At 40.9% G+C, this 72,089-nt stretch overlaps 1 protein-coding gene and 1 pseudogene across 1 annotated transcript; both read left to right on the top strand.

The window, feature by feature from the left end:
- The first annotated feature begins 33,856 nt into the window (after positions 1 to 33,856).
- Positions 33,857 to 34,279, top strand: LOC122734910 (60S ribosomal protein L23-like). Its single transcript, XM_043976076.1, has one exon. It carries the CDS (start codon positions 33,857 to 33,859, stop codon positions 34,277 to 34,279), a length of 423 nt encoding a protein of 140 aa, XP_043832011.1.
- A 10,139-nt stretch (positions 34,280 to 44,418) lies between these two features.
- On the top strand, positions 44,419 to 52,999 carry LOC122751544 (annotated as a pseudogene).
- Positions 53,000 to 72,089: the final 19,090 nt, after the last annotated feature.

Here is a 72,089-nt window from a genome sequence, read left to right as displayed (position 1 = left end):
CATGGTGGAGGGGGTTGGGGAGCAACAATGACTTAATCCAGCAACACTTCCTCCACCTACAGAAACTCACACTTCCTCTTCCCAAAGCAATACCCCAAGTGAACCTACCCCTCCCCAATATACTGTTGTTACTTGCTCCAGGTATAGAGATTGATAGTTTTGGCTCCAACATTATGAACGGGGCTTCAGGCAAAGACTCCATTATCAAACAGCAAATGAAGCCCTCTAAGAACCAAGATAGGGCTGACCTAGTAACTCAGCCTAAGGTGAAAGATATGCTAGACAGATATTGATAGACTCTGCCAGTTTTTCAGACAGAGACTTGGGACAAATACATATGGAATAACAATATTTTCCCAGATCCTTGCTCCCCCACCATCACTCCAGGAAGACTGTCCATTAGTCCAGGGAAAAAAATCCATTACAGGACTGTATACCCTGCAGCTAGAAAGAGTGAAATTATACCCACAGTAAACTATAAAATCTGGCTCAAGAATCCTGATGGAAGATAGGTGAAAAGCATAAAGTAATGAATCTTCCAAATGTATGATCATGGCTTATCATCAGTTATGCTGCATGCTCCAGAATTAATTGCTTTGAGCTCACTGACTAGAGATAGGATCTTTAATGCTTTGGTCAAGGGATTAGTGGGTGGAATAAATGTGAAAGTAATGTGTGGAGGGGAAAGTGACCTGGAAACTGGGGAAATGAGGAAGTGAACCCCAACCACAGAAAGGGATTGAGGAAGAGATGAGCAAATTCTTTGTAGTAAACTATATAAAGTTTGTAAAGGAAGGAATTGTTTCTTTTCCTTTCTTTCTTTCTTTCTTTCTTTCTTTCTTTCTTTCTTTCTTTCTTTCTTTCTTTCTTTCTTCCTTCCTTCCTTCCTTCCTTCCTTCCTTCCTTCCTTCCTTCCTTCCTTCCTTCCTTCCTTCCTTCCTTTCTTTCTTTCTTTCTTTCTTTCTTTCTTTCTTTCTTTCTTTCTTTCTTTCCTTCCTTCCTTTCTTCCTTTCTTCCTTCCTTCCTTTCTTTCTTTCTTCCTTTCTTCCTTTCTTCCTTTCTTCCTTTCTTCCTTTCTTCCTTCCTTCCTTCCTTCCTTCCTTCCTTCCTTCCTTCCTTCCTTCCTTCCTTCCTTCCTTCCTTCCTTCCTTCCTTTCTTTCTTTCTTTTTTTGTCTTTTGTATCTCTAGGACCTAACTCTGTACCTGGAACATAATCGGTGGTTAATAGATGCTTGCACACCGGTTGATTTACAAAATTACTTTTCCTAATCCTACTAATCACACAGCCTTACTAGAAAAATATCTTTTCCTCCATACAGAGAGCAAGAAACTCATCCACTTCATCCCCTTCTGGTTGAAAAAGAATACTGATCTTAGCCAGGTACATCAAACGAATGTCTAGGCAAGGCAGACACCAACAGGGCATGTAACCTGAGTGGCATTTGGCCCTAAACCACCAAAATTAATCAGGAAAGTCTAGAGGGAGAAAAATTAGGAAAGGGAAAGCAAAAATGATAGGGGCGGGGCAGCTAGGTGGCACAGTGGATAAAGCACTGGCCCTGGATTCAGGAGTTCCTGAGTTCAAATCCAGCCTCAGACACTTGACACTTACTAGCTGTGTGACCCTGGGCAAGTCACTTAACCCCCTTGCCCCGCAAAAAAAAAAAATGATAGAGGGGGACCATCAGGATTTGGGCTTTAGAGGAAGCAAGTTTTCTTCTCCTTCCTCACTAGAAATGCTCCTAATAAAATGATGTCCAGCCAACCAAAGGTCCCATCCAAGGTTTTAGAATCAAGAACCTAAAATGGTAAGAAACACATACCCTTTGATCCTAGGGTCACACAGCTAGTAAATGTCTGAGGCCAGATTTGAACTCCTGAAGTTGAGTCTTCCTGACTCCAAGCCATGTTCTATGCACTGTGGCGCTACTTAGCGGCCCAAGTGGGGTCCTATAAATCCCCCAAATCTAAATCCAGGTTGGGCTGATGGTGTGGTAGATCTAAAGATAGCTTCCCAGTTTTCTATTTTGCACAGGAAAAGTTCTAAGTTCTACCTCTTATGTGTGTTAAAGATGGTCTTTTTTTTTTTTTTTTACCCCCCAGGAACTCCAGGTTGGTGATTGGTAGAGGGAACAAAGTGTTATATGCTATCTTCTACTTCCAGATCTACTCTTTGGAATAGCCAGGAGTGGTGGCATACATCTGTAATTCCTGATACTGGGGAGGCTGAGGCGAGGGAATCACTGGAGCTCAGAAATTCTGAGCTGCAGCGAGGATAACGTCAAATGGGTATGGGTGCTAAGAATGGCACCAATATGATAAGTCCCAGGAAACAAGGTTGGGAACGGAGAGGGGAGGTAACAGGCTGCCTAAGGAGGGGAAAACCAGCCCAGGTTAGAAAAATGAAGCAGATTAAATCAGTATTGTCATTGGGCCTGTAAGTGGCCACTGTAGGTGCGCCCTAGGTAAAATAAGGAAACACAGTCTCAAAAAAAAACCAAAACCAAAACCAAAACAAACAAACAGACAACAACAAAAACCTTAGGGATCTTTGAGCCCAGTGATTGGTTGAGCAAGATGGGAGCACCTGGAATATTTCCCAATCTAATCAACGTGCTAACAAGGCAGATGTGGAGGGTATTATCTAAGATGTGAGTTATATGGAAATAATCAGACTCAAATGGTCCCTGACCTGTGGATTTATAATTCAGGAAAAGGCTAATTTCAGGGATAAAAGTAAAATTGTTGTTGTTGTTGTTAGTATAGTGCTTGAAGGCTTGCAAAGTACAATTACATGGTGTAGTGGATAGAGTGCTGGCCTGGAGTCAGGAAGACCTGAGTTCAAATCCAGCCTTAGATACTTAATAACTGAGTGACCCTGAATAAGTCATTTAACCTCTGTTTGCCTCAATTTCCTCATCTACAAATGAGAATATTAATAGCACCTATCCCCGCCCCGGGTTGTTGTGAAGAGCAAATGAGATAATCATTGTAAAGCACTTAGCACAGTACCTGATACATAGTCCATGCTATGCAAGTGCTATTATTATTATCAGCAATAAACTATGGAATTGAATAAAAAGGAAATAAGATTATATGGTTATACAGGAAAGTAGCCAATTAGTATGAACGTGGGTCTTCCCAGGGATTCCTAAATTACTTGGCTTTAGAGGCTGTCCTAGATTATCATCTCCAGAGAGGACCAAAGGCCTCATGACTTTTTTGCTTGTTTTACCCTGAAATTCTAAGTCAGATTCATTAGAGGAGAGAAACCAAGCTTCCAGTATACAGAGCTCCTAACCAGAGGAGAAAAGGTTAATTATTAATATAGCCCTATGTATAAATGTGGGCATGCATGAATATATTTTTCTTAGCAAGCAATATCAATTCATTTACATTCCCTAGAGTGAGGGAGGACAGCACTTGTGGTTACAAAATTCTAAGAAACAAACTTATCTTTATACACATAATAAGAAGAAGGGTTATAAAACACACACATATACATAAAAAGACATTATGAAATGAATCCCAGCAGTCGTCATTAAAAGGTACCAACAACACAGGCTCAGGGTAAAGGTATATCATGCCCTCCCTCCCTTAGGACCTTCTGACTCCAAGGCCCATTGACCCTTGAGGTCTCTAGTTGGGCAAGATATAGATAACCTGGATCCAATGGCGGCTGATCCAAGGTACGTGTGACAAAATGACCAGGGTTTTGGACATGCTATCTGTTGCAAGTTACAATTAAACCTCATTTGGGAAACCAGCCTAGTTAGAGACAAGGCACCCTTGTTGGCCATGAAGTTCTCTCTGAAGCTGTTATCTGTCCCTCAATGTATTCTCTAGGAGGATTCAGTTCAATTCAATTCAATCCAATTCAACAAGAGTTATTTATTAAGTACCTACTATGTGCGAGGCACTGAGAGGCAGCTTGGCATTGTCACTAGAGAAATATGGCTTCAGATCCAGCAAGACCTGTTCAAATTCTACCTCTGACACAGACTGTGTGATCCAGGGTAAATCTTATGTTCCGGGCAATTCTAATGTCTTCCTCTTTCACAATTGCTCTATGTATATCTTGTCAATATACAGTTAATTTATGTGTTGTTTTCCCCTCTTAGAATATAACCTCCTTGAGTGAAAGGACTGTCTTTTGCCTCTTTTTATATCCCCAGCACTTAGCACAATGCTCACCGCTTTGTAAGCACTTAGTAAATGCATGTTGACTCATTACTTATAAGTTTCAGGAGATGCCAACTTTCATTGGTAGAGTTTCCTCATCTGGGAAATCACGCAGCCAATATGTGTCAGAATAAGACTTAAACCCAGGTCTTCTTGCCTCTGAGGCCAACTCTCTACCCAAGACAACATGCTGCCTCTTATTATAAAGACATAATAAATGCTTCTTGTAGGATGGATGGACGGAAGGATGGATGGGTGAGTGGGTATATGGATGGGTAGATGGTTGGATAGATGGATGGGTTGAGGCGATGGATGGGTGGGTGAGTGGGTGTGCAGGTGAGTGGGTGGACGGATGAATGAATGGGTTGATGGATGGATGAGTGGGTAGATGGCAGCAGGATAATTGGACTATCAATTATTACCCAATATAGGAGGCAAATTTTTGGAAGTAAGTCAACCTCTAATTCAATTATTGTCCCCTATAGGCAATAGACCCATTGGTGAGATATATTATTGACCAAGAATTCCACTGTCAGTCAGCCAGCTAGCCTTTATTAAGTGCTCATCATGTTTATCAATGATTACCCAGCACAGAAGACAGATTTCTACAGGTAAATTGACTTCTGATCTTAGTGATGTTGTCTGTCCTCATGCCAGAAGTTGGTCATTTGTGAGGGCCAAATTTGATATAGGGAGAGGTAATTGAGTGGCTCACCATAATATTGGGGTCCCGGAAATAATGAGGGACCTCTAGGTCCAAAGCTCCCTCCCCTCCGAACAGCCTTTTTAGGTATTTCTCCCAAGCCAATAAGAAAGGAGCCTAACAGCCTCTTTTCCACAAATGAATCAGGTTTTATTAATGGGAATAAAATAAAAAGCAAAGGTGAGACAAGGGAATAGGGAAAAAGAAAAATGGATAATCCCCCTAACTCTAACCTAAGTCTATACAATCCCCAAACTTACTTCCAGTTCAGCTAATTCAAAAGAGCAGGGCTCATATGTTAACACCACCTGGGGTCTGTAGCTTCAGTGGGAAACAGCTTTGCAGTCAGGGCCCACAGGACAAACTGCCAAGAAAGAACCTCTTTCTTCCCACTCCTGCAGCTCACACAACCAGAAAGAAAGTGGGCTCCCCTCAGCTAGCATTTACTCTCCCTCCCCCAAAAGGGGAGGTTCTTCAAACTCGATCAGAGAGTGGTTTCTCCTCCTGACATCAGCAGCATACGTCACTCAGGACAGGCCAGGAGTGGTCCATCCCAATCAGTCTGCCAAATTCCATTATTTTACCACACATTTGAGTGCTCATATTACATCTTCCTCAACTGCAGGAGTATGGTAAAACAGAAAAGCACTTAACGGCCACCAAAGAAACCCCACAAACTTTCTAGTTGATTGAGTATATGTAGCTAGTGGGCATTCAGCATAGGACACAGGTTGGCAATGAAACCATTGGTGAGAAATGCTATTGACTAAGGAGTCCACTCTCAGTCAGGCAACAAACATAGAAGTGCTTACCATGTTCCATGCAAAGAAAAACAAAAAAGTCCCTGCCCTCAAGGATCTTACATTCTAATCAGGGAAAGAATATGTAAATAACTAAGTAGATACACAGAATAGACAAAAGGGAATCTAAAAGGGATTGAGGATGGACCAGGAAAGGCTTCCAACAGTAGGTGAGATTTGAACTGAGTCTTGAAGGAAGCCAGGAACCCTAAGAGGTGCAGTGGAAGAAGGAAGGCATTCCAAACATGGGAACACGCCAGAACAAAGTCATGGAACTTAGAATGGAGTGTCATGCGCAAGAAATAGCAAGTAGACAAATAAAACAGAAGACCAGAAAGGAAGGAAAAGAGCAGTTTGTGAAGAGCTTTAAATGCCAAACAAGAGACTTTATATTGAATCTTGGAGATAACAAGGAGATACTGGAATTTATTACATCATGGAGTGACATGGTCAGACCCATACTTTTGGAAGATAATGTTGGTAAACAAATGGTAAACAAATGGAAGAGGGACTGGAGATGGGAAAGACTTGAGGCAGGGAAAGCAATTAAGAGGCCATTGCAATGGCTCGAGTGAGAGGCAATGAGGGCCTGAGGGAGGATGGTGGGTGAGTGAGCAGAGAGAAGGGGCTGTATGAGGTCTGGGCTGCCAATGACTGATTCCCAATGTGCCAACATCCATTCACACACTACTGTGGACCCATTCAAAGGTCAACCACACCTCCTACTAAAGGGTGTCTAGATTGTATTAGATGGCATCAGAGCATATAATATAAGATCATATAATTCCTAAAGCAGAGCATCATTTGAATAGTCTCACTCTCTGTGGTATCAGTCCCATGAGCCAGTTATATACTCTTGGAAGAATGATGAGGGGACAGGCAAGGAAAGGGTGGAGAGGGGGGAAATGATGACTTTGCTGATAGACTTGTCTCATCAAAGATGAAGACCAGAACATTTTAAATAGTAAAAACCAGCATTTGTGTAGTCTTTTATATAATACTTTACAAATATTATTTAATTTGATCCTCACATCAATCCTGGGAGGTCAGTGCCCCATTTTACAGATGAGGAATTTGAGGCAAAGGTTAAGTGACTTGTCCAGGGTCACATATCTAATAAGTGTCCAAGGCCAGATATGAATTCAGGTCTTTTTGACTACAAATACAACACTCAATCTACTGCACCACCTAGCTGTACTCCTTTTGAGATCTCTACCTAATCTTTTTTTTTTTTTAAGTGAGGCAGTTGGTGTTAAGTGACTTGCCCAGGGTCACACAGCTAGTAAGTGTTAAGTGTCTGAGGCCGGATTTGAACTCAGGTACTCCTGACTCCAGGGCCGGTGCTCTATCCACTGTGCCATCTAGCTGCCCTTCTACCTAATCTTAAGAGTGATGGGATAGTAGGATTAGACTTCTCAGAAGGGAGATCTGGAACTGTACAGGGGAATGTTTTCATATCAGTATAGGACACAAAGCAACAACCCAAGTTAGGTGTGATCTAAAGAGTATGAATATATTTGTTCCTGCAGCATCCATCCTAGGGGACCTTGCCCTGAGAGGGATCATTATCCCATTGTTGTTGTTATTAAAGTTGTTTTCAGTCATTTCCAATTCTTCATGACCCCATTGGGATTTTCTTGGCAAAGATATGGAAGTGGTTTGCCATTTCCTTCTGTAGCTCATTTTATAGATGAGGAAACTAAAGCAAATAGGGGTAAGTGACTTGGCCAGAGTCACACAGCTAGTAAGTGTCTGAGGCCAGATTTGAATTCAGGAAGATGACTTCAAGCTGTGAGAAAATTATTAATAATGGTGTGTTTGGGGGACTCAGAGACCCCACACACACACACACACACACACAGGAACTCTGGCTGGTTTTTCAGGGCCAGCCCAGAGTCAGGAGAATTTCAAAGGAAATATAGATCTACTGTCCTGACTAACTAAAGGAAGTTAACTCACTTAAGAACACCCTCAAGTCATGCCAATCAGTGGACTTGAATGTTACTGGCCAGTTAGCTTGGATCAAGGTACAGTGACCCACCTCTACCTGAAACAGGTTAAAAACCCTCAAGAGGGGTCTCTTGCTCTCTTTTTGCACATTTCCCTCTCCCATGATGTCCTCTGGCTCTTGCTCTCTATCCTAGGTAGGTAGGGCCTCTAAACTTCAGGAACCATGTGCTCTCACTTTCTCTAACATTTAGTATGCTTTAATAAATGCTTAATCCCCAAAACTGGTGAAGTAGCCTCTAATTCCTAAGTAACAATATATTAGAAACCCCAGCTAAATTCCCTAAAACTTGGGACAGAGATAGGCACCCCCATAAATTTACAAATGACATAAAGCTAAGCTCTTTATCCACTGTGCCTTTAGCAGGGAAGAACTCCACAGCTTGGAGAAATTACTCCATCTGAGTGGCAAGAGAAAAGACATACTTGAACTACTAAGTCGTGTGTGTGTGTATGTGTGTGTGTGTGTGTGTGTGTGTGTGTGTGTGTTAAACACAGCCACACAGCCAATGCAGGAATATTTGTGCTTGACTATGCATATTTGTTACATAGCTTTTCTTTTTCCTTTTTTTTTTTCAGTTGCCAGGGATAGAGGAGGGAAAAGGAAGTAAAAGGGAGAAGAAAGAGATTCTTATTAAATGAATTAATTTAATTTAACAAATTAATAACCATGTCTCAGAGCCTCTTTACTGCAAATAAAAGAACATGTTACCTTGGGCAAGAGCCATAGAAAGCAAGGATTTGGGCTCTCTTGGCAAACCAAAAAACTGGCCAAAGAATTTACTGTATTCAGTTCAATTCAACAAGCATTTATCTTAAACATACATAATTTTTGCATGTTGTCTCCCTTCTTAGAATGAGAACTCCATAAGAGCAAGGACCAAGTTTCTGTCTTTATATATAAATATATCCCTAGGACATAGAACAGTGTCTGGCACATTCTAAGCACTTAAGAAATGTTTGCTGACTTACTGACAAGATGCATGTGGGCAGGCTTATATAATAATGAAAGTTCACACTTATATAGCACTGAGATTTATAAAGCATTTAACATGTTTTTCATTCAGTCCCTATGACAATCCTGTAATGCAAGTGCTATTATTATCACCCCCATTTTACAGATGAGGAAACTGAGGCTAAGCATAGTTAAATGATTTAGCCAGAATCACACAACTAGTAAGAATCTGAGGTGGGACTAAATTAAATTCTTCTTAACTCCAGGTCCAACACCCTATCCACCATGGCATCTAGACATGTGTCACAGAAGGTCCCAGAGCACTTGGGACTGGCCTCCACACCACCTCCACTCTCTATCCCCACTCCCATCACAGAGGAAACCCTCTACATCAGAGGGGTCAGATATACTGCTTGTGGGCCACCAGAATAAAATATAATTGGGAAATATTTAACAAAACATATTTAACAAAATAAGTAATATGCAATAAAAATAGCTATTATTCCATTTAAAAATTCAGTCAATATGTGGTCCCTGATAATCTTTATGTATGGATTAGTGATCCTTGTTTTTATTTGAAGTTGACACCGCTGCTCTTGGACATTTGGACATTTGACTCCCTAGGCAGCCTTGGTACCCAATTCCTAAGCTCTGTCCTGCTCTATGCATCCACTTGGGTCTATTAGTCATGGAAGACCCTCCCCTATGCTTATGTATAAATTGAGAGTGGAGATTGGTGGTCACTTTCAGACACAACCCTGAGGAAACTCCTTGGGATTTTCTAAAATGACAGATGGATAGAGGGCACTTGCGTGACCCCAAGAACAATTGATTCTAAGAATAGTTGCCAAGATTCTTCATTTTGTCAGGAGAGCCAGCAGATAAAAGTTCTCATTTGAGCTATTGGAAAGAGGCTTGCCTCCTAAGCTAGGAATGCTAATTGATGGGAGATGCATTAGGAAGTTTGGGCTGAGGGATACAATTTTTTCTGGGTGGATTTATCCAATTAATCTCTTGGATAAGCATCCTCTCACTGGGAAGAATGGACTGCTAGGTAGTGCAGTGGACAGGGTACCAGGCCTGGAAGCTGAGTTCAAATCTGGCATCAATAATACTATCTGTGTAATCCAAGGCAAGTCATTTAACCCTGTTTGCCTCAGTTTCCTCATCTGTAAAATGAGCTGGAGAAGGAAATGGCAAACCACTCTAGCACCTCTGCCAAGATAACCCCAAATGGGGTCATGAAGAGTTGGAAATGACTGAACAACAACAACAGCAACGCTGGGAAAATCCCAACCTTCTCCCTTCATGCTGCCTCTAATCCTATGTGAATGGCATAATGGGGTTGATCATACAAGCATTGTTTAACTATTTGGAGTCTTTTGGGGGGCGGGGCAATGAGGGTTAAGTGGCTTGCCCAGGGTCACACAGCTAGTACATGTCAAGTGTCTGGGCAGATTTTTGAACTCAGGTCCTCCTGAATCCGGGGTCAATGCTTTATCCACTGCACCACCTAGCTGCCCCATATGCAGTCTTTACTCATCAGTCAGCAAGCATTTATTAAACACTTACTGTGTACTAAGGACTATGCTAATGCTAAGCCATAGATACAAAGACAAAAACTTGGTTGCTATCTTCAAGGAGTTCACATTCTAATGAGGGAGATGACAGGCAAAAAACTATGTATTCACTTAAGATGTATCTCTCTATATATGTATATGTATATGTATATATGTGTGTGTAGAGAAAGAAATGCTAGAGATAGAGAAAGAGAAAGAGATGGAGATGATAGAGATAGAGATGATAGAGATATATATGGTCTATTTGGAATTAATCTAAGAGGGAAAATGCTAGTATTAATGGGGACCAGAAAAGCCTTCTTGCAGAAAGTGGGATTTTACTGAGACTTAAAAGAAGCCAGGAGGCAGAAATGAGATAGGTAAGCATTAGAGGCATGGGGGAACAGCCAGACTGGAAAGGTAGGAAGGGGTCAGGTTATCAAAGTGTTCCTATACATAAAAGTAAAAGGAATATTCCTCCCTCTCCCTGCAAAAAATAGTGGAGAGGAGTTTTTCCTGCTGCAGGGAAGCCAGCCTTCCAGATGGTCCATATATAGTTGGGGGCCGCTCCATCTAGCTGGGCTCTCTCAGAGCTAATGGGTCAAGGTTTTCACTGCCCCTTTTGCATAGTTATGATCAGCTTCCTGCCGAGGTATGACAGGGACCTGGGTCTGCAAGATGGAAACAAAGGAATAGGCAACTCTAGTGGCAACCAGAAGGGGTCTGATGAAGGAAACTGAGTACCTGAGACAGCAACCTCAGGCACTATGGTTCTCCCCACTCCTGTGGGATCCACGGGAAGCATGGAACTGGACATTGTTGCATGTTGCCTCCTGCCATTAGAATGTGAGCTCCTTGAAAACAGGGACTATTATTTTTTTGCCATTCTTTTTGTCCCCAGTGCTTAGCACAGACACTGGCACACAGTAGGCACTTAATCAATGTTTGTTGATTGACTTCTGGCCACCCTGATTATTCAGACGATGGAGGTTGAGCCCTTCTTGGGACACTTTGAGGTATCAAAAGGGAAGAGATAGACTGAGATCATCACAACACTCTTACCTGCATGTTACCTATCATGATGGGAACTGGGTGCTGGTGTGGAAGTCCGTAATGGATTACAGCGTTTTATGATATCCAGCTGCTAGACACATTCTAATATAGCACCATATTTGGATATAAGGGAAGAAGGCCCCTAGTACAGAGAGTTGAGGGAGTGTGATGCCTGGGTAAACCACCATTTATTAATGTCTCCAAATTAGGGTGACAGTCATGCAATCCATTGCTGGTCAAAGCAATGTAACTTTCCCAGGTTGCCAATGTGCCTAGCCTCTTGTAGTTTTGAACTAACTTTCCACACCTACCAGTAGAAAGTTCATGTCTGTAGCTCAGAGTGTAATAGAAATCAGTGGTTTGAAACAATCAGCCCATTTGATACATCCCTTCTCCTATAGAGAACCTGCGATCATTCTGCCAGGAGAAGATGCTAAAGAACATGACCAATGAAGCCAGTGATGGGTGGATTGGATAATAGACTCAGACTCTTTCTCTTTGTGGCAATGGTTTTCCTCAGTAGAACATAAACTCCTTGAGGGCAGGGATTGGTTTGTTTTTGTAACCCCCACACTGAGTACAATGCATTCTTACATAGTAGGCACACAATTGATGCTTACTGTGTTGGACTACATTGAATTGAACCATTAGGATTAACCAAAGAAAATGACTACCAGTGCTTTCAGCACTTTTTCTATGCTTTGGTTTGGGACTATTTTGGGGGGATTGCTGTTACTATTATTTTGTCTTTGCTGTTTAAGGGGGCAAGCAGGTTATAAAAGAAAAATTATAATGTATTTGAAAGGAGCATTTGTGTGTGTGTTTGTCACCAATGAAGGGATGGAATGATGCAGGATTATCAGATTTTACTCCTCCCACTCTCCCACATGTCAACAAACACCACAATGTGACTAATGAATTCATAAGGTGTGACCCCAAGGCACTGTATCAACCCAGTCATGGGCTCTGTTCTGACTCGCTAATGATTAGAATATTCATATATGTACAGATTGTTCTCACCTCTTTTTGTCCAGACCTGTTATTTAATCTGAACAAAGAACTCTGAGCAAAGAAACTACTTCTATCAATGGGTATTGACAATTACTCTGCAACTTCAAAACCTAGACATTTGTGAGTTTAAGTGGCTTGCCTAGTCCATATGTGTCAGAGGTAACATTCAAAACCAGGTATTCAAGACTCTAAGGCTAGTTCTCTATCCATTGCACCACACTGCCTCCCTTTCTTCCCCCAGACTGATGCTAGATGGAGCAGTGGATAGAGCACTGGGCTTGGAATCAGGAAATTTCATCTTCATGAGTTCAAAGCCAGCTTCAGATACAACCCTGAACAAGTCATTTAACCCTATTTGCCTCAATTCATCTATGAGCTGGAGACAGAAATGACAAACCACTTCAGTATCTTTGTTCCCTGCCTCACTTAAATCCAACTCCCTTGAAAGTCAAGACAACACCCTCCTCATGTCATTGGTCCTCTTTGAGAACAAAGGACAAACAACAATATTCATAAAGCACTTGAGTAGTCCTAGTCTAGAAGAATGTATATCTTGGGGACAGTGGCATGATCAGATCCTTGCACCATCCTTAAGTAGTGGTAACTGGCTCCTGGATTTGACATGTGTTGCCACTATGTATCCAGGGATCAGGAAAAGCTGATGCTGCACATTTATCCTGGTGGCATCCTGTCACTTCAGGATTGTTCTGATATCAATAAATCATAGTGGGGTAAGTGTACTGAGTGTAAGTTATCTTTTCCCCTTGAATTTCTAAACAGCTCAGAGCAGAGAAGGAAGACATTCCAGGAAGAGGGAATAATGTGAGCAGAAACACGGAATCTGGAAGGATACTGAATTTTGGTGGGGTACTAGGTGGTTTCCCCCAGTTCTGCCTGAAGCATATAATTATGAAGAGGGGTCCTGGCACTAACATTTATTAGCTATTTGATCTTGGTCAAGCAACTCGCATAACCTTTCTGAGACTCAGTTTCCTTATCTAGAAAATAAGGCCATCCTATTCCTGCAACACCTTTTTTTTTTTTTTAAACACATTGACTATTTTAATCTTGGAGAAGATGGCATTTGAGTCGGGCTTTAAAAGCACAGTTAGGAATTAAATAAGCAAAGAGATGGAGAGAGGGAATTCTGGGCAAAGAGAGCAGTCTGAACAAAAGCACAAAGGCGTGAGAGCTCAGCAGGGGGCAGAGAGTTGCCAGATTTTACCAGATTATAGCATGAATAGAAAGGAATAATAAAGAGATGATTATAACCTGGCTTCCTTTAAGTCCCAACTAAAATTCCATCTATTACAGGAAGCCTTCCCCAACCCCTCTTAATATAAAGAGAGGGGGGGAGGGAGGGAGGGAGGGAGAGAGAGAGAGTTTGCTTTGTATATTTTTTTTGAATTTTGTTTCCCCCATTAGATTATAAATTCCTTGATGGTAGGGACTGTCTCTGCCTCTTTTTATATCCCTAGGACTTAGTATAGTGTCTGGCACATAGTAGGGTGTTTAATAAATCTTTATTTATTATTTATTAATAAATGTTTATTAATCGTTTAAATGGTGTTTATCAATAAACAAATTATTAATACATGTTTATTGGTTAATTATCAATTGAGTCTTTCTTAGAAGCCTGATCTCTTCAACTGGCAAAAAAAAATCTTCCTTCATACTCAGTAAAGAGAGAAGGAGGAAGGAAAGAAGGAAGGAAGGAAGGAAGGAAGGGAGGGAGGGAGGGAGGAATTCCCTTACTAGGCTATAATCTTTTTTAATCATAAAAGTATTTTATTATTTTCCAGTTACATGTAGAGATAGTTTTCAACATTTGTTTTCATAAGATTTTTAGTTCCAAATTTTTCTCCCTCCCTCCCTTCCCTTCCCCTAACCCAAGACCGAATACAATCTGATATAGGTTATATATGTACAATCACATTAAACATATTTCTGCATTTAAACTATAATCTTTTTATATTCCCCAGAACCTAGCCCAGTATATCCTATATACAGTAGGCATTTTGCATGTCAATTGCTGTTATTGGACAGATAATTTCCATAGTGTTTAGAACCACTAAAGATTTTTAAGCACAGGCATGACATGACCAGATCTCAAGGGACAGTTCTTAGAGCCAGAAGGGCTAGTTCTTGGGCATCACTTTACATAGGTATGGACATATTGTCATTCCGGCAGCCAACATGTCTGGAGAGTTGAGTTGTCTGATTCTGTAAGAAATGGTTCAGCAAACAGCACTAAAACTCAGAATTTAAATTTCAGGCTCAGCTGATGGCTAAAAAAGAAAGTGAACTTCCCCATCCAAATATTCAGTGATTTCTATTAACTTTAATATAATTCATATGGCCAGTGCCTTTCATAGGTCCCCAAACTGCTGAACTTGCAAAGTATTTTCTATTTTGCAAATTGGTTGCAGAAGGAACCAAAAACATTTTTTTTAGCTTTCATTCACCCTTTGTGAGATCATTCTATATGTTTCTCCATCTTGAAGGAATTCCTATAGTCAGGTGCTGATTCAGCTAAAGGAGGAGCCCGACCATCTAAGGAGCTGAAAACCCATGGTAGCATTGGCTACCATCACATCTCCATTTGCACATCCAGTATGTTAGAAATATTATCTCCCATACTACATAAATTGCCTAGATGCCAAAGAAGTGGCTTCCCCTGTTCATCTCACCCTTTGGGCAAATCTTTAGAGGTCAGCAGTTATCAGCTATCCTGATCCTCATAGGTTTAAGTGGTGTAAAGAATTAATTGTTATTTGAGGTTTTTATGACCCCATCTTTTGGCTAGAATTTTTTTAAAAAAACCTCGGCGCACACTGGCCTCTGGTGCTCTGCAAACGGCATGGTGCTCCACCATGGTTGTAGCCATCACCATAGCACTGGCACCTCACGTCATCACCACTCACCGACACCTACATGGGCCTGGCAAAATTATAATGATTGGAAGCCTAGTGAGGGCAGTCATGTGACTATCAAAGCAGCCAGCCAATTGGCTGGGGGCTGTCTGAGGTATGCTGGGAAGAAGGGGGGAGGAGATTCGCCATTCTAGCTGGAAGCTGGAAGGTGACAGGACACTGTTGTGTATTCTCAGCTGATTCCTGGGCAGTGGTGTTATTCAGGTTGTAGAATTTTCCTTTCCCCATTTTATTTCCTTTCCCTTGATCCTACTGATCCTGTTTGTGTGTGTGTGTGTGTGTGTGTGTGTGTTTTTAAGTTAATTCTTGTTAAATAAATCGTGCTCTGTTTTGAGGGAGGCTGCTGGTTTCCTTCCTTGCCCCAATATTGCGGTGAGCCACTTAGCTAACACTCCCCAATTAAAAATTGGTCCCCACAGTGGTTGTTGGTAGCAGAGTAGATTCCATGCTGGACGTTGAGTCAGGAAGACCTGAATTCAAATACCATGTCAGATCCTTACTACCTGTATGACCTCAGGCTCAGTTTCCTCAACTGTAAAGTGGGGATAATAATGGATGGTCCCTAGCTCACAGAGTTCTTTGAGTGTGATGTTTACAATCTAAATGTGTAGTCACCTTAAATTAGAAGCTTTAGCACCAGTTTTGGGGCATTAAGCATTTATTAAAGCATACCAGGTATCCACATGGAGTTCAGAAAGTTAAGAAAAGGCCTATCTAGCCTAGAGTTCCATCCTGGTCTGGTTCTTCCTCAAGTCCTCCACCAGGAGCCTGCTTCAACCAAGAACTCCTCTCAAACTGAGTGTGGAAGCTTTTTTTTTATAGGTCTGGAGCAGAAGTGGTCCTTACACACTGCTTCAAGCTGATTGGCAGACGTCATCCAAATCCATTGGTTCACTGGACTTAAAGGTGGTCTTGAATTGAATTCAAGGTCCTTAGCTTCTGAGAACAATACCTCCTTAAGGGCCAGCCAGGTGTGGTTATAATCTAATTAACTTGAAGTAGGCTAATCAGCAGTCAATCACTCTCACTTAATTCAATAAGTTTAGATTAATCTCCAGGTGAGCCTTTGAGTATCTGCCAAATCCCATTATTTTCTCACATGAGAATAGAAGCAAAGTGCTTTGCAAAATGTAAAGAGATACATACATTGTCGTTGTTTGTCCTTTGTTCTCAAAGAGGACCATGATATCAGATGTCATGACTTGCAGTGAATTGGATTTAAGTGAGACAGGGCTATGCAAAGTGTCCAGTGGCAAGATAAACATCAGGATGACTGGAGATGGCCAGGGAATCAGGGTTAAGTGACTTGCCCAGGAGCACACAGCTAGTAGTGTCAAGTGTCTGAGGTCATATTTGAACTCACATCCTCCTGACTCCAGGGCCAGTGTTCTATCCACTGCATCACCTAGCTGCCCCTAAAGGGAGATGTAAATGGAAGGAAAGAAGCAAGGATTTATTTAGCACCTATTACATGTCAGGCACTGTGTGAAGCACTTTACAAGTATTATCTCATTTGATCCTTACAACGACAATAGGAGATAGGTCCCATTTTATGATTGAGGGTAGACCGAGGTTAAGTGACCTTCTCAAGGTCACATAGCTAGTACATGTCAGAGGTCAAATTTGAACTCAAGTCTTCCTGATTCCAGGCCCAGCACATTATTCACTGTGCCACTTTGCTGCCTAAATTCTAGTTATTCTCTAATGTGATGGACTATAGGAATGAGCTATATTTGTACAGAAAGTCAGAGTACTTACCTGTGAGTTACAAAGCACAAAGGTATGATGATGTAAGGTTGGGCCTTGCTTGGTGTTTGTCCTTCATTCTCCAAGAGGACCATGACCTTGGGGTGATGTCATGGCTTGTACTGAATTGGATTTAAGTGAGGGAAGGCTATGCAAAGTCACCAACCTCCCTCTCTCCTCCAGAGCCATCTGGGTCCAGTGGCAAGATATATATCAGGATGACTGGAGATGGCCCCGGATGTTTGAGGCACTCAGGATTAAGTGATTTACCCAGGATCACACAGCTAGTAAGTATACAAAGTAAAATTTGAACTCAGGTCCTTCCAACTTCAGGACCAGTGCCAAGGTTGGACTTATTTGTATACAAAAAGCAAGAAAATGGCTAGGCATGAAGGAGACACCACAGCCTTGTTGTTGGGCTTGATTTCATCTCTATACCTCCATTTACCCACCATCACACCTTTATAATCTAGATGGGAAAGTGACAGGAGGATTAGCATTGAGAATCTGGATAACCCAAACCCTACAACCTCTGGCAGTTGTTGGAAAAGTAGCCTTTAAATGGATGATGATTAGGTATAGTCCTATAGCCTTCAGAGATTAAAGTTGGGAAGTAAATGGAATGCCCACCCTAAATTAAGATCCAGGTCCCTCATAGAGCACTAAACTGATAACTATGAAGTTCAGTTCAAAGGACAAGCTTGAACCTAAGGGCATGGGGAATATGACTGCCCATGCTTGATGTCTGGGGCAAGTACTCTTCTTTTAGAGATAAGAGGCCTTTTAGCCAAGGACCTGAAATGAACAAGAATCTCATTCTTCATGGCTTATGAGAAAAAGCTGGAAAGGGATTCCTCTATCCCATCCCACAATGAGAAAGGATTTTCCGGTCCATGCCTGGAGCTGCTGCTTTTCTAAAAGAACTACAAAACAGCCTTTGGGATTTTGAACCAAAAGACCATAGCAGAGCCCACTCTTCACTAAGGAACAGATAAGATTATAGTCAAGGACTTCAGCCAAAGGCAGAAACTGAAAGCAGAAAAAATGGAGCCATGCCTAGCTATGGCCAGTGAAGAAAATTTTTCCAGTAGAACATGCCCAGCATAGGACAGGGGGGAAGTGAGTCAAGCTGAAACCCCTGGGAAGCAGACTCTCACAGGAGCAGACATCAATAACACTGGTGTGTTGGAGTGTTGGAGGTGTCAATTGCCCCTCCCTGCATGTTCTTTGAATGTGTCAGTTCTTCCCGTTGATGCTATATGTACTAGTGGAAGACTATGCCCCAGGCCTGTGGGTGAAAAAGTTTATAGCTACTTTTCTGGGAATTTTATGCAATTTCATGGAAATGCCTTTGCTTTGAACTAATTGCATCCTCTGGCCATTCAAAATAAACACTTCAGCAGAAGCTGGTAAACGATGATTTCAGTGGATACAGACCCCCCCCCCAAAGAACCTTGAACCTTGATGGAGTCTCATCTTGGGGACCCACCTTATGAGTTAGGGGTTACCCCCCAGGGACTGCTTTGGAAAAACCTAAGTTACACAACGCAGAAAGTAAAGAAACAATTCAAGGGGCGAAGCTCTCTTCAAAGGCTACAGTCTCTGCCTTCCTGAGGGTAATAGGAAGAGTTGCTGAGCGTTCCATCCATCCACTTGTGTGCAAGGTTTTGTGTTTGACAGATGTATCTGGAAGCCTCAGGGACTGCTTAAGGCTATGTCTGTCAAGTAATAAGTTTCTTAAACTGTGGGAGAAGAACTGATCTGGAAAAGCAAACTTTCCCCAAAGCTGGCTGTTTCCATTTCAGAGAGCTGGCTGATCCCTTCTTCTCCTCTCTTTCTTTAGAGGAGGTCATAAAGCCCAAGGCAGGTTCCCCGAGCTGAGTGACATTTGGGCGTTTGGTATGAATTCCCCTTTGGAAAAGGATGACAAATTTCCCTTTAGGGTTCCCTTCCTCCCCCACCTTCCCACACAGCCTCACAAAGACTCCAGAGCCCCAAAGGGGAAATGGAAGACATTCTGGGAAGATGACTAAGTGAATCATCCTCTTTTTTCAATATGGAATCATCTCTCACTGCTTCCCCCTCCCTCCCTCACCCTATTACTAAAGTGCAACTTCTCTCCAGTAATAAATGGCCAAGACAGACCACCAAGAGGGGGAAGCTGATGAAAGCAGCATGCAAAACAATAGTCTTTGGAAATGAGACCTCTAGAAGTATAGCCATTAGCAAGCTCAAGAGATTATTTCCAAACAACACTATAAAAATGAACCAGAGAAAAGATGTCATCAAGGAAGCTGATTAAAGAAGCATCAAATCCAACCTGGCATGCTTACTGACTACGTGACCTTGGATGAGTCATTTCCCCTCTCTGGGCAGCCTCAGTTTCCTCATCTGTAAAAATGAGGGGATTTGACTAAATGTCTTCTAAGGAGCACCAAAGCTAGCTATAAGCATATAAATGAACAGGAAGATGATTTGGTCTTGTGACAAGAATGAGGGATAACCAGTGGTCCACCCATGTACCACTGTATCCTCACAATGCGAAGAGAATGTGAGAAAAGTCCCCAGTTCACTGAGTAGCCCCCCAGAAACAAACATATGGGAGGATCTGGACAAGAGTCAAGAAGGATGGATAGTAATAGAAGGGCTACAAATTACAACCACTGGAGGGAATGAGATCATGAAGGAAGGGATTAAGCATGTAGTATGGCACTGTGAAAAGTAAGCATTTATATAGCACCTACTATGACGCTGTACTAATCTCATTACAAATATCTCATCTGATCCTTATACTAACCCTAACGCTAACCACTGTATTGCCTACTTGCCTCAGTACAATGCATGAGATTTTAAAATGGAAAGGACTTTCAAAGCCTTCTAGCCCCACCCCTCATTATATAGTCGAAGAAATTGTTTACCAGAGAAGTTGTCACTGGTCTGAGGTCATAAGTCCACATATTTAGAGCTGGAAGGAATCTTTTTTTTTTTTTTTTTTAGGCAATGGGGGTTAAGTGACTTGCCCAGGGTCACACAGCTAGTAAGTGTCAAGTGTCTGAGGCCGGATTTGAACTCAGGTACTCCTGAATCCAGGGTCGGTGCTTTAACCACTGCACCATCTAGCTGACCCTTGGAAGGAATCTTAAAGGTGACAATGGTAGTAGGTGTGAAATCCAGAATTCGAACCCAGCTCCTCTTAATTCCAAGCTCATCATTCTTCCCCACTGTCCTACATTGTGTGTTTAGATGTTAAGGGAAGGATATGGTAGACTCCTGAGGTATGTCTCTGAAGTTGTTGTTGTTCAGTTGTTTCAGTTGCTTCTAACTCTTTGTAACCCCATTTGGGGTTTTCTTGGCAGATATACTGGAATGGTTTGTCATTTTCTTCTCCAGCCCATTTTCCAGATGAGGAAACTGAGGGAAACAGAATTAAATGACTTGCCTAGGGTCACACAGCTAGTAAATGTCTGAGGCCACATTTGAACTCAGGAAGATGAGTCTTCCTGACTCCAGGCCTGACACTCTATCCACTGAGAGACCTGTAAAAAGTATGTGAAGGTCAGTGTGAGAATAAAACCCAAATATGACCCATTGGTAGGTAAGTGATTGACTTCCTTCATAGAATGGATCCTATTTTCCATTTGACTGCTTTTCCCAAGGATACTCCTGTGCCCAGAAACACACACACACTCTCTCTGAACTATAAGCAATAAACTTGATTTCTAAGATTTATAGCTACAGTTGGAACACAGAGAGGATTTCCACAAAGTGAGAAAAGGAGAACACTACCCAACCCTTGCCACTCCCAGAACTATCTAATCACAGTGACCAGTTGCATAGTAAAAGCCGGTCCATTGGGTCAACAAATACATGGCAAAGACACAGGGCACTGGGTCTAACTCAGCTCTTTTCCATATCTGAGTACCAGAAAAGAAATAGGGAAACACAAATTTGATCACAACAATTGTTCCTAGGAATCAATTTTGCTTGCACATCTCTAATGTTTAAATCTAGTCAACACATCCCAGAAAAATTCACATGTCCTTTGGCTTCTTTTGGAAAAGTTGCTTGTTGAATTTATTGTCAAAATTGGTAGGAATCTGAATATCAAGTGCTGGGGGCAGCTGGATGTTGTACGGTGGATGTTGTACAGTGGCCTGGGGTCAGGAAGTTGTTGTTGGTTAGTCCTTTCAATCTTGTCTGGGTTTTCTTGGAAGAGATACTGCCATGGTTTACCATTTCCTTCTCCAGCTCATTTTAGAGATGAGAAAGCTAAGGCAAACAAGGTGAAGTGACTTGCCCAGGGTCACACAGCTAGTAAGTGTCTAAGGCCAGATTTGAACTCAGGAAGAGTCTTCCTGACTCCAGGCCCAGTACTCTATTCACTGCACCACCTAGCTGCCCTAGTCAGCAAGACCTGAGGTCAAATTTGACCTCAGGCAATTACCAGCTGTGTGACCCTGGGCAAGTCACTTAACCTCTATTTGCCTCAGTTTCCTCACCTGTAAAATGTGGATAATCATAGCATCTTCTTTCCAGGTCTGTTATGAAGATCAAACGAAATAATAATTATAAACTGCCTAACATGGTACCTGTCACATAATAGGTGTTTAATAAATGTTATGTATTATTATTACTATACCAAGCAATCGATGGCCATAGTAAGACAGGGGTAGCTTCCAGGAATAAGAAAGTAATCATCTCACTGTTCTAGAATACATCTAGAACACATCTAGAAACTGTGTCTTTGTTTACCTTAGTTTAGTTATTCATTATAGTTTAGGAAGGACTCTTAATTCTAGTGCCTTCCCTCTTAATCATTTCCTACTTAGACTGATTTAGCTTGTTTGTATAGATTTGTTTGGGCAGCTAGATGGCACAGGCCAAGAGTCAGGAAGATTCGCCTTTCTGAATACAAATCTGGCCTCAGACACTTCATAGCTGTGTGACCCTGGGCAAGTCACTTAACCCTGTTTGCCTCAGTTTCCTCATCTGTAAAATGAGCTGGAGAAGGAAATGGCAAACCACTCCAGTATCTTTGCCAAGAAAACCCCAAATGGGGTCACAGGGAGTCAGACACGACTGAAATGACTGAACAAAAATACATGTGTTTGCTTGTTTTCTTCCCCATTTCATGAGCTGCCTGGGGACAAGCACTGTCTTTTGCCTCTTTTTGTATCCTCGTGTTAGCACAGTGCCTGGCACATGATAAGAACTTAAATGTTTATTGACTGACTGACTGACATTGATATGTAAGAGAATGTCCAGAGAAGGGAAACCAGAATGGAGATGCTCCTCAAAATCTTGCCGTTTGAGTATCAACTGAATCAATTAGAGATATTCTGGAAACCCCTTTGGGGTTTTCTTGGCAAAGATACTAGAGTGGTTTGCCATTTCCTTCTCTGACTCACCTTATAGATGAGGAAACTGAGGCAAACAGGGTAAAGTGACTTGCCCAGGGTCACACAACTAGGAAGTGTCTGTGGCAGATTTGAACTCAGGTCTTCGTGACTCCAGGCCCAGCATTCTATCCACTGAGCCACCACCTGCCTCCTTAGGAGACCATATTATAGTTAATATATAGTTTAATAGTGACCCCATTCCACAGCCTAGAGGTCATCTGATAGCTCACTCTCCCTCATGCCTCCATGTCCAGTCAGCTGCAAAGTCTTATTTATTCCTCTTCCCCAATATCTCTTGTACCTGTCCCCATCTCTCCATTCACACCACAGCTCCCTTAAATCAGGCCCTTGTTAGCTCCTGAAGGGACTATTGCTAAATCCTCCTGACCAGTCTCTCTACAATCAGTTTTCTTCCCTTTTCAATCCCTACTTTATACAGCTGCCAAACTGATTCTGTGCCTAAAGCAGATGATGTGTTTAAAGCACAGATCTGGTCTGTCACTCCTCAGGTCAAGAAGTTGCCGTGGCTCCCCATTGATTCCAGGATAAAATACAATCTCCTCTGTGTGGCATCCAAAATCCTTCACAAGCTGCCTCCTGCTTTCCTTTCCAGGTCAATTATTCATTATTCCCCCTCACAGTCTGATGCTTCTCCTTCGTGACCTTCCATTGACTATCTACATGCTTCTGCAAAAGTTGTTCCTCATACCTGGAGTGGTGGTCTCCTTCCTCCCCTCTTCCCTTCCCCCAATTTTCTCCATTCCCCCATCTCCATGGATTCCAACCAGGGGTGTGCTGGAACACCTCATGAGAACTGATTGTTAAATTTCCATTATGGATGTTTACATCTCAGAAATAGACAAGTGTTATAAATTGGGGCCTTATTTATTGCTTTGTTGATTGTCTAAGAATTTTTAAAATGATGGAGAAAATGTAATAATGCAGATTAAAATTAAAAGTGTGTCCTGAATTCATTTTTCTTTCCAAAGAGCTAGTTGTTAAACATTCACCAGTCACCCCTCACTCTTATTCTGTATCCCTACCCCTGTAAGAGGAAGACTAGAACAACCACCCTACTCCAACTCATGGACCCCTTCTTCTCTTCCCAACTGTCATGTGCCTGAGCCCATCCAACCCCCCAGAGATATGTCTGCTACAATGAAGTGGAATGGGTCCAGACTATGGCCATAGGATCATGTGATTGGAGCTGAGAAAGGTCTTAGAGACCATCAACTCTATCCTCTTCATGTTATAGATGAGGAAACTGAGGCACAGAGAAATTAAATAACTTGCCCAGTGAGATTGTGTTCTCACTCCAACTCCAGTTCTCTGTTTGCTATACCATGAAATGTTTCTAAGAGCAAGAAATCACCAACAACAATCCTTCCAGTAAGATGTCCTCCAGAGGTAAAAAAAAAAAATAGCTACAGCAATGCCTACAGAATTGAGCCCTGGTCAGGGCTTCACCTTTCCTCTTCAATGATGAGATATTGAGCCACATTGCATTTCCTCGTGGGTAAAGGAATGAGCCGACAGCTTTGTCATCCACCTGGCCAATACACCCCTTGATCTTCTGGGTACTGCCATTTTTCCCTAACACTATGACCCCTGTACAATCAGGCCTTACCATCTGCCTTGCAGCTGCACCCTCAGGATCCCTGGGTCTTGCTGTCTGCTCTATCACTGTACTCTAAAGGTCACAAGGTCTTTCCATGCTCCCCAAAGATGAACTTTCCTATGTGTGTTGTCCTTCCCAGTAAGAATCTAATAAAGCATGATCTTCATTTTCCATTCATAACCCTAGCACTTAGGACAATACTTAGCACATAGTAAGCATGTAATAAATGCTTTTTCATTCAATCATAGTCACTTGATAAACATTTGTTGAATTACCTTGAAAATGAATTTAGATTTGGCACTTTTGATAGGTCACTCTGTAAAATGAAAAAGTTGTATTTACATAATCTCTAAAGTCTTTCATTTCTCACACTCTGGGATTCTAAGTTCATTAAAATGGCCTTTATCCTAGTGCCAAGTTAAAAAAAAAAATAACAGCATCAGCATGTTATCCCATGCACCATACAGAAGCAGGAAAGCTGAAATTTACACTGCTCTGTTCAAGTCAGCAAATACTCCTAAACACCTACTACATTCAAGGCATCATTCTAGGTACTGAGGAACATAAAGACAGGTAACTCCAGTTTGGTGAAGTGACAACTATCTCATTAAAGACAGGATTTGCAGGTGACAGTCTTATTTTCAAAGTCCTTGCTACCTTTTTGCTTTCAAAAAATAAACTCGGATTAGCAATCTCAGTTACTTGTTCTATTTCCTGGAATCACATCTTCCAAACTGCTACTGCTGAGCTTTCCAAAATTCCTGGTGAGCTGAGACTGGGAGCCATATGTAGAATGAGGCTGTAGAATCCTTGACTATTTCTGTTTACCTTGTTGTGAGATAGAATGGGCTCAGACAAAGGAGTGGAACTAGCTCTAGATATAAGAGCCTGTGACCTTCCCCATTCCTTCACCAGAGTTATCCCTCCTTACTGTGCTTACTTCAGGGATAGACAATCCTTTTCCATTAGGGTTGTAACCAGATTATGTTTGTTGAAAGCTTTTCCCTATTGGGATTAATGCCCCAAACAGAAGTCCCTTCGCTGAACCACTTGTGTTATGGGACCAACAACTATTGTGGAGGCTCTGCCAATGGAATATTTCTGCATCAGGTCTCCATTTCCAACAAATGCATGTACTTCCAAGATTAAATGCCTCTCTACTCTTTGGCAGGTATTCCTCTCTGGCTAATCCTTCAACATGACCACTGATTTGCAGGATATGCTTTACTTTAGACTTTGCCCCTGGTATTTCCCCCAAAGCATCCACTAAGTCCTGGTTGAGCTTCCGACTCTACCTCCAGTAACTAGGAATTAAAAAGCCCAAAGTCTAAATCTGCTTTGGGGAAATCACAGAGGCCCGTTATAAATCACACATGCTCTGGAGCATTTTTCGTCAGTCCTATTCACCCGGGTGAGGAATTCAGCAGCATTCCTAGGGAGCTCTCTCTTTTGACTTTTGGCCTATAAGGGAACTCAAAGAAGGAAATACATAGCAAGAGAAATAACCTGCCTGACCTTGAGGTTGCTAAGGAAATCATTTTAGGGCCTGCTCGGACATTCTCCAGCAAGATTCCCATGGCAAGGCCATAAAGTAGAACCGAGGGCTCCTAACCTCAGTCATTGCTGCTGTTCTCTAAAGTCATGACTATTTTAAAATAAAGAGCTAGAATAAGATCCTCCAGGTAAACCAGAAAAACAGAAGGAGAAATCATGATCTCAGAACATTTGTAGGAACTGATTTAGAATGGAGTGAATACAACCAGGAGAACAGCTTACAACAATAGTTTTTGTTTGTTTTTTTTTTAAAAGGAAAACAAAACAAAAAGGAGCAACTTGGAAAGATTTAAACAATCCTAAAGCCCGCTACCCACCTGTCAAAATTTGACACGTGCCATAGTATTGGCTTCTGGGGATGCCACCTGTCCTGGGTAACCATAATCAATTTTTAGGAAATAGCATAAAGTACAACCCCAGATCAACTTGGCAATTGATGATATGAAGACAACACAAGAAGAAATTAAGACAAATTTAATTGAGTGGAACTATAATAGTCTCCCAGGGGATAGAATATCAAGTTCCTATAGTGGTTTGGGGGATAGAATATTAGAGTTAGGTATAAGAGAGAAGGGAAGGAAGGAAGGGAAAAAGTATTTCTATAGCCCCTACTATGTGCCAGACACTGTGCTAAGCACTTTACAAATATTATCTCATTTGATCCTCACAACAATCCTTCAAGATGATATTATTGTACTATTATTATTACCATTTTACAGTTGAGGAAACAGAGACCAACAGAGGTTAAGTGAATAGCCCAAGGTCACAGAGCTAGTAAATGTCTAAGGCTGGATCTGAACTCAAGTGTTCCTGACTACAAACCCAGCTCTCTGCCCCAAGCATCACCTATCTTCTTCTAGAGATCTCAGAGGTCACCTACTCTAACCCAATGAATTGGCTTGGGAGTGTGTGTGTGGGGGGAGAAGTCTGCTCTTTCTATTCTGTCAAAGAGACCTCAGTGTGACTCTTTCATAGCCAGCAAGCAAGAGGGAAAGTAACAAATGGATTGCTCAGCTTTGTCAGAAAGAAGTAGGGCTATTTGCAAAAGAGAAAAATTGGTTTATTTGGGAAAGATAGAAGGAAGGGAAGCCATTGGAAAGATATAGGATGAAAAGAAAAGTGAGTTGAGATTTCTTTATGGGAGGAAGGAAAGGAGCAAGAGAGTAAAGGGGTACCCAGGCTATAGTCTGCTGCCCTACAATTCTCAGAACCCGGACCTGATTCCTTTGCTGTTATCTATGCCTGTGTTCCCCTTACTTCCTTCTATTTTGAAGAAGGAATGCATGTGTTAAATTTTTGGCTTTCTGAATTTTTTTAGGAGGTGGTTAGCATACTTCATCATTAGTCCTCCAGAGCTGTGACTATTCATTGCATTAACAAGAGTTTTAAAAATCTTTTTTATCATCATTGTTGCATTGAATTATTTTTTTTTTTTAGTTTTTTTTTTTTTTTTTTTTTTTAGGCAACGGGGGTTAAGTGACTTGCCCACGGTCACACAGCTAGTAAATGTCAAGTGTCTGAGGCCGGATTTGAACTCAGGTACTCCTGAGTCCAGGGCCGGTGCTTTAACCACTGCACCATCTAGCTGCCCCCCACATTGAATTATTATTAATATATAAATTATTCTCCTGGTTTTACTCTTTTAGCTCTTAATCAGTTCCTATAAATCTTCTGAAAACATTATTTCTACACCTGTTTTCTGAGTTCACTTGAAGCATAATACATTTTACCACAATCTTTATTTTAACTCTGTATGAATCTTTATGTTTCAACATCTTCTTAGATTTTGCTTTCTAACACATCTGCTACCCTCCTCCATTTTATGGGTTAATTCAAGTCATTTGTATTTACCATAATGCTTTTTTATTGTGTGTTTCTCTCTATTCTATCCTTTTATATTTTTACCTCTCCTTCCTCCCCCCATCCTCTTATATACTGTAAAGAGGATGTTGAGAGAGGAGTGTGCTCAATACTAGTATATATCTTATACAGTCTGCTTCCATTTCCTTTGTCCAGTCCCTAGTCACAAGTTCTTAACTTTTCTTTCATTCATATCAATCTCCACTTCCTGTTCCACTCCCCCCAAGATGAAGTTAGTTATATTGTATTTCTTAAATATGACTAATACATCCTTGAAAATACCCTCCATTTTACCCCTCTCCTTGTATTTGCCTGATTCCCTTTTTAGTTTAATGTATTTCCATACCAAACTCTTTTTTATGTTTGTTCAATTCTCATTTGTCCAATTTAGTTAAAAGGGAGGTTCATGTGTAGCCTATTGCCCCCACCCCTTCCTCCATGGTTGTATATAGCCTTCTCACCCACCCCAATTTTGTGAGATAATAAATTCCACTCCCTTTCTTGCTCTTTCTTCCCTAGTATATTTTTCTCTTCCCTTTTCTTTTTTCTCTGAAGTCTATCAGAATATAAGGAAACTGCTTCCATCCCCTCTTCAGAATCTTGGACTGCCTCCATCAAGATCTGAGGGGAAATGAGTGTCGAGGTGCTGCTGATGGTTTGACTTGCCTGGTACACGATGTCTCTTGTCTCACTCAGGGTATCTTGCTACTTTGGCTAGACTAGCTTGCCAACCCTATGTGTGAATATGACCTCCTTGAGAATGGGAACTGTCTTGCTTTTCTATTTGTTTCTGTAGCATTCAGCACAGTGCTTTACAACACAGTAAGTGCTTAATAAATTCTTTGTTTCTTCATTCTAATGAGGAAGACAATACAGATGGAAGGTTTTATCTGCCCGTCGGATAGAAAGGCCCCAAGGTCATTATGGGGCAGCAACAAAGCAAGTGTTAATATTTCTTTTCTAATGCCAACTTCCCTGATAGAATCATGTCAGTTTCTGATGCTGAGCTATTTAACAGTGCCATGTACTTTGGTAGCAAAATCTCTCCTTTCTGGGTCTTCAGCAGCTGTGGCCACTGCAGGAGCAGTTACTAGGCTCTATCTCTAAAGGGGCAGCTTCCCAGGAGGACTTAAGGCTATGGGCTGGAAGAAATATCCTTGTCAAGACTCTTGGGTTCAAGGTCCTGAGTCATCTCCAGCAGTGTCTAAGGAGAGATGGAGGTCAAGGTGGTGTGGCTTGTCTGGCACATGCCACCTCTTGTCTCTCCCACAGGATGCCCTAGTGCTTCAGTTAGTCTTGCTTGCCTTCCCTGTTAGAGGCAGTTGGTTCACTGTTGGTGGGAAAGGCTATACCGTGGGGATTGTTTCCCAGATGATGGCTGTGAGGCCTAAATGTATATTCAGATGTATTTACCTTTCTATGTTTCTCTTAATTCTCTGCATGTGAAATAATAAAAATGATGGTGATAATAACAATAGCACTTACATAGTGCTTTAAGGTTTGCAAAGTACTTTAGATACGTTATTTCATTTGATTGAGAAGCAAGGTGACATATTGGATAGAGTGCTGGGCCTGAAGTCAGGAAGACCTGAGTTCAAATTTGACCTCAGTTATTTACTAGCTGTATGATCCTAGACAAGTCACTTAACCTCTGCTTGCCTCAATTATCTCATCTATAAAATGTAGATAATAATAATATCATTTACCTCCCAGGGCTATGAGGATCAAATAAGATAATAACTGTAAAGCATGTAGTGTAGTGCCTCACCCATAGTATGTGTTAAATAAATGTTAGCAATGATCATGATGTTCTTCATAACAACCCTGTGAGGCAGCCACTATTATCATCTCCATTTTTTTTTTTTTCAGATAAGGAAACAGGATGATAGAAGTTAAGGAACTTGCCCAGGTTCACAACGCTAGTATCTATGCAGCTCTGGTCTTTTCATTAGTAATATTTAGGGGCAGCTAGGTGGGGGACAGCTAGGTGGAGCAGTGGATAAAGCTCCCTCCTTGGATTTAGGAGAACCTGAGTTCAAATCCGGCTTCAGACACTTGACACCTACTAGCTGTATGACCCTGGGAAAGTCACTTAACCGTCATTCACACACACACACACACACACACACACACACACACACACACACACACGGAATATTTAGAAGTCTTCTATTCCATCCAAGGTCAGTGTCCCCTCTTCTCCACCCCCCCCCATAAAAGATTATATTCAACTTTGCCAGGTAAAGTTATTCTGGTTTGTAATATTTATCTTTTAGGATTTAGATGTTAAGTTTTCCTCTCCTACAAATTGAGAACTGCCAGGTCCTGTGAAACTTTTGGGTACTTGAACTTTTTCTTTCTGGCTGTTTGCAGGGTTTTGTTTTGATTTTTCTTTGACTTGGAAGCTCTAGATTTTGGCTATGACATTGCTGAAAGCTTTCATTCTGGGGTTTTGGAGAGGTGATTGGTAGGTTCTTTTTATTTTCATTTTGCCCTCTATTTTTAATAAGTCTGAGCAGTTTTCATTCATTATTTCTTGAAATATGATGCCTAGATTTTTTAAAAATATGGTTGACATTTTCAAGCAGTCTGATAATTCTTAGATTATCTCTCTTTGATCTGTTTTCCAGGTCAGGTGTTTGTGATAAGAGACAAATTACATTTTCTTTTTTTTTTTTTTCTTTTTTAGTCTTGATTCAATTCTAGCATTTCTTATTATTTAGTTGAATCATTGATAGGTGTCTGGTCTAATCTGATTTTCAAAAAATCACTTATTTGAGTAAGATTTTACACTTCCTATATTAAACTATTTATTCTCTTTCCAATTCCCTCCCTGAGAGCTCTCCTTTCATTTATAGGAGCATTTTAAAACTCTTGTTTCCTGACATAGCTTCCTCCTTCCATTCAACCTGATTGGTCAGCTTCCCTGACACAGTTTTGTGGTCTAAGGGCGTAAAAGATCCCAGTTTCATGCAGTCACTTCCTCTCAGACTTGGTAGGTGTCTGAGATGATGCGTGTCACTACACCCTAACCAACTAGACATGTTGTTGGTAGATGCAGGCAAGCAGGGCCACATCCACAAAAGCTAAGTGCTGCTGCATCCTTGTTGCACATCCTTGATGTGTTATGGAAAAGTAAACCTCTTCCTTTGTTAAATATTCAGGTGTGACTTTAGAGCCACATTTCCTCCAGAATTCTACCAAACCTACGGCAAACCTGTGATTTTCTTTGAGGTTTGCAATGTAGATCGTGTGGCATTATTCTCTTTCTTCTCAGTTGATATCCTGGCTCTATAATATTTCTTTTTTGTTTTGTTTTTGTTGTTGTTTTTTTTTTTGGTGGGGTAATGAGGGTTAAGTGACTTGCCCAGGGTCACACAACTAGTAAGTGTCAAGTGTCCAAGACTGGATTTGAACTCAGGTCCTCCTGAATCCAGGGTGCCACCTAGCTGCCCTAATATTTCTTTTTTTGTTGGTGTTTTCTTGAGTTTATTCATTTGGGACTTGCATTGAAGGCTAGGCTCTGTCCCCTCCCATACTCTTACATAGGATGGTCAGGGTCTTTTGGGTCCTGGTCTTGCCTTCCTAGGTTCCCTCTGTCTATTTCTACTTGGTGTGTTTGCATTCAAAGCCCTGGCAGCAGTCAGTGTCCCTGAACAGAACTCTGAGGTTGGCTGTCCCTTGGTCAAGTTCCTAGATAGTGTTTGTCTACCCTGAAGCTTCCTTGATCAAGGTATTGGCAAACTCCCCTTTGGGGCCCTGTGTGATCTCTATGCTCTTTGATATTTTCTCTATTAGGATTTTGGGGATTCTTCTTCTTCATCTTCTTCTTCTTTCTTCTTTCTTCTTCATCTTCTTCTGCTGCTGCTGCTGCTGCTGGGTAATGAGGGTTAAGTGACTTGCCCAGGGCCACACAGCTAGTAAGTATCAAGTGTCTGAGGATGGATTTGAACTCAGGTCCCCTTGCATCCAGGGCCATTGCTTTATCTACTGCACCACCTAGCTGCCTCTGGGGAATCTTCTAGCCCTACTTTGTGTACCTCCAATTAGAGTGTTAGATGATCCTTTGGTCTTCTTGGGGCTTCCCCAGTCAAGGTGCTAAGTGGTCTCCCATCCCTCCCAGTCTTCCTGGTTGGAGTATTTCTTCTTCTGTCTCCTCCAGAGTTTTCCTACTCAAGATGTTTGGTGGTCCTCCATGACCCTGTGGGACATCCTCAGATAAGGTGCTGCCACTTCCATCCCCCTTGTCTTTTTAAAAAATTTATTTATTTTTTAGTACTCTCTGTATGATTGGGGTTTCCCCAGTTATAACACTGACTCAGGTGCCTTTGTCTGTAGTACCACAAAGGGTTTCCAGTCTTTTTACCTGTGCTGGTGCTAATTTCTTTGGCAGGACTCTCATCTGGCTGTGTTTTTGTGCAGTCCTCAGCTGGATGAAGAAAGCTTACTGCAAGTTTCCTTCAGATTTTTTTTGGTCATTGTTCAATTGGATGCTCTTTTTGGAACATTTCTGGAGTAAAAGAGAGCTAGCTGGGCCCTTGTAGATGCCCCATAAAGCCATCTTAACTGGAAGGGCTGCTTAGAGTATCTTTTCATTCTTACTATGCCTTAGAGTATCTTATTTAAACTAATAAGTGATTATCTCTCATAAAAGAAATATAAACTAAATTCTGATTTATGAATTTGCTAATTGTTCCCCAGCTGTTGACAGTATAGTTGCCTATAGCCAGAGTCATGCTGACGGTTTTAGAGAAAGGCAAGAAAATTAGTCTAAAATGAAGGCCCAGAGAGACGGCAGGGTTTGAGTAAAGGAAAATCATTTGTGTTCTATCTCCATATTCATGCTCACATTTCTGATCAAAAAGTAATTGACAATTGTTGTCATGTTAACAGGGATGTAGTTCTATAGGCCAACTTTTTTTGATTACTTATTCAGGATAATTTCCTATTCACAATTCCCCAAACTAGCTATATGAGCTGAAACCTTAAAAAGCTCACCTTCTTAAAAGGACTTAGAAAACTCATTTTCAGAAATAAACCTTTTATCCAACAGAAAGCCAAACAAGTAGATCAGACTAATTATTTTCCAAGAAAGAACATATGGTTTCTGGTTAGCACTTGCTTGCTTTAAGGATAGCAAAAGAACATTTTTGAAAAATATTGCATGGGCAAGAAAAAAATCCAAAGGGAGGCCCATGTCTGGTCCAAATCATATTTTTTCACATTATTTCCAGTTGAATTTGCTTAAATCTATCAAATTTTATTACTTGCCATCCTTTGAAACCTTCACACTGAGTTATGGCTGGTAGGGGAATAGGAAGGCACTCAGGTGAATGGAACCCCGTTGAAGTTTATAACAAAAGGCAAAGGCATGTTCCCAGAGAGGGATGAATAAAAGGAGGTTGAAAGAGGTGACTGTTTTATCTCAATAATGTTATTGATACCAGAGTCTATATTGGAGGTGTGAAGGTACTGAGCCAGTGAACTGGAAAGGCATCACTCCAAAGGAAAATCAATGTTTGGATTAAAATGGGTTTATTAAGTTGTGGCAAGTGATCTCCTTTTATGTGGCTTCCCCAGAATTCTAATCCTGGGGAATCTCCAAGGGCTGTTGTGAGGATCAAATGAGATAATATCTGTAAAGCACTTAACACAGTTCCTGGCATATAGTAGGTGCGATATAAATGCTAGCTATGATGACGAAGAAGAAGAATGAATCCACTGCTATAGATTCCTTGCTATGATTGTCTTCCTTTTCTTTATTCCTGCCACCCCGTAGTATTTCAGAGCTTGGGGATAGGGGGGTGGGTCTTGCAAAAAGTCTTTCTGATTGTCCAGGTAGGTGGTGCAGAGAAGTCTGGGGAATCTCCAAAGGTTGTTGTGAGGATGAAATGTGATAATGCCTGCTAATCATTTAGCATAGTGCCTGGCATATAGTAGGTATATAAATGCTAGCTATAACGATGATGGTGTTCGTGATGATGATAGTGGTGCCGATGGTGATAATAGTGGTGGTGGTGATGGTGATGGCAATGGCAACGACAACAGTGATGATAAGTTAATCCACTGATATATATTCCTTGCTATAATTGTCTTTCTTGTCTTTATTCCTGCCACCCCTCAGTATTTCAGAGTTTCTTTGGGGCCTTGCAAAAAGTCTTTCTGATTGTCCAGGTAGAAGGTACAGTGACTAGAACACTGGGAGTAAGGAAGACTTGAGTTCAAATACAGCCTCAGACACTTAATAGCTGTGACCCTGAGCAAGTCGCTAAGCCTCAGCAGAGATGAAAATGCTGCATCTACATATTTGGGAATTGTCTGCATAGAAGATTGATGGCATCTTAAAAGGGTGTCAGGGACAAGTAAAGGTTTTTGTTTTTTTTTTTAATAATCAGGAATATTTGGGCTGCAATATTATAGGCTGCAAGGAAAGATTAAAAATAAGAGGGAGCTTTCGTCTTTTCCGGGAGCCAAGATGTCTAAGCAAGGACGCGGTAGGTCTTCTGGAGCCAAGTTCCGAATTTCATTGGGTCTCCCAGTGGAAGCTGTTATCAATTGTGCTGATAATACAGGTGCCAAGAACCTGTACATCATCTCTGTGAAGGGAATTAAGGGAAGATTGAACAGGCTTCCTACAGCTGGTGTGGTTGACATGGTAATGGCCACAGTCAAAAAGGGGAAACCAGAGCTCCGGAAGAAGGTTCATCCAGCAGTGGTAATAAGGCAACGGAAGTCATATCAGAGAAAAGATGGTGTGTTCCTATACTTTGAAGACAATGCAGGGGTTATAGTAAACAATAAAGGCGAGATGAAAGGTTCAGCCATCACAGGACCTGTTGCTAAGGAGTGTGGTGACTTGTGGCCCAGGATTGCATCTAATTCTGGAAGCATTGCTTGATTCTCCTAAAGCCCACTTGTAAAATCACCTCATGAAAATGCCAAAAATAATAATAATAATAATAAGGGGGAAAGGAGGTAATGCATGAATTATGGCTGAAAGAAATACATCATCGGAACAGCTAGATGGCGCAGTGGATAAAGCACCGGCCCTGGATTCAGAAGGATCTGAGTTCAAATGAGACTTCAGACACTTAATGCTTACTAGCTGTGTGACCCTGGGAAAGTCACTTAACCCCCATTGCCCTGCAAAAAACAAACAAACAAAAAAAAAAAACCATCAAATGATCACCTCCGGGTAAGAAGCCTCTCCAAACTTAGCTAAGTTCTTATACATTGTTTCCAATTTAATTTGCTTAAATCTGTCATATTTTATTTCCCTAAGTTTTCTCTCCCATTAGAAAGTAGGCTTTTTAAGAACAGGGATTGTCTTACTTTTTTCTTTATATCCTCAGCACTTAGCATATTTTTTTACAAATAGCAACTACTAGCTAAATGTTTTTTTCTATTCATTCAGTCATTTATACTTGAATTTTTTTTCTCTATCTTGGTAAACTCTATCAGAGCTTGCTTGAACTTTTCTATCATATCCTTTACTGAAAGTGTTGGGCAAAATGATCTCTAAACACGTTTCCAGATCCATAACCATAGGGGGCCCTATTGTCTCCATATTTCATGTATAATGTTGAAAAGAGTTGACCATTGTCATATCTCTGTTGCCAATGTCTAGCAGACAGAGAAAGGAGCAGTCATTGGGCTGCCAGGGTATCAGGGCAGCTAGGCATTTCTAGGGCTCAGAAGTGATGTGTAGAACAGGTTGGATGTCAAATGTCACCTTGTAAAAGGACCGAAGAACAAATGCATCACATGAGAGTGGAAAGTAGAAATGGGAGAGTTGGGAGAGGTCAAGCTGAAATCAATCACACAGGAACTGGAGTCTAAAACAGGAGGCAAAACCAAAGAATCATCAGAACAAACCATGGAATGATGGGAAAAGATTTAAAAAAAAAAAAACCAATCCGAGAGCAAGCTAACAACTGATGGACAATTTTGACACATTTAACTTCTGAACTTACACCTTGGTGGCAGGTCCTTTAAGCTAAGCTTGCTAGTACAGGACATGCCATCTTAAAGGGAAAATAGTAATTAAAAACCAGAGTTGTTGCCACGCATGGCTCAATACTTAGGGAAGACTCCATAGTAAAATAAAACTTCAAACCAATCGACAAGAAGCAAGCCCTGCTTAAAGTCATGTTTTTGTCTCCTTCTCTGTAAAAATGGTCACAGCAATCAGGGAGTTCCAACTTGCTAAAAGCCCAATTTGCTGATGCTAACCCCAAACCTGTTATTTATAAGCCTGCCCTTTAATCTGCTTAGGTGGGTGCTTGTATAAAAGTGTGTGTTGTTGTTGGCTGAAATAACAGGATGCTAAAACCTTTATAAATTGATATGCCAGACAAGAAGGCAGGCAAAAATTAATGCTAAGTTTCCTTGTATAATACTAAGTAGTATGTGTTTTTCCCCCTAAGAATATTTTAGCATTAATTAAGATAAACAATGATATATGCTGAAAGACAATTGAATCTGTTCTTGGTTTAAAATTGCCTCATTATATAAAAATAGTACCCAAATTATAATGCCTAAAGATTCAGGGAAAAAAATACTATAAACCTATAACATTATTAAAATAGAAATGCAAATACCAAACTACTGTTAATAAAGAGTCCTCTTCTTCAGAGACTATCCAATACACCCGGAAGTCTGATGTGATGAGAAAAAGAGAAAGAGAAGAAAAAATCATTCGTCTTTTAATTCATCTTCCTCTTTTGGTCCCCAACTTTACTGCTTTATTTTTTTTTCGGGGCAATGGGGGTCAAGTGACACACAGCTAGTATGTGTCAAGTGTCTGAGGCCGGATTTGAACTCAGGTACTCCTGAATCCAGGACCGGTGCTTTATTCACTGCACCACCTAGCTGCCCCCACTTTACTGCTTTATTCCAAAGAAAAATGTAAATTCTCCGTGTGGCTCTTTCAATGTGGTTGTTTACCTCCATTGGTTCAAAAAGAATGAGAATGATACTAGGTACTCCAGGAACATGGTGTAGAGCACTGGACTTGGAGTCAGGAAGACCTGGGTTTGAATCCTGCCTTAGACACTTACTAGCTGTATGACCCTGGGCACATCTCTCCCAGTCTCAGTTTCTTCATCTGTAAAATAAAGGGATTAGACTAGATGGTCTCTGCAGACCTTTGCAACTCTAAATCTATGATCTTACAAACTAGGTCCTAGGATGAATATGACTGAACTAGGGATTAGAAATGGAATACCACAGAGTAACTTATTTCCTCATTGGATAGTCAAACTTGAAAGAATTTTTAACTTTGGTTGGAATGGAAGCCAGGAAGAACCAGAGAAACAATAGACTTGTCAGAGAACCAAGAATGGAAGTCCAGGAAGGTACTGGACTTGGATGATTGGCCAGAGATATCCAGAGATCTTTAAATGCTCTCTACCCAAAGATGGACAAACCTGGGCTTCCACAATTATTCTATGACCCTGTAATTGCCTACCTATGCCCAAATATTGATTTGCAAATCCCTCCTTATCCACCAGTTCTTTGGCTGCACAAAAATTGATAAGGGTGCACCCTTATCAGTCACAGACCAAATAGATGGAAGAAAGGACTATCTTATCCAAGCTCCTCATTTTACAAATGAAGCCAACTGAGGCTTGGAGAAATGAAAATCCTCATATCTATGTCATTTTCATACATTCAAGACAACTTTTTGCATAATGTGTTGTTTCTCATTCTATTATCCCTGCTCTGGGATCACTTTCCTGCCTTTGAAACTTTGACATGTTAATTAATACATTCTTTTCCCAATTCCCAACTCCAGATTCTCCTTTGACAGAGGCGAATCTAACAACAGTACTCTCTTAGTTCAAGTTAAGTGTTGGGATGAAATGAGGTACTTGCAAGTTATTGAACAGTTAACAAAAGGAGATTTACTTTGCCTTTAACATAGCAAGTTATGGGGCAGCTAGGTGGTGTGGTAGATGGAGTCAGGAAGAGCTGAATTCAGATCCAGCCTCAGACACTTACTAGCTGGGTGACCGTGGGCAAGTCATTTCACCCAGTTTGCCTCAGTTTCCTTCTATTGTGGAAATTTATTTTGATTTGGGGACCCTACCTTTAGGCTGAGATTAGAAAGCCTTAGGCCCTCAGGGTCTCTCCCCCTCCTCCTCAGCTTCAGCTGAGCGAAAAAGCCCCGTGGGCTATACGAGACGCCAGCTCAGACAGGTGGGGGGGGGGGGAAAGCCCCCAGCTCCCTCTGACCTGAGCGGAGCTATCTGAAAGATCCCGGATAGCCTGTGCTGAGGCACGTGAAACTTGGAGCGCACCCTGCCCCCACCAGCCTCAGCCCTGGCTGGTGGATGAGCTTGGTCTGTGGGGGCGAAGGAAGCCCCGAGATCTGAGTGGAGAGAAGAAAAGGTATATATAGACCTGGGAGTGAGACAGGAGCGGGGCTGACTAGAGGACGGACTAGAGAGACAAGAGGGGAGCCCGGACAAGGATGGAGGAGAGTTCGGTTAGGAAAAGGAGAGACGGGTCTGACAAGGTTACAGGCCTTAATACAAACCAGGGAAAGTGTAACGTGCCCTGAGGCCGGAGGTGGCTAAGGCCTTTATCGTATTCAAGAAGTTCAAAGAGTAGCAGGCTTGAGAAAGAGACGCAGTGGAAAGAGACCGCAGGAAAGCAGTCAGGTTGTACACTTTATTTCCCTGTATTCCTAATTTGAAATAGTATCTCATAAATAAACTTTGCTTTTATTATTTAGTTAAGAGCCTTCTTAATCTTGTCTATCAGTTTGGGAGCAGTGTGGTGGAACTTTATAAACGGCCCATATTAAATTAAGGAAGTCAGATAGCCAAATAGTCAAAAGTCCCCAGATTAGTCCTCCAGTCAGATTAGCCCCCCAAATTAAGTTAGTCAATTCAAAAATATTTTCATACTATGTAAAATGAGCTGGAGAAGGAAATGGCAAACCACTTCAGTACCCCTACCAAGAAAACCCCAAAGGGAGTCACAAAGAGTTGGATACAATTGAAACAACTAAACAACAACATAGCAAGGATATACAGTAAGGGTACAGTGGCCTTTTGCCCCATATGGAAATGTGTCTGATTATCAGGGCATGATATGGTGAATGACGTGCTGACTTCAAGAGTCTTCAAAAATCCACCAAGTCCAAGGGGCTCCAACTGCCCATGGCTGGGACTTTTCAAGTCTTTAGGTTACCAGGAAGCTGCACTGGGGAAGCTAGGGTCAATCAGGCCCTGAGGACAATTTTGTCTCCTTTTAGAGAAAATAAATTCCTAAAGATCATGGAAGGAAGAGGGATCTGAGCCTTCCCATGTTGAGGGTTGGGGAAAAGAAGTTCTATCAAGGAAACGCTCACATATATTAGTCCTATCATACCCCCAGCTACATTCTCTAATCTTAACTACATCCTCACTGCAGCAGGGCATTTGTTTTCATCTTCTTTTATTGACTACCTATTGTAATCCACAGTGTCTGCTCCAAATATTCTCTTCTTTCACTGATGAAAACACTTTTTTATAAACTTTCTTTATTTTTCTTGTTTGTGTATGTCTGTTTTCCTTTGCAATATGGCTAATATAGAAATATTTTGCATGACTTTACACGTGCAATCAGTATTACATTGCTTGCTTTCTCAAGAAGTGGGGGAAAGGAAGGAGGGAGGGAGAGAATTTGGAGCTAAATATTTTTAAATGAATGTTTAAAAAATTTACATGTAATTTAATGAAATTATATGTATATATACATATACACATACACATATATATGTATATTTAAAAACCAAATATTCTCTTTTCTGTTCAAACCATCTACATTATCCCATTCTTCGTATCAGTAGGAAACCTTGCCTCATGCTCTGCCAAAAAAAAAAAAAAGCCACCTGAACCCACCCATCAGGAGTCCCCTTTTTTCCCTAACTGTACCTCATGTCCTTTCAACATCAAGTCCCCACCCCATTCTTAACGTCCTTTATTCTTAACCGCAAGAAAGAACTTTCTCCTTATTAAGGTCAAGTTCTCTACCTATGACAGGCAGTTGGGGGTATAGATTGCTGGATCTGGAGTCAGCAAAACTTAACTTCCATTATAACCTCTGACACTTACTAGCTGTGTGACCCTGACCAAGTCACTTAACCTTTGCATATCTCAGTTTCCTTAACTGTAAACTGGGAATAACATCACCTATCTCCCAGGATTTTTTTGAGGGTAAAATAGATGTTTATAAAGTGCCATACAACTACTAGCTATTACTATGTGACCTTGAGGGCATCAACTCATGTATCTCCCACACCCTAACAAGATTGCCCCATTATCCCCTCCTCTTCATTCTATCTTTAGATACTCACAATTCTCCTGCATACAAAATGTTGTCTTAAGACCTAGTTAAGTCTAGAGAGGCTCATTGCCAGAGAGTGATCACTAAGGGATGTATTTTTTCAGCCACAATTCATAGATCCTTCTGTCTCCCTCATTTTCAATCTCTCCTTATTCAAAAGTTCTTACCCTACTGCCTACAAATAGACCCAGAACTCCCTATCATTTAAAAAAATACATTCAAATGTTTCTGCCATCCCCTCAAACTACAATATGTGTATATAAATATGTATGAAATGGAAAGGCAGATTGACACAGATAATTAAATTCAGAAGTACCATATTGGGTTTGGGAAGGTAGCTTCAGGACAACCATAAGTGAAGGGAATGAGACAGAAGTCTGTATATAGGTGGGTGGGTAAGAAATCTATAGGATATCATTAAGAGAGGAGTGATTACATCAAAACTAATGATAGCTGTGAGAGAGACAAAGAGACAAAGACTAGGGAGAACACATTGGCGATAAAATGATGGCTGCTCATGTATCTGAAAGTATGCAGACAATTCCCAATTATCTGTGTATGTGGCATATTAACCACACTTATCCTCATATCTCTCACATATTTATATTCTCCTACATTTTTTCACATCCACCCAACTAGATCCATGATGATTTCCTTCTTTCTCTATCTATGCCTGTCCTGGTGCCTCCTCCACCATTTCCACAGACGATTAACTCCTTCTGAGTTAAATTTTTTGTGCCAATATTCTCCATTAGCATGATGAAGTTGAGAGTTGATTATTACTTTCCAAAAGAAGTTGTGTTAGGGCACACAGCAATCTGCAGCTTTTCCATGTCCTGAGTTTGGGGTAACATGGCTAGCATTTGAGAGAAATATCACAAATACCATAATGCATTCTCTTTCATACATGGGACAGCACTATAAAACCTTATCCACAATATACACACTTCACTGACTTTAAATTGTTATTCCTTTAGTGAGGATGGATTGGCCTGGAGTCATCCATACTCTTCCATTGTCTAGCCCTCATAGTGATTCCATCACTCATTCAACAAGTATTGACTGGTTCCTTTAGTGAGCCAGGCCAAGGTATTGCTGTACCTGATGCAAGATTTCAACATGACCCTCTCATTCTGCTCTTGAAAATTGCACTTCCTGTATATTACTGTCCACCCCATGTTTATGGGAAAATGCCATTCTCTCCTTTCCTTGGAAAAAAAGAGGATTGTGGGTATAAAAGATTACATCAAAGGTCAGACTCAGTTAATCTATTTGTTTGATTTTGAAGAACTGCTTTTTTTCCCTTTGCTCTCTTCTTTTTTAACTCCTTGTTACAAGGGCTGCTTAGGTAGAGATCATAGGTTTTAGAGATAGAACAGTATTTTAGAGGGCATCAAATCCAATCCCCCTCATTTGAAAAATGAGGAAACTTAGATCAAGAAAAGTAAAGTGACTTGCCAGGCTTACATAGCTAATAAGACTCTGAGATGGGAGGGATAGATTTTTAAATGAAGCCAATCTACAAATCAATGAACCAACCAATCCATTTAAAATGTTCTTCTTTACATTCATACACGTGCATTTCACCTATGTTGCCTACCCCTTCTTCAGACTCTGGCCCCTGCTATATACAAGACCTTGGGCTAAATTCTGTGGGACACAGAAGTCTAATGCACAATCTCTGCCTACAAAGGCAATCTAGTCTGAGAGTCATGTAAAACAGAGATGAAGAGTTAATTGTTGAAAGGCAATGATTTGGAAGCTAACTGGCCAAGGTTGAGAATGAGGGGTTGACAGCATAGTCTGTTGTTATGGGAAGAAACAAAGCTAACCAGTGCATGTAAGAATCACATTTATGACTTTGGCCTCATTATCTAACTGAGCTAAGCAAGCACTCATTCTTTAATTCAGTTACTAATCAACTGTTTAACTAGTTAGTTAACTAAATGGTTAATTTATTAATTCAGGAAACATTTATTGTTTCTACACTGTTCAAGGTACTATGTTAGGCACTGGGAATTCAAAGGAGAAAAAAAGGGCATAGTGCCTACCTTCAACGAGTCTACAACTAATAGAAAACTTTCAAACAGTTATAAGCATCTCACACATTTTCACAACATATCTAACCTTATATGGCACTTTAAGGTTTATAAAATGCCATGTATATGTTACCTCATTTTATTCCCACTTCAATCCTGGGAGGCAAATGCTATTATTATTTCCATTTTAAAGATGAGGAAATGAGTGATCATCTAGTAGGTATTTGAGGCTGGATTTGAACTGAGGTCTTCTTGACTCTGAGCCCAGCAGTTTATTCACTTTGTCATCTGGATGACACTTAAAGGCATAAATCTTATCATTCTTGCAGCTCCAGCTAGCATCCAACAAGAAACTTCCCAAAACAGAATATGGGAAGATGTCCCACAAGGAAAATATTCTTTTTTTGGCAGGGCAATGAGGGTTAAGTGACTTGCCCAGGGTCACACAACTAGTAAGTGTCAAGTGTCCGTGGCTGGATTTGAACTCAAGTCCTCCTGAAGCCAGGGCCAGTGCTTTATCTACTGTGCCACCTAGCTGCCCCCTATTTTTTTTTTAAGGAAAATATTCTAAACCAACAACTCTGATATATTTGCAACCTTCAACCAGCATTACTTTAACTATTTCAACCCAAATTCCTTCTTATCATGGATCTAACTTAGTCCTGGTTTCCTGCCTCTGGGATTCCTGGATATGATGACAGGAGTCTGGCTCCACCCATGAGAAGTAGCACTTAATGACTACATCAGCTTTGCTGCCCTCTGGTGAACAATTAAAGTATGGCACACACCACCCTAGAATGTCAATTACCCCCCTTCCTTGTGGGCTTCTGATCTGTTCATTATCTGAAAGGGAAAATGCAATTGGCTATTTGCTGCCTGGATTTCTCTGCAAACTGCCAAACTACAATTTTGGGGTATTTTACAGGATGTGGAGAGTTGTGGGAAAGGTTTTAATTATTCTCAGAAATGATAGCCAGAGTTGAATTGTAGGTACCTTTCAGGAATCAAATCTGTGTGAAGCAAGAAAAAAAAATAACTCTAATGATGCATTCATTCTGAAGAACTAAAGTTTTGTTGGGATTAGGAGGATGGTAGATGATTTGTTATTTTTGTCCTTTCAATGAGCCATCAAATAACGTGGCCCTCATCTGCCCAACTGATCAAAGCATGCTCTTCCATAGAAGGATGCCTCTCTATCTTCCCTTCCATGAAGGAAGAAAGGACAAGTAAGAATTAGCTAAGAAGATGGTTGGAGTTATTTAGAGTAGAAAAATGCTGCCCGCCCACTCACTACAACAGCCAAGATGGGACTAGGGGGCCACTTTAAACCAAGGCCCAGTGTAGTCAGTGTTCTTAACCTAAATCTTTTCTAGCTCAAAGTCATGTTCTATTTGCCATCAAATCATGTCATTAACAAGCATTTGTTAAGCACTGTGTCAGGCACAGTGTTGGGGATACAAAGAAAGGCAAAAATCAGTCTCTGCCTTTAAGAAACTCTCATCCTAATAGAGGAGATGGCAGGAAAACAAAGTACATATGAAAAACATATGGGATAAGTTGAAGGCAAACTCGGAGGGAGCATACTAAGTGATGGAAGGGAGGATAGGGAGACTGAGAAAGGCTTCTTATAGAAAGAAGGTAAGGCTTGAGACTTGAAGGAAGTCAGCAAAGCCAGGAGGTAGAGGTAAGGAGGAAGAGCTTTCTTGACCGGAGGGGAAGCCAATAAGAAAGCACAGTCAGGAGATGAACTTTATAGTTTGGGGTTTGCAAGGCCAGAGACGATCAAAAGGCTAATTATTTCATTTTACACACACACACACACACACACACACACACACACACACACACACACACACACACTTACTTTACCTATAATTAAGATAAATTACCACTAGGTAGTGCTTTATTGTAGGTGCCCTTTCCCATTTAGTTACAAAATAAAACTCATTCTCATTAAAACATAATTCTACATATGGGTAACTTTTTAAAGTCACACTTTCTCCACTGTTGTTTCATCCAGTTGAATAGCTAATATTGAAAGAGAGCAAAACATACTACTCCTGTACCTTGCAGGAAAAGGACAATGAGGTTGCTTCCAACTGGGCCAATCAATCAATCACTAAATACATATTAAGAATCTACTTTGTGCTAGGCATTGTGGTAAAAGACAGTCCCTAGGGGCAGCTAGGTGGCACAGTGGATAGAGCATTGGCCCTGGATTCAGGAAGACCTGAGTTCAAATCCAGTCTCAGACACTTGACACTAGCTGTGTAACCCTGGACAAGTCACTTAACCCCAATTGCCCCCCCACACACACACACACAGAGTCCCTACCCAAAAGGAATTTACAACTTAATAGAAGAGATAATATGCAAACATATACACAAAGCAAGCTATATGCAGGATAAATAGGAAATGATTAACAGAGGGATGCTTATTGCATAATAATTGCATAATGCTTATTGGAGTTAATAGGGATTAGGGAAGGTTTTCTATAGAAGGGGGGATTTTAGTTGGAACTTAAAGGAAGTCAGTAATCAGAGCAGAGGAGGGAGAACATTTCAGGCATGGGGGACAGCCAGACAAAATGCCTGGAGCAGAGAGATAGAAGGTCTTCTTCATGGAGCAGGCAGCAGGCCAATGCTACTGGATCAAAGAGAACATGGCTAGGAACAAGATAGATATGTAAGAATAGTAAGATAGGGGGCAGCTAGGTGGTACAGTGGATAAAGCACCAGCCCTGGATTCAGGAGGGCCTGAGTTCAAATCCAGACTCAGACACTTGACACTCACTAGCTGTGTGACCCTGAGCAAGTCACTTAATCCTCATTGCCCCACAATTAAGGATAGTAAGCTAGTAAGAAAGTTGGAAAGATTGTTGTTGTTTGTGCTTCATTATCAAAGAGGAACATGACAATGTCATTACTTGCAATGAATTAGATTTAAGTGAGGGAGGGTTGTACAAAGTCACCTACCTCACTCCTCCAGAGCCATCTGGGTCCAGTAGCAAGATATACAACAGTAGGACTAGAGATGGCCTAGGATGTTTAAGACATTTGGAGTTAAGTAACTTGCCCAAGGTCACACAGCCAGTAAGTGTCTGAGGTCAGTTTTGAATTCAGAAACAAGAGCCTTCCTGACTAGAGGTCTAGCACTCTATGCACTGCCCCACCTAGGGATGCATAATGCATAACTGGGGGTGGGTGGGAGGCCACAGAACAGAAGACCCAGGATACATAGTGAGGTTTAGGAATAAAGTGGTTAGAAATTCTCTGGAATAGATAATTTGTTTTGAAGCACAGATCCTAAAGCAAACTGTCTTTTGTCCTTGTTTTAAAAATAATTTCTCTTTATATTTAATCAATCTTAAATAGTATATTCAATGTTCTTCGTTTTCAGAAAACCAACATATTGTTTTTAAAAATAGTTCGGAATGAGATGTTTATACCTCTAATTTACTCCCTAAAAGGAAATCATTGTATGTAACTGTTACACCGTACTAGAACTTTTACATTTTGCGGGACGAAAAGCATAATTCTAACCATTGAATATTGTTCCTAGTATCATATTTACATAGGTTGTATAGTTAGAGCAAAATTTAAGGAAATGCACCGAGATGTATCTAAGTAATTTTCTTCCTAGTCCCTAACTACTATCAAGCACTCTATAGTCCAATTTAGTTTTCTTCCTCATCTTGAGTAGAATTAGTTGACTCTCAACCCAGAGTTCCAACCTTCCAGGGTTTGAGAAAAAGGGTCTTATGTAGTCCTTCTAGCATGCTCAATCCACAAACATTTGTATTTATGAAGTTCCTATTATGTGAAAAACATTGATGGGGTAAAAGAGCCTTGCTGCTTTCCCTTGGATTCTCTGGCATTCACTTTTAGGGGGTAGTAAAGAAGGAAAAATAAAGTTTCTATGGTTCTATGATTGTTAATCACTGAGCCTGTCTTTTCCCATCCAAAGGAAATAATTTTCTCCTCTCAAATTAGGGGAATAATTTTCTTTTCTCAACTCTTTCCCTTTCCATAAGGATTGCCAGCTGGTAGGTGTTAACTAATTTATTTAACTACAGTGGTTTCCATCACTCAGAAGACCTCTGGCTTTCTGCTATGGACTACTTTCTTTAAGCTCACAAGAGTTACAAATCCAAAGTTTACCAGAACAGAACCATTTAAGTAAAACATTAAAAGGTTTTAAAAGCAACAAAAAGTGGTTTCTTCATATTTAATCTAATTTCTATCCAGTTTCCATTAAAGTCAATATCCAAGGGAGCACACTAAGAAATAGAAGATAATGTCCCAGGACAAAAATCAGCCAATCTTTCCCATAATTTGCCTTCATTTACTCATAATCCTTTCTTCCTAATTCTATTGTATTGTCATTTTTAGTTTTGCACTTCTAACTATGATTTCTTTTTTAGTCATCTCTAACAACCCTTTAACAAGGTCAGGCAGGAACAGGTCTTCCCATTTTTCCAGATGGGGTGATGACAACAACAATGACAATTTATATAGTACTTACTACCATTGTGTGTCACTCTATCCACTGTGCCACCTAGCTTCCCAACTGAGCTATACTATCTAGTAACTGCTGGCATCAACAAGCATCAGTGGTGTTACCACAAGATCTGTGTCTGAAGAGAAAATCTTATCTGAAACCCAAGAGGAGAAACGAACACTAGAAGAATTAAAAGTGACTATAAGGGCATCTAGGTGGCGCAATGGATAGAGCACCGGCCCTGGAGTCAAGAGGACCTGATTTCAAATCCAGCCTCAGACACTTAACACTTACTAGCTGTGTGACCCTGGGCAAGTCACTTAACCCCAATTGCCTCACCAAAAAAAAAAAAAAAAAGTGACTATAGACAAATACCTCCCAATCTCACCTGACGTAGCTAATATTCATGAAGGTCCAGAAGAAGATGATTATTTTAGAGAAGATTCTTCAAAAAATGTAGGCTATTTCCCATCACTAAGTTCTCTGTGAAGCAACCTTCAGCCCCTGGCATATAAGAATGCTATAGAAAACATCACATATCAAGAACAGCATCAGAAAACTTGTGTACCAGCTCTATGAAGCTATTGAATTGACTTATCAAAGCAAGCAAGCTTCCCAGGATGGGCAGAATTACCATAAGGTACTATTTGAGCTGTAGATCAAGTGGAATAGGAGACAGTCTGAAAATTCAGATGATGATACACAGCTCCTGGAAACAAAGACTCTGGGCATGTCCCAAAGGATTACCTTGAAATTACAGTCAGCCTGAGGGCAGCTAGGTGGCACAGTGGATAAAGCACTGGTCCTAGATTCAGGAGGACCTGAGTTCAAATCTGGTCTCAGACACTTTACACTTACTAACTGTGTGACCCTGGGCAAGTCACTTAACGCTCATTGCCCCAGGAAGGAAGGAAGGAATTACAGTCAGCCTTCATGGACCTCATGCCTAATGTCCAAGATTTCATAAGCAGCCTATAAAACAAGCTCTAAACAGCCTCTTATGATATGCAGGAGCTTCATACCACCTTCTTCCTAAGTAATAGGTTTGAAGATTTAGACAAGCATCCTTTGACCCAGATTCAGGTTAAGCTGATCCAAGCTCAGGGAAGTATAGAAGAATTGTTTTATTTCTTAGAAGATAGTATCCCTTTTGATTTTAGTGTAGGATCATTTCCCTCCTCTGAATATTCCTTCCTGGTGATGATACTCCCTAAAGAAAAAAAAAATCTTGAATTGTGATACAGAATCTGATACATCCAGATTCCTGGCAAGCAGTCTTGTGTTACTTTATAGTTGATAACTGTTCTGTATACTTTTTGGATTATGAAAATAAAGTTGCATTGAAAAGTCAAAAACAGAAACCAGTTGAGGCATAAAGTCACTACATGTCTTTCTCAAGATCACAGAACTAGCTTGGGCTAGAAGTCAGGAATCCCAATGTCCAGACCAGGCTTTTGCTAACAGACTATTGCTAAGTGAGTTGTAACTTACTTTATTAGTCATAAACAGTCTCTGCATGGCTAAGGTAATAGACTCACCATCCACCCTACCATTTCAATGGATTGTCTGTTTTATAATGCATCCTCTCTATATCCCCTACAAACACATATGTGTAACATATGCATATAATACTTTTTAAAGGACCCAGTTCTAAGATTATATGAGCAAAAGGGTCCCTGTTCATCTGTACCAATATGATTGTGCCAGTCATGGTGCAAAGATTTCTTTTCTTCTTGTTCCTAATATTTTATATGGGTTGAATCTTGGTAAAAATGGACATCTGGGATGCCCTGGGCTATTTCCACCAGAACTCTAAATGTCAGAAACAGACCTCAATAAGTAGAAGTACTATAAGGAGATAAAGTCACAAAAAATCAAGAATCATCCTGCAAGGGCTTTTCCTCCAGCACCCCAAACATCTGGGAGGGTAAGCTGGAGGAGTTTTAGGAGATGGTTGGAGGCAGAAGGATCATAAGAGTAGTTAACATTTTTTCCTTTCATTTTCATTCTGTTCAATTAAACATTGTTATTTAAAATGATCAACCTTCAGAATCTCACATACCTCTAGGTTTTCTTCCAACTCAAAAGTTTTATAAATTATAAGGTGGAAAGCCAATCAGCAAGTTACTGGCCAATTGCTGATAACTCTTCTCCAGCTATCTCAAATTATGGAGCCAAAAATGTCACTTATCCCATGAATGTCTCTGCCTATAAGCCTGCTCCAACAGGGTTCAAGGCTCCTGCTTCTGCTTCCTACAATCCCCACAATAATGGATCCTAGGATTATTATTTGACCTTCTCCTATTAGTGAAGGACAGCCTGAATAAGGAACAGGGTCTTAGAGAGATTCCTGGCTCTTCAGTCCAGCTGTTGATGAGGGACTGATGGAGGAGTAGAGAAAGAATCCTTGGAACTCACAAGAAAATTGTAAATGCTGGGCACAGCCTCAGCTCCAGGGGAATGAAAACTGTTATTCTGATAGATTAAGACCCCCTGTTGTGACTGTTATTTGATTTAGTGCACTCAAGGGACAGATTTATTTTGGCTTTACTTACTTCTAGAGAGCTAGTTTTGTCCACTAAGTACTTTTAGTTTCATATGTATATGTATGCATTTGTATATGTATTTGCCCTTGCATATAAATATGGCATATGCATATATAATATATACACATAGATACATATATATGCATACATCCATAGACTTCACACAAATATAAGAAGAATATAAATATTTGGTCAGGATGTGAGATTTCAGCATTGTGGGAAACCCAGAATCACAGAATTGTAGAGTAGAATGGGACCTTGGCAGCCATCTCAACCAATCCATTCCCTAAATCAGAAGTTCTTAAACCTGAGGTCCCTTTTAAAAACATTTGATAGCTGCATTTCAATATAATTGACTTCCTTTTTAAACACTCTGTATTTTATTTTATGCATTTAAAATATTTTAATGATAAGGGGTCTACAGTCTTCACTGGACTTCCAAAGGGATCCATCTCTCTCTCTCTCTCTCTCTCTCTCTCTCTCTCTCTCTCTCTCTCTCTCTCTCTCTCTCTCTCTCTCACACACACACACACACACACACACACACACACACACACACTCTACACTTCCCTACCACAACATAACCCCAAAGTAGTCATATAGCTACTTTGTTTGAAAACCTCAAACATTTGGACAATTCTAATCATTAGTAAGTTTTTTCACAGAAACAAAACCAAAACTTCCCCCATTGCTCTTGTTTCTACCTTCTAGGGCCAAACAGAGCAAGTCTAATCTTTCTTCCACACTACTGCCTTCAAATCCTTGCCAGAAGACAAAGAGAAATAGAAGTTAAATGTAAGGAAGTCCATAGCTTCTCTTTGAGAGGTAAATGAAAGAGTTAGCTTAAGCATGTATCCAAGGGCAACCAAAAGTATCATTTCATTGGGAAATCAATCAATAAACATTTATTAAGCATCTACTATGTACTAAGTACTAAGTGCTGAGGATACCAAAAGAGGCAAAAGACAGTCCCTGCCCTCAAGGAGTTTACAATCTAATGAGGTCATTGGGCAATTTCATATTGTAGCACTCATAAAAATTTACCAAAAAAAAAAAAGACCACCATGAGATAACTGTAATTTATGCACTAACATCTATGACAAAGGATGAAGAGGTATTCTATGGATAACTCAATAAGACCCTCAAAATAAAATTAATATATGTTTTAATGTTCACTCATTTCAATGAAATGTGGGCATAGGGGAGGATGGCAAAATGTGTGTGTGTGTGTGTGTGTGTGTGTGAAAGAGACAGAGACAAAGGGAGTTCAAGAATACCCAATAGAAAGGGAGATGGTTTGCCCAAGGTGATGAAGGTAGTAAACATCAAAGGTGGAATTCAATCTTAGGTCTTTTGGTCTAGGTGGTCTAGTGGATAGAGTGCCAAGTCTGGAGTCAGGAAGACTCCTCTTCCCAAATTCAAATCCAGCATCAGCTACTTACTAGCTGTGTAACTCTGGGAAAGTCACTTAACCCTGTTTTCCTCAATTTCCTCATCTATAAAATGAACTGGAAGAGGCGGCTAGGTGGCACAGTGGATAAAGCACCAGCCCTGGATTCAGGAGTACCTGAGTTCAAATCCGGCCTCAGACACTTGACACTTACTAGTTGTGTGACCCTGGGCAAGTCACTTAACCCCCATTGCCCTGCCCCCCCCCCAAAAAAAATGAACTGGAGAAGGAAATGGCAAACTGCTCCAGTATCTTTGCCAAGAAAACCCTAAAATGGGTCACAAAGAGTTGGACACAACTAAAACAACTCAACGACAAGAAATGCTCTTTCCAGTGTACCATACTACCCAATTGCCTTAAACCATCCAGGGCCATCTCTAGTCAAACTGATAGATATCTTGCCACTAGATCCAGATAGCTCTGGAGGAGAGAGTGAGGTTGGTGACCTTGCATAGCCTTCCCTCACAATCCAATTCAGTGCAAGTCATGACATCACCTTGATGTCATGGTCCCTTTTGAGAAGGAAGGACAAACAACAACAACTACCTCAAGAAGGAGCACTTAGTCATGATATTTTAGGATTTGGTTAATATGTAGAGTTCGCCATCTCTATCTCCATTATGATTTTAAAGATTTCAATTATCTGGGGGAAGCTAGGTGGCACAGTGGATAAAGCACCAGCCCTGGATTCAGGAGGACCTGAGTTCAAATCTGGCCTCAGACACTTGACATTTATTAGCTGTGTGACCCTGAGCAAGTCACTTAACCCTCATTGCCCCACAAAAAAAAAAAGATTTCAATTATCTCTCTTCTCAACTTTATTCTCTCCAAACTCAACCTCATCTTTTGCAACACTCATCAATAAATTTTTATTACTGGAAATAACTTTAGAGATCACCCAGCTCCTCATTTTACAAAGGGAGACACTGAGACCATAGAGCTTAAATGGTTCAAAGTGGGATCAAAGTTGTGGTTTACTATGTCTTCCTCAGATATCTTGAGAACTGATACAAAAAAATAGCTTGAAAATCAATAATCTCTCTCTCTCTCTCTCTCTCTCTCTCTCTCTCTCTCTCTCTCTCTCTCTCTCTCTCTCTCTCTCTCTCTCTCTGCAGGGCAATGAGGGTTAAGTGACTTGCCCAGGGTCACACAGCTAGTAAGTGTCAAGTATCTGAGGCCAGATTTGAACTCAGGTCCTCCTGAATCCAGGGCCGGTGCTTTAATCCACTGTACCACCTAGCTGCCCTGCAATAATGTATATTTGATAATACCTTTGACATTATGTTGAATGCCACCTCCAGCATGGACTTTCTCCGTGTATATCTGGAATAGTCTCACTGGTTTTCCTATCCTTGTCCTCTTTACTGATATTTCCACATCCTTGTGAAGTATGTCAGTAATGTTAGAGTCTACTGTCATTGTTGGAGAAAATAGTTCCTTATGGAAATCTTAACAGATTTCTAACGGAAAGTGATTTGGAGTCAAAGGACCTGAGTTCAAATCCTGACTCTATTATTCAACTATGTGTGTGATCTTGGACAAGTCTCTTAAATTCTCTGAACTTCAGTTTCTTCATCTATCAAACAATAAGAATTGGCTGGATTAGAGCTCTAGCAAAGACTTCAGAAGTCATCTAGTCCAACCCTCTTGTTTTATAGATGAGGAATCTGGGCCCCAGGGAAATTAGTCACTTGTCTGAGGTCATATGGACAACAATTACTAGAGGTGAGATTTGAACCCAGATGTTCTGATTCCAGAGCCCATGTTCTTTTAGTGGTGCCACATTAAGTTGATGACCTCTAAGGTCTTCTAACTCTAAATCTATAATCCCAGGTTCTAAGATTAGAGAGGTAATTAGGAACAGAGCTGGATCTAGAACCCAGGTTTTCTGAGCTCCTACTTCAATGCCCTGTGCCACCTAGCTGCCCCTATTTGGTTTTGGTTTTGGTTTTGTTTTCTTTCTTTTTTTTTTTTTTTTGCGGGGCAATTGGGGTTAAGTCACTTGCCCGCAAAAAAAAAAAAAAAAGTATGTGTGTGTGTAGTGTGTATGTATATATATGTGTCTGTGTGTGTATATACATATGTAGGTAAAATTATTCTATACATACTTCTATTTATCAGTTCTTTCTCTGGATGTAGGTAGTATCTTCCTTCATAGGTCCTTTGTAGTTAATTTGGATATTTATAATAGCCAAAATAGTGCCAACTTTAAAAATTATAAACACTGAGTTTTGAATCAAAGACCTTTCTCAGGTTAGACAGCTCTAACCATCACTAGACCATGGAAATAACACACAGTCGTTCCCCTTTCTCTCTTCCCTTATTCTCTTTCTCTGTCTTCTGTGCTCAAGGATCCCCCAGATATCTAAACATCTCGGTTCAGTAGTTGGAGCCATTTCCTCCCAGAACTTTTTCCTTAGACGTGGCTTGGAGAGCCCTCTCCATCTTCCTCTCCCTTTCACTCCTTGCTGCTTCCACTGCCAATCAGGACTGTTTCCCAATAACAGGAAACATTCACCCTACAAGATATTAGTGGGCCCATTTTCAATCTCAGTTAACCTTTACAACAGTCACACACATTTGCAGACTATTCCAGCTGAAGGCAAAAGCTTTCGCTATTTCCCCTGTCTAGGCATTTTTCATCCTGTGTCAATTAGCATGATGAAGGCAATCTAATAATGATGAATCGGCTGAGCTGGCTCTGGCGGTGGGAGCTGACTCCAATGCAAGGAGAGCTGTTTATTTAGTGGGGCCAAGTCCATGTCCTGCTCTGGATGCCATTTGAACCCGAATCTTCCAGGACTTCTGGAACAGCAACAAACATTAGTTCCAGAATAAAAATTTACCTGCCCAAGAGGGGACTCTTAATCCCACGATCACAGAACGTTAGCGCTTGGAGATCATAAGAAGAAACAATTTGCCTCAGATCACACAAATGATTGGCATAGCTCATTCTCTTCCCTGCTCCCCACCTCCTCCCATCAAAAGTCCTAGTATGGTAGACTTTCCACACACCATGCTGTCTCTGTTGTTGTACCTAGCCAAAGAGGTTGCTTGTTTAATTACTAGGCTCAGCTGGAACTGGTTAAGATAATGGGATTTTCTTAGCCTCTCTTTTCCACGCTGCCTTATTTGAACTAGCATTTTGAAGGTATAAGAATTTCAACTGTTTGAAGTAATATTCTAGCTCGGTGGTGTCAAACTCAAATAGAAATGGAGGCCACTAATTGATACAGAAGGATCTCTGCTTGCCAATAACAGGAAACATTCTCCCTACAATAAAAATAGCTAACATTTATCTAGTACTTACTATATTATCCAATTTGACCCTCACAACAACCCTGGGAGAAAGATACTACTATTATTTCCATTTTATAGATGAGGAAACTGAAATTAAATTACTTGCCCACAATCACATAGCTAGTAAGTGTTGGAGGTTGAATTTGAACTCAGATCTTCCTGACTAAGACTGGGCTCTATCCACTAAACCACCTAGCTGTCCCCTCCCAGATATTAGGGGACTCATTTGCAATCTCCTTTTATAGGGGGCCACATATTAACTTGGTTTTAAAATGCAATGTTATCTATGTTCGCTTGCATTTTCATTTATTTTACTGTTTGTCCTTCATACTCAAAGAAGACCCATGATATCACAGTGTTAGGGCCAAAGTACATTGTGTTCAACTGTGGCTAATCAATCCAATATGAGCTCAGAAGCTCAACTATAGGCCAGGGACAAATAGTCCATTTGAGCATTTGGGATAAAGGCGTCTCTAGATCTGCACATCTTGTGCTGCTGTGATTCTGCTTTGCTCACAGAGCACAGCCCTTCTTTGATTCAGGCACACCATGCTGGGCGGTCCTGTGCCAGCATCAACCAAGTCTCATAATTAACACTAAAGTTCTTCAGAGAGACTTTGAGACATCACCCATCATCTGCTTTCTTGCTATTTTATTTACTTTATTAAATTATTCCCAATTGCATTTTAATCTGCTTCAAGATGCAGCTGGGCCATGGCAAGCCTGTGTGACCCCTCTGGTTTAGAATGTCCTTCCTTACCACCTCTGCCTCTAAGAACTCTCCACTCCCCTTTAAGACTCAGCTCAAGGGCCACCTCCTACAAAAGGCCTTTCCTCATTCCCCAAGATGTTAGTGTTCCTCACCCCCTAATCCCAATCATTTTGATTTTGTGATATGTATATATGTATGTATGTGTATGTTCACAATACACATATATGTATATTTGTGTAACTGTATGTATATGTGTATGTGTACATGCATACATATTATGTGTGGTTATCAATAAGTAAAGGCAGTATTGCATAGTGGCTAGAGAGCTAGCCTCAGAACCAGGAAGACTTGGGTTCAAGTCCCACCTCTGATATATACTCTGATGGTATGATCCTTAGCAAGCTATTTAATCTCTCTGTTTCTAAGCAGTATAGAGGGGGCAGCTAGGTGGTGCAGTGGATAAAGCACTGGCCCTGGGTTCAGGAGGACCTGAGTTCAAATCCAGCTTCAGACACTTGATACTAGCTATGTGACCCTGGGCAAGTCACTTAACCTTCATTGCCCTGCCTCCCCCCCCCCAAAAAAAAGACTAAATATAGAGAAGGGGCCAACCCGCATTGGTAGAGTTTCCTGTACCAGAGAAGTCACAGGTCGAGTTCTGGTCCTTTATGTTTACATGTATGTATGCACATTGTTTCCCCTTCCTCCCCCTCCTAATATAACAGGGCAAAGCCTTTTGGTTTTTTTTCTTCGTGTCTACAGTCCCTAGTATGTCACCAGGTACACAGTAGGGCTTAATAAATGGTTGTTAAATTGAACTGAATTCAAATGAGAAGCCAAGGTCAATTGGGAGTGCCTGCTAAATTTGTGCCCATCTTTTCTCTTGATTAAGCCTGGCTGAAAATTAAATTGAACCAATTGGGGTGGACCTAGGTCACAACGGGTACCCGGAGTACACAAAACCCAACTCTATTCCTGCCTGAGCCTTGATGAAAAGGTCTGGAAAAAAGAAGCAGAGCATTCATTTGTTGGTACAGTTAACTATACCGTCTTATTCTGGGCCAGATCACTATTAACTTCAGAACCAGTGCCATCTGGTGGTTAAACCAAAATAAAACAAACAAAAAAACCACCTTGTATCTAATTCCCCAGAGAAAATCTTATTGCAGTTGGTCAGGCTTTTTGGCTGGAGAGAAGTAAAGTTTGAACATAACCATCCCCAGGTGTTTGGGGGAGAGACAATCATCACACTAAGTCTCCCCTCTCCTTTCCCTTCCCTCCCCCCACCCACCCAGAAGATGAAATCAGCCTCCCATAAGGGGAAGAATCCACAAAAGGTCAAAAGTGGGACAAGGGTCATCATTGTGCTGGAGAGAGGAGCGTGATTTCCAGGTAATCAGGAAATCACAGGCAATCTCTGAATTCATCCCAACATGTACCCAACCCAGTTGCCCCTATACAATGGAAAGCCATGCCTTTCTCACTCCTCTCAACAGTGTCTTTTTTTTTGGGGGGGGGGGGCTGGGCAATGGGGGTTAAGTGACTTGCCCAGGATCACACAGCTAGTAAGTGTCAAGTGTCTGAGGCCGGATTTGAACTCAGGTCCTCCTGAATCCAGGGCTGGTGTGCCACCTAGCTGCCAGCTGCCACCCATTCCTCTCTTTGACTTGTTTACCTGCTTATTGTTAGTTTGAGAATCCAAGGACTCCTTAAGCACCATAGCATAGACTCATCAACATAGTTCTGGAAGAAAGGGGAAGAGAAGGGATTAAGAGTTTATATAGTGCTTACTGTATACCAGGCACTGTGGTAATCACATTTTAGAAATACTATTTCATTTGATCCTCACAAAAATCCTGGGAGACAGGTGCTATTATTATCATCCCCATTTTACAGATGAGGAAACCAAGGCACAGAGAGGTTAAGTGATTTGCCCAAGGTCACAGAGCTAGTATCTGAGGTCAGATTGGAACTCAGTTTTTCCTAACTCCAGGGCCAACATCACCTAGATCAGACGCCATCAAACATAGCAGTACAAGCCCTCACTTCACAGGTGAGAAAATGAGACACAAAGATCTCAAGGCACATGAGCAAGAGACAGGGTAAGGAAGTGGCAGAAGTGAGAAGTGATTTAACAATCAGCTCACAGCCCAGCAGTTGAAGCTGGCTCCCCCACATGCCTGAAGGAGCTACCCTGAAGAAAAATACAAACAGCTCGAAAATAATGCCTAAGTGCTAAAAGGATAGTGATGGGGGAAGCAATTCATCTACATAAGAAATATGGGAGAAACCCAAGCCAGCTTCCCTGAAGCTACAACCTAAAGAAGAAACACATGAAGCTGCTTCATCAAAACCCCAAACAAAAACAGCATCATGGGTAAAGTTATGATGATACAACCTTCCAAAGAGAGCAGCAGGCAGGCAGGTGCTCAGCATACTTAAGGGACCCCTCCCTGTGGGGTACAGCCTCACTGAGGGCAGAGACTGGTTTTCATTCAGCCTTTTATCTCTCCAGCACCCAACAAAGGTGCTGGGGTGAGAGGAGAGAATCTTCTCTCCCTCCCCACCACCAAGACCAAGGGAGAGAGAGCTGGAAGTGTTCCAAAGCAACCATTCAAAAGAGGGAGGAACTTTTTCTCCTCAATTCCTTATATAACCTACTGAGTGGGCAGCTCTTCCTGGCCCAGTTGGTAATCATCTCTGTCCCCTCCCCCCAGGCACAGGGACCAAAGAACCAACCAGCAAATGCTGACCGAACGGGTCCTTTTAGTAAGGGGTTAGAGCACGTGCTGAGAGAGAAACACACACACACACACAGAGATGATGGTGTCCCAAAATACAGCACATTATAAGTTCTTTGACCTTTGGAACACTGTATATACACACAGATATTATTTATATGTGTGTGTGTACATACATGTATGTGTGTGTATATATATATGTATATATATATATGTATATATGATGTGTGCCCTTTTCCATCCTGACACTTTTAAGAAAATTGGAGATACCCCCAAGGCCTTGCAAAAATATGTCAGTGGGCAGAACTAACCTAGATAAATAATGTAGCTGTGCAGGTAATAAGACAATACCCCACCACCTCTTCTATATTACCCAAAAAACAAAAAAAAACACTTTACACACAGCTCTCAATGACTGATATTCAAGGTTACAGATTCACTCCTTTAGATTAAAGTCTTATCTCATGAAAATGCATGTACCCTGAGGTGGGATAAAACCGTAAATCCCATGGGTCGCCTGCCCCACAGTGTGGCTAAATTTATTAGATCCTCTCCTGGGAACAGGATTGGATTAGAAGGGAGTAGCAAGTCACTGGGAATCTGAGCAGGGCAGATGTGAGGGAGTCAAAGAGGATGAGGTATGAGAGGAAATTCACTGGGGAAAGAGCCTTTGATTAGTAGAGGGAGCGCCTGCAATCTAGATGCTATCTTCATTGAGCTTGAACAAATCGTTTCCCTTTCTCCTCTCTGGGCCTCAGTTTCCTCATCTGTAAAATGAAGAGTTAAGACTAGATGGTTCCCTGCCCACTCAGATGCCCACCTACGAGATGATCCCTTACAGTTCCAAAAATTATAAAGACAAACTTCATCGACGTCACAATGTTGCCAAAGGCAGGAATCATAGCTCTTGAGGTTATTCGTTAAAGGCAGAGGCACAAGTGGAAAGTGTGTTTCTTCACTGGGGGTGGGGGTAGGGGGGTGTTCAGGAAGCCTGAGCTCAAATTCCTGATCTGCCACTAAGTAGCAATGTGACGTTAGGCAAGTCACATCACTCTTCTGGATCTCATTTTTCCAAGTATAAAATGAAGGAGCTGGTCAAGGCCTGGGTTTCTTAAGCATTTTGTGTGTCATGGACCACTTTGGCATCTTAGGGAAGACTATGGATGGATATTATTTTATTTTATGCATATAAGAGTTTTTATTGCATACATTAAGATACACAGGATTACAAAGGAAGCCAATTATGCTGAAATAGAGTAATTTTAAAAATTTCGTCCATAAGGGGGCAGCTAGGTGTTGCAGTGGATAAAGCACTGGCCCTGGATTCAGGAGGACCTGAGTTCAAATCTGACCTCAGATACTTGACACTAGCTGTATGACCCTGGGCAAGTCACTTAACCCTCATTGCCCCACAAAAAAGAAAAAAAAATTTAGTTCATAAACCCTAGGTTTACCTAAATGATCTCTTAAGGTCTACACCCCCCCAAAAAAAACCCTATATGTATATAAAAATTTAATTATACTTTATATGCTGTTTGAGAACAGGAAGCCTTTCATTTTTGTCTTTGTACATAGCTTAATAAATGTTTGTTCGACTGAATTGAAGAGAATTTCACCTCTGAACTTCTAGAATTTTCCTAACACTGAAAAGTCATCCTTATAGGGAAGTCACATGGATGGGCAGATCATAAGTAAATGTTTTCCCTCCTAATGAAGAAGGATGTAGACTACCTCACAAGGGTTTCCCTTAAAAAAATGCTCCATCTTTGCTTTAGAGACTATATCCTTTACTATCCCCCAGGGGAAGATGGCCTATGACCTTGCCCCTCATCATAACCTTAGACTAGCTTCCACCCAAGTCTGATGAAAGACAGGACCTGTGGAAAATGGACCTGGGCAAGCACTCTCATCTTGGTACCATAGATTCCAAAATGCAAACTAGATATCACCCATTTCAGGAGACGCAATTCCATTCTGAAGGTGTGATCATGAAGGGATAATAGGAATATGCTTGGAAGCTGACGCGTACATGCTTAATTTTGTGGCAGAAAAGGCATTTTTGTGCTGTACCATCTGCCACCCTGGAAATTGCAATAATGAGGCTCCAGTTGCCAGATTGCTTATATAACCTGTATATTCAAGTAGATAGAGTAATGAAAAGTACTGATGCTATATAAATCAGACAAGCAGCATCTAGGAAGGAGAACTAGAACCAGGCCAGCAAAAAGGAAGTCTGTAATTTGTGGAGTGAGGACTATTAACTTCACCCCACCCCAACTTCTTGCTTTAGGAAAGAAAGTGGGGCAGCTAGGTGGCACAGTGAATAGAGCACATGCCCTGGAGTCAAGATGACCTGAGTCCAAATCCGGCCTCAGACACATCACTTATGAGCTGTGTGACCCTGGGCAAGTCACTTAACCTCAATTGCCTCACCAAAAAAAAAAAAAAAAAAAAAAAGGAAAGAAAGTGAAGGCTTTCCACCCAGCCCTTGAACTCAAGGAAAGCAGCCATATCTCCCTACAACCTCTTCTCCTGCCCCCTTCTCTTTAGGACTTCTCCAAATGCCTTTTATGCTTCTTATAAGATCCCTAGGGGCAGGCTTCTAAACTCAAGATGATGCCTAAAGATATAAACTCTCTCTACTTGGAGAGTCTTGGGAGAGAGAAGAAAGGGGACAAACTTTAAAGTGTGAACATTGGCAAAGAGAAGAGTTGATGGGCCAAGAAAAAAAAGTGTGTGGCTGGGATGCTCCCACAGAACCCAATACCATGAATGGAATTGATAGAATTATATAGTAGTTCTTTAAGTGTGGTCTGGGAACCCCTAGGTGCCTCCAAAACCCTTTCAGGAAGTCCATAAGTTAAAAAATAACTTTGTAATAACACTAAAATATTTTAATTTTAGAAATTATAAGGTAATATAATAATATATAATTTATTAATGTAAGCCATATAATAATGTATACTATATAATAATGTAACACATTAATGTATACTATGTAATAATATATACTGGATTAATATATACTATATAATATAAAATATATTAAAGTATACTATAAAGTAATATATTGATGTATACTGGATAATACAATATATCATTTTAATATATCAATGTATAATATGTACTATATTAATTTATACTATATAATAAGTAATATATTAATGTATGACAATATGTTGATGTATAATATGGGGCAGCTAAGTGGTAAAGCAGATAGAGCACTGGGCTTGGAGTCAAGAAGATTTGAGTTCAAATCAGGTCTCAGAAACTTACTAGCTGTGTGACCCTGGGTAAGTCACTTAACCCCTATTTGCCTCAGTTCCTCATCTGAAAAACAGGAATACACTGGAGAAGGAAATGGCAGACCGTTCCAGTATACTTTGGCAAGAAAACCCCATGGACAAATTTCATGTAGTCATGTAGAGTCAAACAAGGCTAAACAACTGAACAACAAACAATGTATAATATATAATAGAGTAATAGTTTGTATTGTATTTATATTGTACAAATTTGTATAATTTGTATTGTACAAATAATTATTTGTAATATCAATGGATATAAACCACATAAACAAAAGTTCTTTGGGGGGGAAGTCTCAGTAATTTTTAAGAACGTAAAGGGGTGGGGCAGCTAGGTGATGCAGTGGATAAAGCACCAGCCTTGGATTCAGGAGGACCTGAGTTCAAATGAGACCTCAAACACTTGACACTATCTGTGTGACCCTGGGCAAGTCACTTAACTCTCATTGCCCCTCAAAAAAAAAAAAAGAATATAAAGGGGTTCTGAGGCCAAAAAAATTGAAAACTTCTGGAGTTCTTACTTGTAGCACCAAGCACTGAGTTCCTATTATGGGGCTTGGAATAATTATGTCCTGTGTTCCCTTGAGAACACATGGTCAGGGAAATGGTTGTGGGGAGGAATTGAGTTTAAAGTATTCATTTATTTGACAAGTATTTAAGAAACATCTACTTTATGTAATATAGTAGGAGCTTGGGGTAAAAAAGACAGAAATGGTCCCTGACCTCAAGGAGCTTACATTCTACTAGGAAGAAACCACAGTGAAATAATTAAATATAAAATGCTTATAAAGTAATATGGGAAAAGAGCATCTGGGAGAGTGGGGTGAGCTCCATACAGGAAGCGCCACTTGAGTTGAAACTTGAAGGATGTTAGAGATTCCAAGAGGGGGAATGGAAGATGGAATGTATTAGAGGAGGGGGGAGGGCAGCTTGCACAGAGGCATGGAGAATAGAGATGGAATATCTTGTATGAGGAACAGCAAGTGGGGGAATTTGACTAAAATATAGAATGAATGAATGGGAGTCATATTTAATAAGCGAGGAATAGTTAGTTGAGAAAACAATAGGAGTATCAGACACATGAAAAGAGAAAGGAAATCCTAACTTCTCTTTGAATACCCTGTGTCTTGGAAAGACTTAGTCTCTCCCTGCTTATTTGACCTCTGTGAATGAATGATTTCCTTGTTTTAGTATCATGGAAATATCAGATCTTATAATGTCAGCCATATAAGGGACCTTAGAATCAACAATCTTGTTGCTTTTTTGTTATTTTTCTTGTTTATCCTTTTTGTGTGTGGGGGGCAATGGGGGTTAAGTGACTTGCCCAGGGTCACACAGCTAGTAAGTGTCAAGTGTCTGAGTCCAGATTTGAACTCAGGTACTCCTGAATCCAGGGTCAGTGCTTTATCCACTGCGCCACCTAGCTGCCCCTTGTTTATTCTTTCTTGCATTTTTTTCCTTTGGTTATGATTAATGTGAAAATATGTTTAAGATGATAGTAGTGTGTAACATTTTTTCCCTTTTTTTTTTTTTGTTAGGCAATTGGGGTTAAGTGACTTGCCCAGAGTCACACAGCTAGTAAGTGTTAAGTGTCTGAGGCTGGATTTGAACTCAAGTCTTCTTGAATCCAGGGCTGGTGCTCTATCCACTGTACCACCTAGCTGCCCCATCATGTGTAACTTTTTAAAAAATCAACAATCCAATATCCTCATTAAAAAAAAAAACCTTAAAAAATTTTTTCAATTAAATTTCCCCCCTTCTACCTTCATACTCCCACTTCCAAACAAAAAAGAAAAATATAATTCCTGTAACAAATATGCATAGTCAAGCAAAACAATTCCCCACATTGCAGACATATGTCTGCATCTTGAGTCTATTGTTTGCCTGTGAGGAGATGGACAACTTGCCTCATCATGGCTTCCCTGGAATCAGGGTTGGTCATTCCATCGATCATAGTTTTTAAGTCATTTGAAATAACTTGTCTTCCTAATGTTGATATTATGGAATAAATTGTTCTTCTTGTTCTGCTTACTTCATTTTTCATCAATTCATATGAGTCTTCCCAAGTTTCTCTGGAAATTATCACTTTCATCACTTCTTTTAGTTATTTAATCATTTTTCAGTCATATCTGACTCTGACCTTATTTGGTGTTTTCTTGTCAAGGATACTAGAGTGGTTTGCCATTTCCTTCTCTAGCTCATTTTACAGATGAGGAAACTGAGGCAAACAGGGTTAAGTGACTTGCCCAGTGTCACACAGCTAGTGAGTGTGTGAGGCCAGGTTTGAACTCAGGTTCTTCTGACTCCAGGACCAGCACTCTATCCATTGTACCACCTAGCTGCCCCCATCATCTTTTACAAAATAACATTATATTACATTCATATACCACAGCTCATTTAGCCACTCCCAATTGATGGTCAACCTCTTCATTTCTAGTTTTTTGCCATTATAAAAAGAGCCGCTACAATTTTATTCACATGGTTCCATTTCCTTTTTCTTTGATTTCTTTGGCAAGCTCCTCATTTTTACAGATCAAAAAACTAAGTACCAGAGAATCTAAATGAGTGGCCCAAGGTCACATAGCCAAGTTAGTAGTGGAACAGGGACAAGAATCCAGGACTGCTGATTCCTAGAGCCAGGCCTCTTTCCTCTAGTGGAAGGCAAGAACACTTGCAGAATGCACAAAACTGCTTCATTGATTCAGTCTTAAATGGATCATAAGGAAGATTTTACTAAATCCAGATAAGGATAGAGAAAAGGTCTATGGGAAGTAAGGTTTTAAGGTGGGATTTTCCACATAGGAAATGAATAGGGAACTCATTCACTCAGAGAAACATTCTGCTTAGTAACAATGGAAGGAAGGTAACCCAAGTTAATAGTCATTTGTTACTTTTATTTTGTTTGAGCCATATCTGTGATTTCATTGGTACATCCCTAATGAGAAAACCTCCCTCTACTAATATAGACTAACACTTATTTTGAAATGTACAGTCTTATGGAGTTTCCTGGGGCATTGAGGGTCTAAGGGACTTGACAACAGTCACACAATCAGTATGTGTCAAAGGCAAAACTTGAATTCAGGTCTTCCTTACTACAAGGCTGGCTCATGATCCACTACAACAGAGGTGTCCAACTCATGGCCTAGCCTGGAAATTCCTGAACCAGATAAGTCCAGGAGAGTGTGTAACGAGATTAAAATGGAATTGGAAAATGCTTAACAAAATAAACATGGATAATATTAATTTACAGGTTTTTAAGTCAACATATGGCCTATAGGAAGTCATTTCTAATTGAGTTTGAAACCACTGTACTATAACATGCGTCCTCTAACTAAATATTAACAAAACTAATTAAATTCCGTTCATAGAATCATAAATTCAGAGCTGGATACAACCTTAGAGGTTAAGCCCAAGACCCTCATTTTACAGATGAGGAAATTGAGGCACAGAGAGATTTAAGTAACTTGCCTTGTTTAAGTAACTTAAGTAGGTTGGAACTACTTAAGGGAGCATTCAAACCCAGTTCTTCCCACCTCCAAGCCGAGTATTCTATCCATTATACTCTGCTGCCTCAATTCAATTTGTATCTGAAAAATAGGTATTGAGTGCTTACTATGTGCAAAGCCTTGGGCTCAATAAAACATAAAGGAGGCCTGTTTGAAAATTGGGATGACTGAGAAACACTTGAGTCATGTATCTGGAAGCAGCTACTCAATCAAGCAGAACCTTCTCTCAGGCAAGAAAATCCACTGCTCCCTAAGAGGGTCAGTGAATAGCTATCAGATCTATCAAAGCAACGGGAGCCGAAGTGTCATTCCTCACTAATACAGAGTCTAAACAACCAGAGAAATAATTGGTTGGTCTTCTTCCCTTGACATGTCCCAGCCTCTCCCTCGAAGTATGGGAATTTAGAAGGTTGGAACTCTCCAAATACCCCTTACTGTAGTTGTTGCATTTTCTTAGCAGGGCATCTGAGCAGAAAGGAACAAAGCAAAGAAAGGCCTAAGGATTGTCAGATAGTCCAACAAGACAGCATTAGCCAGCCACTACCCCCAAGTCTAGGAAGATCCACATTTGTCCAAAGGAAGAAAACATTCTATGCAGCCCCTAACTCTGCCCTGATGTATGTGGGAGGACAAAGGGTGAACAAAAAATAAAATAAGTTTCCAGTATGGCTTTCTTCTTTGTTTAGAAAGAGAAAAGATAATGAGGTATTGTGGGAGAGAGATCTGGAATTTGAATCAGGAGCACGGCTCTGCCGGAATCCTGGTACCTTCACTTATGAGCTAAGGAGCCCCCATACCTGAAAGGCACCTCACCTTAAAGACTCCCCTGTTTCCTTCAAGACTCAAACTCAATTAGTGCTTTCTATATGAAGTCTTTTCTGATCCTTCAAACTCCTAGTATCCTCTTTTCCAAAATTACTATCTCTTTATTTTATATTTATTCTTTTTTTTTTAGTATTTTTTTTTACAGGGCAATGAGGGTTAAGTGACTTGCCCAAGGTCACACAGCTAGTGTCAAGTGTCTGAGACTGGATTTGAACTCAGGTCCTCCTGAATCCAGGGCCGGTGCTTTATCCACTGTGCCACCTAGCTGCCCTCCCCCCCGCCCCGTATTTATTCTTTATAGACATATATCTACATGTTGTCTCTTTAGATAGAATGCAAGCTCCTTGAGGACATGGTTATGATATGGGCCTGGGATAACTCAGAAGTTTTCTCCTTGAGACACAAAACTAAAGGACAGACACACCTAAGAAGGAAGAGGAGGTAAGTCCATTAGGCGTGGCTACTACTTGAGTGGCACCTGGAGATAGAGATAACTCCAGAAGTCCTGACTACCACCCCTCATTCACACCATTGTCAGGTGGTCACCCTATCTATCCTCTATAAAAGCTTTGGCCTTTCTTCTGTTCTCTGAGGAGAAAGACATATGTCTCTAAGCCATCTCCTCTAAGTCTTCAACTTCCCTCTGGGTCACTTTCTCTAGTGCCCAATAAAGGACCATTTTAATTCTAATTGGACTGTGTGAGAGTGTAATTCTTTACAGAGGACCCCCACCACCTATTTCCCCCATGATAATTACACTGTGGTCTTTATATCACCAGCATCTAGTATAGTGCCTAGCACATAGCATCACTTGCTCAATCAATCAATAAGCATTTATTAAGTATCTACTATGTGACAGGAACTTTATTAGGTACTGGGGAAAAAGGAAGGAAGGAAGGAAAGAAAGGAAGGAAGGAAGGAAGAAGGAAAAAAAGAAAAAAGGAAAGAAGGAAAAAAGAAGGAAGGAAGAAAAGAAAGAAAGAGCAAATATTTAAGAAATGCTTGTTGACTGATTGTCACTTCTCTTTAAGCCTCAGTTCCTTCATCTGCATAATGGAGAAAATACCTTTACCACCTATCATAGGGTCACTGGGGAGAAAAAAAGGTTCTTATCACTTCTAGCCAACGGTGACTAGAGCCAGCTCCAATCAGCTCTTATGAGCTGATTGTTAAATTTTCAATGTGACCATTTACATTTAGGAAATTGGCAAATGCCATAAATCAGAAAGTGATTTATTGCTTTCTTGATCCAGACTTTAGAAAGTGATGGGGACAATTAATAATTCAGATTAAATTTAAAAGTATATCAGGGTACATTTCCTTGCCACCACCAAAAGACAGTTGTTAAACATTTAAAAGTATGCCCTTGCTTTCAGCTTTTGCACGATAGCCACTAAAGTCCCAGCTAGGTGTGTGAGTTTTCATCTTCCAGTGGGGCAAGTCCTTCAGAGTTTCTTGAGAAAGGTTTGAAGTCAAGATGGCTACCAAAAGTCTCCCAACAATCTTCAATCCCTCATTTTTCTTATTTTATTCTCCCTTCACCCCACTCCCATACATCCAATCACTTGGCCCCTCTTGAAAATTCTACCTATACAATATGTCCATCCCATTCTTTCTACTCATATAGACATTACTCTAACTCTGTCTTATTACCTCTCCTCTGGACTATTACAAATTCTTCTGATGGGTTTCCCTACCTCATCTCTCCTATCTCCAAGACATCCCCTACACAGAAACCAAAGGTAAAAGCATTGGTCTGAGTGTCACTCCCCTACTCAATAACCTACAAGAACTCCTTATTACCTCTAGAATCAAATACAAACCTCCACTTGGCCTATCTCCAATCTGTTTCCAGTCTTACTAAACATTAATCCTTTTTGTACACTTTCCAGTTCAACTATACTAACCTTCTTGCTGTTTCTCCCACATACAATCCCATCTCCAATCTTAATGTATCTGCCCAAGCTGTCCTGTATGCCTAGAATGCATTCTTCCCTCACCTCCACTGCTCAAAGTGCCTATTTTCCTTCAAAGGCTCCTACATAAGGCCTCTCCTGATTTCCCTCCACCACCCCCCACCTGCTAGTGCCTCCCCTCCAAAATTACCTTGGTTTTATTTTGTGAGACTCAGATCTAAAACATATACTAGATATATGACCTTTGGGAAATCAATTAACCTCTCGGTGCTCTACAAAACTCACCTTGTGAGTTCAAATCTGGCCTCAGACACTTCCTAACTGTGTGACCCTGAGCAAGTCACTTAACCCTTCCTGCCTCAGTTTCCTCATCTGTAAAATGAGCTGGAGAAGGAAATGGCGAACCACTTCAGTGTCTCTGCCAAGAAAATCCCAAATGGGGTCACACAACCACAAAAAGGTCTAAGCAACTCTCTGAGAAGATGACTACTTGCACTAATAGAGTGTTTCTCCATCATTCATGAAATCATAGGACTACTCCCTATTGCCTATCTATATATTCTTACATAGGGGCAGGTAGGTGACACATTAGATAAAGTGTTGGGCTTGGAATTGGGAAGACTCATCTTCCTGAGTTCAAATCCAGCCTCAGACACTTACTAGCTGTGTGAACCCGGGAAAGTCACTTAACAACCCTGTTTGCCTCAGTTTCCTCATCTGTGAAATGAGCTGGAGAAGGAAGCAGCAAACCATGCCAGTATCTTTGCCAAGAAAATCTCAAATGTCATCAGAAAGAATCTGACACAACTGAACAAAAGAATTGTTTCCCCCCAAAAAATGTAAGCTTCTTGAAGGCAGGGACTGTTTCGTATCTTTATATCTCCAATGCCTAGATAAGTGTCTGACACATTGTAAGTACCTAATTAATGCTTGGGCTTTTTAAAAAATTGATTGATGGGGCAGCTAGGTGGCGCAGTGGATAGAGCACCGGCCCTGGAGTCAGGAGGACCTGAGTTCAAATCTGGCCTCAGACACTTAACACTTAACTAGCTGTGTGACCCTAGGCAAGTCACTTAACCCAAATTGCCTCACCAAAAAAAAAAAAAATTGATTGATAATGAACTTAAAATCAATTCCACCTAATCATTTTTAGTGATGCTCATCCTGTTAGACAATCAGCAATTGAACAGCAACTAGGTAATGCAGTGGATAATACACGAGGCCTGCAGTCAAGAAGACCTGAGTTTGAAGCTGGCCTCAGCTATTTCCTATCTGTATGACCCTGAGCAAGTCACAATAACCTCTCTCAACAGCCTCAGTTTCCTCAGATGTAAAATGAGGCTAATAATAGGATGGACCTCCCAGTCTTGCCATGAGGATCAAATAAGATGATATCTGAAGTGCTTTGCAAACCTCAAAGCACTACATGAATACTAGCTATTATTATTAGTCAATCACACAATCATGGGATCTCAGTGTTCGAAGGAGAGCCTCGGAAGCCACTTGATCCAATCTGTGCCCAATCAAGCATACCCCCTACAACATCTCCAACAAACTTTTCCTTGAAAACCTCCATGAAGTAGCCACTGCCTCCCAAGGCTTTGGATGGTTCTGAGGATTAGAAAGTTTTTCCTTATCCCAACCCTTGCTTCCCATCAAGGCCACACAGTAGAAAGAGCACTAGGCTAAAAGTCTGAGCTCTAGCCCCAGTTCTGTCCCTGCCTAATGACATGACCATGGACAAGTCACTTTACCTCCTTCAGAACCTCCACCATTTGTTGAACTACAAATGGAATGGAAACTTCAAAAAGTTCTTCAAAGCTCTTCAAAGGGCCCTGCCATGGTTTTCGTTTTTTTCTTAACAAAACACATCTGAAAAGAGAATAATAAAGGAAAGGGGGCCAGGAAAGGAGGAAGGACTCCGAGACCAAGGGGTTGAGACAAGGAGACTTTGTGAAAACATGGCGATAACAGCCCATGTAAAGGCATCTGGGAGAATCAGTGCCAAGGGGTGATATGACTATCCCGTGTTTGGCTTTTCCTCAAAGTCACTGAGGTGAATCAATGACCAATGAAAGACAGGACAATAACAAAACATGCTGTGGAGCTTTCAAGTAGAAACATACCTTCCAGATACTCACATAAGAGGGAAAAGTGTGTGTGTGTGTGTGTGTGTGTGTGTAAGAGGCAAAGAGAGAGGAGGCAGAGAGAGACAGAGACAGAAAGAGAGAGTGTCAGAGGGAGAGAGGAGGCAGAGAAAGAGAGAAAGAGAGACAGAGAGAAGTAGAAAGGAGGGGGGGAGGAAAAAAGAGAGAAGGAAAAGGAGGAAGAGAAGGAGGGTAGAAATGATCATTAACAAGTATTTATTAAGCAATTTGTTCTAGGAACTAAAGATACAAGACAAAAATAAAAATTAAACAATCCCTGTTCTCAAGAAGTTTACATTCTATCAGAGGGAAAGAAAAAGCTACCATATGCAAATATATATGTATATACATATATATATATACACACACACATAAATATGTGTTTGTATATACATATATGTGTATGTATATTTGTATGTATAGCTTTAAATGGAAGCATTTATATTTGATCCTGGGAGTAATAGGGAGTCACTGGAGTTCACTAAGGAAGGCAGTGACCTTTGGCCTTCCCATGGTGTAGGATTCCAAACATAGTGCTCTTTCAACTATAATATGGATTATCTCCATTGGTTAAAGCATATGCAGCCACAACATATTATATACAAGAGTGGTTAATCAGATTAGCTTGCTGCTACCTGGCCAAGAACATTCCCTGAAGTGCTGGGACAAAGGGTAGGTAAGTTTAGACAAGGAGAAGAAGCAAGAGGGAAAGGATCCATAGCCCATTCTACCAAATATAATAGAGTTTGCTCAGTTTTTCAGGCTGCCCCATGACTTGTACCACCTTTTCACACTCTGCTCTTCACCCTGCATTGCCTGCGGTGTGACTGACATCAGCCCTGCCAGGATCTATCTGTTCCTCTCTTGCCACTGCTAAGCCATGACCCAGAGCTAAGACAGGCTCTTCCCTCCTGGCTGTTGGATCCAAAGTATTTGTCCTCAAAGGAACGGTTTCTCTCTTTTTTTTTTTCTTTTGCCCTGAATTTTTTTTTCTGTTTCTGACAAGAAACCTTTTCCCCTCATTAGTTCCCCCTCTCTCTGCCCTGTGACATGCTGGTGGCCTGGTTATTCCTCCCAAACATCTCAGGGCTTTCCTTCCCATAATTGCAGACAGTTAGGAAAGGGCTCCCTGGAGGCTGTAAGCAGGAGCAATAACAAAGAGATGATCCTAGATGTCCAAAAGGCAAATGAAAAAATGACTAATCACCTCCAGGAGATTAATGTCGCCCTTTCCTTTGCTGAAATCCCAAATCCCTATGAAGACAGAGGGGTGAAAGATAGCGGTGCTGCCTGGTTTAGCAAGAGGACAGCGGCATTATTTAAAGGCAAAGCACAACATTTACAAGTCTGATTGTCAGGGCATGTGCTCCCCTCCCTTGGGAAATCACCTTTTTAAAAACTACCCTCTCCAGGAGCCCTATATGAACTTAGAGATCATATGTCCAACCTCTTTATTTGACATATGAGGTTGTTGTTATTGTTTGTCTTTCATTCTTGAAGAGGACCATGACATCTGGGTGATGTCATGACTTGCACTGAATTGGATTTAAATGAAGGAGGGCTGGAGCAGCTGGGTTGCGCAGTGGATAAAGCACCAGCCCTGGAGTTAGGAAGACCTGAGTTCAAATCCGATCTCAGACACTTGGCATGTACTAGCTGTGTGACCCTAGGCAAGTCACTTAACCCCAATTGCCTCACCAAAAATAATAAACAAACAAACAAATAAATAAATGAAGCTGGGCCATGTAAGGTTACCAACCCCATTCTCTCCTCCAGAGCCATCTGTGTCCAGTGGCAAGATAACTATCAGGACGACTGGAGATGGCCCCGGATGTTTGAGGCAATTGGGGTTAAGTGACTTGCCCAGGGTCGCACAGCTAGTAAGTGGCACATGGAGAAACTGAAGCTCAAAGAGGGGAGGGGGCCTTCCTAGGTGCATGCCAGAGTCAGGTCAACCAAAGAGAACTGGTTGTTAAAGTTTCAAATGAGCATTTACACCTCAGAAATTGGTGCTACAAATCAGTACCTGATGTATTGTTTGGATCATCTAAATTTAAGAAAATAATAAACAAAATTTTAATAACACAGATTTAACTTAAAAGGGTATCCTGCTTATATATGCCACCCCTGTCCAGAGACCATTGGTGTGGCTCTCTCTACTTATTGGTGGAGATGAATGCCTTCTAGTGAGAGGCAAGAGAGTTCCAGCCATTTCCAATCTCCCTTGGGATTCTTCAAGCTCCACTTCTTTCTGGGTAGTATTAAATTAGGGGCTGATGGAGACAGAGTCACTCTTCAGTCACTAAAAGGTCTTAAAAATCAAGCAGAGACATTAGTGCAAATGGTGTGGTTACCATGGGTGGTAGCACCTTCCTAGGACAGAAGGGACTGGCATTGAAAGAGTCCCAAAGGGGAATGAATGGTCTGACCTTTCATGTTGAGCAGGGTCTTCATCTCCACCAATGAGGAGAGAGTCCCAGATTTGGGACAGGGGTTACACACAATACTTTCCAGAGACAATTGTTAAACATGTATCAGCACACTCCTGGACTCACCCAAGGTCACACAGTCAATATGAGAGATATATCCAGACTCCTGGTCCAGGGGTAGTGTCCAAGTAGACAGATAGACCCAGTGGGTTCTAGGTTTGATTTCATCTTTGTCATGGTTGGAGTATTTACTTAGAAGCCCTTTGGAGAAGGCAAAAATTTACCCACTCTTATGTGGGAAAAGGGTTATTCATTTCACATAGGTAAATGTAGCTTGGCAGCAGGGTGGTGCAGAGGATAGAGCCCCAGGCCTGGAATCAGGAAAACCTGAGTTTAAATCTGGCCTCAGATACTCACTAGCTGTGTGACCCTGGACAAGTCATTTGATCCTGTTTGGCCTCCATTTCCTCATCTGAAAAATGAGCTGGAGAAGGAATTGACAGACCACTGCAAGAAAACCCCACATGGAGTCATGAAGAGTCAGGCACGACTGAAAAATGACTGAAAGTGTAGGCTATATGATATGGAAACACGGGCAATCTTTTTTAAGGGTTGATGAACATACTCTGTCACTTCAATTCCTATTCATTTGTGTAACTTATTAGAGTGCACAGGAATTTAAGCTGAGTAATTGGAGCATTAGAACTGATTAATTGAAGTAGACTTTTGGTATAAATACACCTGGAGAGGCTTTGCAAGGTGGGTTTTTCCCTGCTAAGGATAGAGGGATGGAGGGAAGAAAGGGGAGGGGCTGCAGACTTTAGAGTAGGACTAAAGATGGCTCCTGAGCTGAGAAAATATGACCTGGAACAGGAGGAAAGTGGACCTCTGCTTTCCAAATTGTCATGACCCAAAGAAACAGAGAGGGAGTGAGAATGTTAAAGCTAGAGTCCAGAAGA

This window comes from Dromiciops gliroides, chromosome 1 (assembly GCF_019393635.1).
Source record: "Dromiciops gliroides isolate mDroGli1 chromosome 1, mDroGli1.pri, whole genome shotgun sequence".
Lineage (NCBI taxonomy): Eukaryota > Metazoa > Chordata > Mammalia > Microbiotheria > Microbiotheriidae > Dromiciops > Dromiciops gliroides.
Note: the sequence above shows the minus strand (reverse complement) of the source record. Positions and strands in the feature narration are given on the sequence as shown.

Coding starts and splice junctions, on each gene's coding strand:
- LOC122734910 (XM_043976076.1), top strand. CDS start 33,857: ATGTCTAAGCAAGGACGCGGTAGGTCTTCTGGAGCCAAGTTCCGAATT.